Source organism: Leptidea sinapis, chromosome 14 (assembly GCF_905404315.1).
Source record: "Leptidea sinapis chromosome 14, ilLepSina1.1, whole genome shotgun sequence".
NCBI classification, from domain to species: Eukaryota; Metazoa; Arthropoda; class Insecta; order Lepidoptera; family Pieridae; genus Leptidea; species Leptidea sinapis.
The window spans coordinates 4,189,852-4,250,799 of record NC_066278.1 but is presented as its reverse complement, the minus strand read 5'-3'; the positions used below and the strand labels follow the sequence as shown (position 1 = coordinate 4,250,799).

Sequence of the window (60,948 nt, the reverse complement as noted above, 5' to 3'; positions counted from 1 at the left end):
CCCGGGAGGGTTCACTTAAAAGTTGTATAATATTCTCTACTTCTCATACCGTGGTAATAAATCGGCAAGGAATTTAAAATCCTTATCACATTCATTGAAAGACATTGCGTTTCGGATTACACTATTGTTCTAATACTCGGTAATTATCACCTAGATACACCTTTCTTGTCACTAAGTAAGTGTAACCCGTTATTTAGCGATATTAGCTGTACGCAACGTTCTTTAACTTTTATAATAAAATATATATAATACTAGGACAGTAGGTATAGCAGGATACTTGAATAGCGAGAGTACTCACCAAATCAGCATCTGCATCTGCTGTCGAGTCTTGCCCAGCGCGTGAAATCCAATGTTCGGGGTTTTCGTGCGCGTTGATGATGATGTCCCAACGACCGACGAGGTTCTTTAATTCTTGCGGTTTAGCGGCTCGAAAACCACAGCTACTTTACACTCGGAAGACTTCATACCGACGAAAAGAAGCTACCGCGAGACTACTCGACTGCGCCAGTTATGTATCGGGCGTCGGGAATTGAGTTTTTAAAAAGCACTTTATTTAACAATATTTAATGTTACTCACAGGTAAATTGGAACAAGACTGAATAAACAATATTATAATTAAACTAAAGAAATGTAAAAGACAACGGGAGCTCGATCAGCACTACGTCGAGGTACGGGGTGGCAACGTATGTAGGTTTAGCCGTGTTGGGCCTGCGTAACTCAGGCTCTGCTTTTTTTTTCTGGTGATTGCGGCGGCAGATATAGTACATTACTTGAGCAGTCAGCAAAAGAGGCATTGATCTATGAACCTGTACCTACCTAATTGTGAGCCTAGGCGAAGCCTCGTTAGTCCATCTATGCCTAGTTGTGGCCAAGCTGGTTGGTTACGGTAATCCTTGGTCACCATGTTTCGGAGTAAAAGATCGTTCCATTTTTAAATTATACGATAGATGACTTTACCAGTCTATAAATAAAAAAACAGTTTTCGAACGAAGCCGTCTAGACAGGGCAATCGTGCGGAGGAATTCCGGAGGCAGTTCGGGACAACACTTTAAGGGCTAACTTCAGTCGTATGCTCTGAAGCACACTCGTTTTTTTTATAATTAAGGTCATGAACAGAAATTTCAAATCCAGTAAATCTAGAAGTTGTGGAATAAACTTCCTTATGTGGTGTTTCCAGGATGATACAACATGGGTACTATCAAAAAAAAGTGCACCTGTGATTCCTCTGGTGTTGCAAGAGAATGTGTACTTAGCATTAGGTGACCCGTAATACTTGTTTGTCTTCCTCTTCCATAAAAAAATTGTGCAAAAAAATTCGCGTGTAGTGAATCTTGAGGATATAATTAAATCCACAATCTGAACAGCAAATAGAAGCGTATATGAAGCTACGCCATCATGGAGAGCAGGTCTCTGTAAAAGTTGTTAATAAAAATGCATACACATTACCACTTAGTAAAGTTATTTTTATTAATAATTGTCATTTATTTGTATTGGCTCTGGTGTAAAAGAATCATTTTCATCAACATGATTGGATTCTGTGGTTTCTGTATTTTCATTTGCAACTTTTTCAATTTCTGGTTCATCAGGGATTTCTTTCTGTTTTCGCCATTGTTTAGCTGCTGCCAGCAGTTTAAGATTTGGACGAACCATTTCATCTTCTGGAAATATGTAATCAAACACTTCTTCCCATCCCTCCTCCACACCACTTTCACTAACAATTTTTTGTCTTTTCTTAACTCTTCTTGGCATTTTTGAAACAACTTTCTCAAGTTTATTTTCATCTCCAATTTCAGTCTCAAAATCTTTCCAAGCTTCAAGTAACAGAACCCTGGATTCCTTTTCACCAGCACTTCTAAGACTATCATTAGCTCTCTCATAAACTCGACGAGCTAATTCAATATTAATATTGTCAGGATTTTCAGCATTTAACTCAAATTTTGCATAAGAAAGCCAAACTTTAACATGGACTGTTCTTTCTAAAAGTCGCTCATATAGTTGTCTTGCTCTCTCTGTTTCCCCTTGAGATGTTTCAAAGTCTATATAACTCTTCCACAACAATTCTGGCATATCCAATCTTGCCTGACCTACAGCTATTTCATATATAGCCCTAGCTCTGTCATTATCACCCAACAATGTTTCAAGTTCTGAAAACTTAATCCATGTTATACAATTCTCTGGACCATATTCTAAAAACTTTTGATATAATATTCTGCATCGGTCAAACTCTCTTAGTTGAATTTCTAAATCAATGTAACCTCTGTATAATTTGTCTCTTGGGCAAATACCCAAGGCCATGCCTAATGTTTTCCTAGCCTGTTTTAAATTTTTACATCTTACTTCTAATTGAGCGTACATTAGCCAAATTTTGGAGAATGTGAATGTTTTATGAGGGATTAATTCTAAACATGTTTTATATACTTGTTTAGCTCGTTCTATATCTTCAGCTTCCAACTCTTCATATAGTGCATAATTTATCCATAAATATATATACCTTCTCCAAAACTGTTTATCTTTTGTGGGTGGAACATTAGCTATTGCTCTTTCATAAGTGTCTCTAATAACATCAACATTTCCCTCGTTTTCAACAAGTCTTATATAATCAAACCAGGCATCATAGTTGGTTGGATTTTCTATAACTTCTTGTTCATACATATATTTTCTCTTATTAACAATAACATCTTCAATACCTGATCTGTCACCATATTTCTTTTCATGAATAGTGTATGCTTTATATAGTTCCTTGTTTCTGTCTTTTGAAATATGATCCAAAGCATACTTATAGATAACTCTAGCTCTGTCATGTTCTTTCTGGTTTTCTTCAAACTTAGCAAATGCAATAAATAATCTCTCATCCAATTCTTCATCACCAAAAAACTCAACAGCCCTTTCATATACTTTCCTTGAGCTGTTTATAAAGCCATGATTTTCTTCAAACTTTGCATATTTGATCCAGTTTTTAACATCAGGATGTACCATTACAAATCTTTCGTAAATTTGCCTTGCTCTATCCAGTTCCTTATATCTCAATTCAAAATTGATATATGTTTGCCAGGCCTGTTCATCTGGTTGCCATTCCATCCATCTTTCAAATACCTAAAATTTGTAAATAGAAAAATAAAAATAATTCATTATTTTTATTTTTTTCTATTGAAAATATTATAAATACTTAAATTATACTGGTCAGCAAAAGGGTGGTCCAGATAGTGGTCAATACCACTGGGAGAGCAAAGTAGTTAGAGGTTGTCCCCAAGGGGTGTCCTATCACCACTCCTGTAGAACATAGCAGTAGACAGCCTCCTAAAGAGGCTGTATGAAAGAGGTTACACTACTATTGGTTATTCAGGTGACCTAGCAATGCTGATAAATAGGAATAATGAGAATGTTCTATGTAAAGTAATGTGTTCAGATTGTAGAGGAATGGTGTAATGAACATCAATAAGTTTGAAAAAGACAAAACTTATCCTTTTCACAAACAAGAGGAAGTTACAAGAACTCCAGCCAGCAAAATTATTTAACACTTTACTCTCCCTTTCAAAACAAGTGAAATATCTGGGTGTCATCCTTGACTATTGATAATTTGAATTGGTTAAGCCATATTGAAGCCAAAACAAATAAGTCCTGTTGCCTTTCACCAGTGAAAAGGCTAATTGGTAAAAGACAGTGTTATTGTCTGCAAATAGTACTTTGGCTATACACCATCATCAGGTCCTCCCTATCTCGATCCTACCTAGTTGTATGGTGGTACAAACACAAAAATGGCAGTAAAATTGAAACTCCAGAGTTTACAATTCTTAGCAACCATAGCAACTACTGGATGTATGACAACCACTACTTCCTTAGATCCTCCTTCCTTACAATCCTTAGATCTTGTTGTACAGGAAGAGGCAAGGGCTGCCACTTTAAGACTAAGGGTAAATGGACTGTGGAAACAAAACACAGAAATCACACATTCTAAAGTTCTGCAGGGAATCTTGAGAGAAATATAACCTCTTGGTGCATCTATGAACAAAAACACTGTGCCCTAAGTATTTGATTGAAAATGTAATATTCCACCTAATGCAAAAGCAAAAGATTTAGAGGATGCATGGATGCAGAAATGTGGACAAACAACAGGCACATATCCTCTAATATCCAGCATAGCTCCCTGATGCCTGTAGCAATATGAAAAGGCTGCTAGACATCGGGATGGTCTGGGCTGGTTGGAGTAAGAAGACAAATGGCATGCACAATGGCCCAATCCAGAGCCAATGTGTAACAGCAAAGTGAAACTAATATTGCAAATAAACAAAATTTATGAAATGCTCAAATAAGTTATGTGTATAGATTGTCCAACAAACAATCATACTTAGGGCAAAATTCAGATAACACACTTGTGGAATGAACAAATTAATAATTTTTATTTAAAAAAAAAAAGTTTTGTTGCATATACATTATTTTTCTTACTTGTCTAGCTGCTGGCACATTTTCTAGCATCTCTTCCATGTAGGTGTACTTATACCAAAATTGTGAAACTCTTGGTAATATAGTGACAGCTCTATCCCAGAGGTTCCTTGCATGATTAACCTGTCTATTCCGCATTTCCATTTCAGCGTATTTCAGCCTATAAAAAAACACCAAATGAATAAAGGGTTATTGATAATTCAACATATTATATATATATATTCCCCATATTCATGATACAAAATTGAACTACTTTTGAGTTATAATACTTTGTTTCAAAATCAGTAAAAAAACATCAAAAATTTAAAAATTTATTTAATAAATCCCGCATTGTTCATAAAATTTTGTTTTTCTAATTTTATTTGTGTATTAATCCTAGAAGTGAGGGTTATCACTTTAAAAAACATAACATATTGTTTAGATTTACAAGAGTGACATCTCAAGTCAATTACCTAATATTATGCAAATATTGGGGTTGAACAGGTTATCAACTGTAAAGTAGTACCTGTAGATGAAGCCACAACTTGAGAGTTGAACAAAGCAAACAGAATTTTAAAACGAGGCGGTACTGAATGCTGGAGGTCGTGGGTTCGAATCTCGCATCATTCATAAAATTTTGTTTTTCAAATTTTATTTGTGTAAGTAATATGTACATTTCTGTTGAGTAATGGAATATGTATGTACATATTCTTGAACAAAATCTTTGATGAAATTATGTAATTATTATAAATTATAATTTAATTCAAATGTATCAAGTTTCATTAACAGGCTTTTATTTTATGGAGGTAGGATATGTACAGTTAATATGAATAAAAAAAAGATAAAAAACCATTATAAAGTTACACACCACAAGGTAACATTTCTGTGATCAACATCCAAAGCTCTTTCATAAATAGAACGAGCTCTCTGAACCTGTTTCTGTGATTCTTCCCACTGAGCATATTTGAGCCAATTTCCAATAACCTAAAACAATAATTTATAAGTTAAAACAATAATATAAAAACTAACATTCATGGTATGAATTAATAATTAAAAGGGCAATCAGAGGTGGAATAGTATTAAATCCTTAATATCAAATGCTTTCAAATCTTTGCAATATACTATATTTTAGAATCCAATAACTTTAGACTATATTACCAGATATAGAAATAATTAGATATACAGGAATACTCTAATTGTTAAATGTTTTAATTCACATGAAATATATGATTGACTTACTAATCTATTTTTCCTGATATTATCTTCAAATGCTTTTCTTTTCCGCTGCTGATAATCTCTCAATTCTTCTGGGTCAGAAATTTTTTGTTTTGGTGGAGGTGGTAGTATTTCTAGGTCTCGTTCCTTAGCCTCTCTGAGCAATTGCTCAGCAGTTATTTGTATTTCGGCTGGAGCTTTATTTTTAACCTAAAATTGAATATATTTACTTACATTTACCACACAATTTTTCAAATCAAAGTAAGTCTTGTTTGAATATGTTTAATTAATCAGCATACCTTTGCCACTTTAGGCATCTTTGCTGAGCTTCCTTCCATTTTAATATAATAAAGCTTAGCTGAAGAATTAAAAATGAACGCCTCTATTGATGTAATAATAAGCCTAGGTTTAAATAATCACATAATCAGGTATTGCTTAAAAGGAGATCTAAACATCTCGTTACAATAAATATATTCACTGTGTACACATACAACACACAATTTGTCAATTACTAATAATACGGTACCTACAATAATTCTATTCTTTCTAAATAAGTACTACTAAAATGTTAGAATAATATTCCAATATTTTTACGCGTTTACATTAAAACATATATTTTTTTAATAATTAATATTTATATTTCCCAATGAAAAAAATTTCAAATGAATCTCTCAATACTCAATAGTCTTTTTTTTTTCGTCCAATATTAGGACAGGCAAAGGGTTTCAATAGTCTATATGTATGGCCAAATGTCACGAACTCAGAATAGGTAGGTAATAATGACAGTACACTCCACAACTTTTTGAAGTGAAAACTTCTATAACGGCGTTGAGCACTTTTCTTGGGACGGGTATAAAATGTGTGAATGTGAACTCTCATCAGGACACGTGACCTACGGGCCTACCATGTAAAAAAAGGAAAATGGAATTGATGAAAGATGAGATGAGAATACTTTATTGGACTCTTGTAAAACAAAATACTGAAAATAAATACCGAAAATGAAAATACTATTGACGAGGCAGTAACGGCCTGGGTCGATTTTTTTTTAAACTTATTAACAACACGATTCACTTTCCTCTTAGGAAGTAGCAACTTTTTTCGAATCGCTCACTTTGACACTAAGCTATCCAGTTTAGGTTGAAATATTACCTCATGGTACGAATGAATGAACGAACTAAATCAGTTGGCCATTCAATTTCTAGATTTGAAAAAAATAATGACGTCGTGGTACGAAATAGCAAAGCAGTTCATTTTAGGTTGTCAATTGAATCGCAATAAGAGTTCATGGTAGGCCCGCATATTTATTTTCAAAATGTTTATATTTCATGAAAAAGTTAAATTTCCGAATGATTAAATCAATTCTTTCAAAAATAAAAAAAAATTGTCCAGTCTTTTCGGATCCAATCAGTTCGGGTCATCCCTTGCAATGTCGCCGTTAAATGAAAAAGGCGCTTACAAGGAACAGCTGATGATCCCATGATACTCAAATAGCTAATATACATCATGGGTATTGAGTAAAAGTAGATATAAATAGTTTTTTTGTTCGTGTCAGTACAATATACGTACGTAAATCTAATACTACTGGTCCGGAGCAACGACCGTCTCGCTGTCTCCTGTCTTGCGTCTCGGTCTCCTGTCTCTGTCTCGCTCGCGAACTGTCGCGTTTACATTGCCTAACGTCAAGTAACGGTCGCGGTCTCTGGTCTCACTGGTCTCAGTCTCCTGTCTCGGTCTCCCGTCTCCGTCGCGGCGCAAACCGCCATCTGAAGGAGTCGAAAGACAGCATCAGGCTGATGCTGATGCCATCAGCCATATCGCAAGTTTGTAGGTAACTGGAAATGCCGTTATATGACGGGTATATACGGGTATAATAATAATATAAATTTTTGGTATTTGCCAAAACAAAATAATCGAATGCCGATTATCAAGAGTCATCGATTCAATGGATCAGTTCGATACAGCATATCGATTTAAAAAAATCTATCTTTTAGACCTAAAAATCGAATCTCCTCTCTCTATTCATACAATGGATAAAAAAAAAGTTTAAAGTACAGATTTCAGATTTACCATTACCACATTTTACTCTTACATGGGTTATGGGTAAGAGACAAGAGTACACTTGAAAATTTAAAAATATTCACAACGGTCATGGACTAATTACGATACTATAGTTTTTGTTTAAATATTATAAGTATTAATATTGGATTTTATAATATCTCCTTTAAACCTTAACGAATAACCTATCATCTCTATTCTATTTGGCAAAGATGTTATTGAAACAATATGTAAAATTTATATGTTTGCGTAAGTACATTGATTATTATTCAGTAGAATAGTACAGAAGTAGTATATTTATTTACTTTTATATCATAGAGTAACATAATTGCTTAGCCTGCCTAATATTATACAATACAATTTTAGTTGGTAACCGGCGAATCAGCCAAGAACCATGCAATAATATCTTATTTTAAATCTGCTACAATTTAGTAAGTCTTCTTTGTCAAAGAAGCTTTAACATATTTCTCAAATTTGTGCTAAATGAGCCCTAGTATATGGTCTGGTATTTTTTTGTAAAATTGAAACCAAGATGTATGAAGGTATACTAGATAAACTATTACATGGAATATACAGTGAATATAACTTGATGGTAGGTTAGTGATCACCACAGTCCACAAGCCATGCTGCTTCACACAACAAGAATAACTGGAGGGATGATGGCCGTTTAGGTAGGTTTAGCTACAAACATTTTAAAGGTACCAATATCCTTTGAACCTGAAAATAATACTTAATGTAGAGATGCATGCTGACAACATTGATTTTTTAAATACTGAAAGTTTCAATTAAATCCGAGAAAGTGTAATGACTTAAAATAAATATTTAAAAAGGTTTACTTCAAACTGTAGTTAAAAGTGCATGATAATAGTTTGACTCCATTGCCATGTTTCAGGTCAATCAAGATGGATTACATGCCTCAAAAACAATTCTATCGGGCAGTTAGACTATTTAAAGTCTATTGTTGATAGTGACAAAATAGATTGGTCTCAAGTGAAAAGTCATATACTGAAAATACGTGGTAATTATAATGAGAAAAGTGTGGATGCATTCATGTTGAAGTTCATGGTAAATCACCAAAAGTTTGATGCAGCCATTACATTTGCTGAGTACATAAAAGCAGAAAATAAAGTATTATCTATTGGTGCTATAAATGCCCTACTTCATCTTTACTCTGCTTATGGAGCTAAGTTCCCACTACCAGATAACGATAAGAAGTTCATATTAGATATTTATAATCATTTGTATGATAAATATGAAGCTCTGGATTATACGACAAGTGAGAACTTGCTCCATGCACTATGTGTTATAGATGAGTGGAAGAAAGCTACAAAAGTTATAGAAGATATAAAACTTAGTGGAACACCATCACATTCTGCCTACAGTACACTAATAAGTACAATATTTAGATGTAATAAAAAAGTAGATGCACTTAAGTTAATTGATGAAAGTGTGAATAACAAAAGGCCACTTTTAGATAAAGCATATGATGAATGGATAAAATATGTTTTTAGGAAATATAAGGATAAAAAAACAATTATAAAGTATTTGGATGAGATATGTACTCACATTGCTGACAGCTGTTCCCCGGTTACTGAAGTCACAATAAATAAAATTAAGGAATCCTATACATTATTAGAATGGAATGCAAAATATACTGAAATTTTAAGGAAGAAGTAAGCTTATTAGAAATATTTTTATTATGCACATACTGATGTGTTATGTGAAATGTAATACCTTAAAGATATCACAAAGTTATGTGAGGAAAACAACTCTCACATATTGACATGGGCTTGGGTATGTTAAGACAGGCTGTTCTCCTGTCGTCTTACTGACAGATATGCCAGGTCCAGGAGATACTTCAAAATTTACCATTAATAAGTACCATATTTTGCTGGCTTATAACAGTATGCTGTCATCAACCAGATTGACATCAACTTGCATTCTACAACAGCTCACAGTCAGTTGTGGAATCAATTACAAGCGGCTGTTTTCCCAAAATGATACAACTGAGGGACCTTCATGCTCAAAAAGCAAGCATACTCTCGCCTTAAAGACCTTCATATCACAAAGTATTCTTTTGAGAAACTTACACTATTTAAATATAAAATAGATAAAAACTGCCCCACTTCTTTTGGCTCATCTCGGAGGGGCACTACCATAGCCATTGATATTGCAAAATGTTCTTAGAAATAATTTTATAAAGATATATATTTTTGTTTTAGTGGTGAATGCATGAATTGTCATCAACTCCTAAGCAGACTAAAACTTTCAAATGAAGAATTTGAATCACTCCAACATAATGTAAAAGAAAAATTGATAGTTGGGTCTGATTTATTCTTGAAATCAACACCTGACGAACTGGAAACGTTTTTAAAGTTTGTAGAAAAAACTGCCCCTTATGATGTTGTATTGGATGCATTGAACATAGCCTATGTTGCGAAAACAACATTTAAGGACAAATTGTATTTGTTATCATATGCAGTTGATTACTTTGCAGAAAGAGAACTGAAAATTTTGGTTTTGGGTAGGAAACATATGTTGAAATGGGGACAGCAGTCATGGCGATCTATATCCAAAAAATCATTTACATTCTTTACCGACAACCTGTGAGTGTTTTTAATTTCAGAAACTCTATTTAATTTTGATTCTACATTAGCCTACAAACATATTACTCATTAGTACAAATATTGATACAACTGCAAATGACAATATACTCTCTAAAGGGCTTTTTTACCTTTCAAGTGTGGAATTTCTGCTCCAAACAGTGAAATATGGTGTATCATAATATAATAAAATCAGTTTACCATTGAGTGGTATACAGTAAAACCAGCTTAAGACGATTTCACAGGGTCCCAACCAACAATGTCTTAGCGATAAAGCATAATGTGCGATAGGGAAATAAAACTACATAATATTATGTTCTAATATCATATGTATATTATGTAGGTATTAAATTATACATTTATAAATTAAACTAAATACATACCCTCTTATTCATAATAGACTGCTAACTTAAAGCATTGCTAATTCTCACTCTGTCTTCTTCTATTGACCTAAGTCAGAATGAGAAAAAACACTCCTAAGCAGCTGTTTAAAGTTAGCGGACCATTATGAATAAGGGGGATAGTGTAATTTAAATTGTGTTATTTAAAGTAATCACTTATTTTGGTTTGACAGAAAGATTTTGATGAGTTAGCAATTACAAGATTTTCAATATAATTTAACTTTTGCAGTGCTTTGCTTCGCTTTGATTTAAAGAAGCGGCAAGGCGTCTTAACTCACTGACTAATAATTATGATCACTAACTAATGATAATGCCTAGGCGATTGACAAAATCTGAGTTGACTCCTCTTCATCTTTATCATTCTCACTTTGGGCTCGTTTTTGTATGTTATTGACATTCTCTCTAAGATCTTTAATTGATTGAATTTCAAATGTCATCAATGGAAGAATATCCAGTAAAACCTATTAAACGGGATGAAAACATGGGAGTCGCAAGTAGCGGTATTAAGCATGATCAAATTAAGCGGGTTCTACTGTATTGACTAATATGTTGTTATAAAAAAAATTATGCTCATATATTTCACACCATCATGACTTCAAGAGTTCACTTGAGAATTAATGAATACAACATTATTTCAAATTAAAATACTTACATTCCTTGTCATTAGGTCAAAATATGACACTCTGCTATTTTTTGTTTTTATGGTTGGTTTATATTTTCAGAACTCAGGATGATCCTTACTTCATAACTGCAGCAATATTAAGTGGTTCTCACACAGATTTCGTATCACGTGATTTATTGAGAGGCCATCGTTTTGTATTGAAACAAGATAAATTAAGAAATATATTTCAACGATGGCAATGGCAACATCAGTGGAAATTGTTTAGCACAAGAAGAGGACTGAAAATCCAGGTGAGATAGAGGACAATTCCTTACAAGTGTTGCTATTGAGCCGATTAATCGAACTTTTTTTACCGGCACAAAAATGTGCGATAAGATTTGTAAAATCATTGATTCACAACGAAATTTTCGTATTTAAGTTTTATACAGAAGGCACGCTGGAGTCCAGTAAAACACACCATTACGACTAACATACATATTCCAAGAAGTATTTTTAAAGTTTCTCTACTCAAACTCAACTGAGTTTGTTAACCTTGAGGATTATTTAAACACTTCTCCAAACCGGTATTCTTTATAATTTTAATATTTGGTGTATCTCGAGACTCCTCCGATAAGATTGAGTCGAGCTGGAGTAAAAGGAAATCCTCGTCACCCATGGTGTAGAGGAAATACATCATAGAATTATTGTAAAAACGTTCGTAGACCATGAATTATGTGAATGTTTGCCATCATTGTAGCATATATACATCCCAGTGATAATTGGGCCTTGGACAGATCACTATCAAGGCTTCTTGCTCTATACACTTTATCAGTATAGTTTCTCTTTTTATTAATGATCCGTTACTGGTTGTTTTGGAAATCTACTTTCCTCGCGCGCATTCCGTATGGAATCAGTACGTTTATAAAATCTCGGTTTATACAGAATAACGATGAATACTTATAAAAAACTATGTTTTATGGCGGGTATTGCTTATTTTTTTTTATGGAACTGGATAACAAACGAGCGTACGGGTCACCTGGTTTTAAGTGATCACCGCCGCCCACATTCTCTTGCTGTAGCAAGATTCTAGATTCCTCTGGTGTACCAGAGGAATCACGTTGCCGGCCTTTAAAGAAGGTGTACGCGCTTTTTTTGAAGGTCATGTCAGGTCTCCCAGAAACACCGCACAAGGAAGTTCATTCCACAGCTTTGTAGTACGTGGAATAAAGCTCCTTGAAAACCGCACTGTGGAGGACCACCACACATCCAGATGGTGGGGATGATATCCTAATTCGTGGCGTGTCGTGCGAAGGTGGAATTCGGCGGCAGGAATCAGGTGAAACAGCTCTTCGGAACACTCCCCATCAAAAATGCGGTAGAGGACACACAATGAAGCGATGTCTACGCAACGCCAAGTGATCCAGCCGTTCCGTTTGCTTCCCAGATAAATATAATATTCGTATTGTAACTTGGTTAAAACTTAGTATTCCGCAGCACGATTTATGAGGTAAAAAATATTGTAATTGATAGAGCTTTACTCCACGATTATAATGCTAACACACTTATTACAAGGTAAAGCATTTTATCGTAAGGCATTTTTTAGGTTTTGGGACATTTTTATGGGGAGGAAAGAAAGGGCCCGCTACGCTCGGCTCGTGCGTTGTTTTAACTGTTCTAACATAACCTAATGTAACCAATTTTTATTATAATCGTGGACTAAAGCTCTATCAACTACAATATTTTTACCTCCTAATTTGTGCTACAGGATACTAATTCCAACCCGGATAACAATTATTTAAATGCTGAACAAATACGATATTCTTATCTACTATACTACCTTATAACATATTATTACTACTTTATAAAATCACTTAGAAATACGGTTTTATTTCATTTTTTACTCATTAAATTTGATTTCACATTTCTGATAGCTTTAGACTATATTACTCCTGAATACTTATTTTTATTTTTATTTTTTTTATTATAACTGGCTCCGTCGACGTCAAGGTGGAGAGATTTTTTATTTTAATTTAGCTGATTGAAGTATATAAAGAGCTGATTTAAAAGGAAATGATCGGTTGATATAGCTGTAGTTTTTTTTGTGAACTGAAGAATAGACAACAAGAGTTAGTACGGTTAGTAATAAACACCCATAATATTAACTACATTGTTAGTATCTAATCTAAGTTTAAGGGAGAAATGTGTGAATGTAAGTGAGAATATGTGCCTAATAGAAGCGTAGAAAGTATGGAGGATAGAAATTACAATTTAATATTATTGCGGGAAATAAATTTGTAAAGAATCTTTATGAAAGGGGATTGGCATAAAGTAAGAAGAACATCCCTTGTTGATGGGGCGAGGGATATCCTTCGGTAGAAGGTCAAGGTATAAAGGAATTGACAATTTAGGGCAATAGAAAAAAATATGTTCAAGAGTACCTTCCTCAAGGCCACATTCACATATAGAATGGTCCCTTACCCGAATCTTGGCCAAAAATACTGGGGAACAAACAAATCCCAAGCGATATGTCGTATGATGACAGAAGTGAAAAGTTTATTGTGTTTTTTTTTGTGGAAAGATCCAGGGCTTAGAGGCGATAAAGGGTTGTTTAGAACCATAGAATTTATCTTTAGTTTTTTTTCTGGTTTGGCATTCCATGAATCAACCAGAAAGGGTTTAGACATAGCGCGTAGGTCTCGAGGAAAACAGGAATTAAATTTTAATGTTCCAGACTGAATCGCGTCTTTAGCGCACGAGTCTGCAATTTCATTGCCAGTTACCCCTGATTGCTAGGTATCCAAGCTAATGCAACTTCTATTCCTATTATGTGACATCTGTACAAGGGATGCCTTTATTCTTAAATTAATTGTTAAGTTTTTTGAAGATTTGAATGGATTTTTTGTTAGGTCCAACAAGCAGCTTAATGAGTCAGACAGGATTAAAGCCTTGTTGATCTTATGTGATTCAACATATGACACCGCCTCTGACAGGGCAATTGATTCGCCAGTAAAGATGGAATTCTGCGGGGGACTTTTGTAATTTAAAATTATATGGAACTTAGGGATCCAAACTGCAGACCCGACCCAGCTATTGTTGGATAATTTGGATGCGTCCGTGTACAACCTCACCCAATCAGACCAATCAGAAGATAGAATGGAATTACATTTTCTATTGGCTTCAGCGCAGTGTTTAGTAATTCCAAAAGGAAAATGAGAGACTGATATTCTACTTCAAAGACTGGGCATAAGGCTGATTGGAAAATGGGAACTGGAAAGGCTTTAAATTTAGTATAAGAATTAATTAACGGAGGCGGTTCTTTAGAAGACCAATATAAAGAAGTTTGAATAGTTAGAGACATAGAGTGCAGAATATCAAGAAGGGGGTGTGCGCTAAATTGGATTACGTTAGTTAGGAATCTATAGGTTAGGTACTGACGGCGACGGTGAAGAGGTGGGTCTACACACTCCACTTGGAAAGCGTTGACAATAGAACATTTCATAGCACCAGTTATTATTCGTAAGCATTTGGACTGGATTTTCTCTAATTTGGACAGGGCTATTTTGCTACACGGCTCAAGTAGAAAACTACCGTAATCAAAATGACTACGAACGATAGCATTGTACAAAGTTTTTGACAAAATGGGTGGGCACCCCAGCGTACCCCCGAAAGGGCCCTCATAACGTTGACACCCCTCTCACATTTCTTAACAATGTACTTTAAGTGGTGAATACCGGAGAGCTTAGAGTCAAGAAAAAGACCTAGGAATTTAACATTATCCTTAAACGGGACTGCCTACTGAGAGATTTATGACCGGTATAGTGCGTTTTCGGGAAAAAAATAACCGCAGTACATTTGGGAACAGAAAGAGAGAGGTTGTGGTCTAAGAGCCATTGATTTAGATAATATAAAGCAGAATTTAAGCAAGATGAAGAATAGTTGAAAGAAGATGAGATGGAGTATAGTGCTATATCATCAGCATATTGAAGAATTTGCAGAATGGGCTAACAGTAAGGCCTAGGTCAGAAGTATATATATTATATAGGATAGGACTAAACACCGAACCCTGTGGGAGGCCCTTCCAGACAGTTCGAGGTGGGAGGAGGGTTCCTTGAAGGCGGACGGAAATAGAGCGACCCATTAACATATTACAAATGATATTGATCAACCTAACAGGAATACTCAGCTGGTGCTAACCTGTTTTTTACCAAATTTTCCATAATTTTGGCCAGAAGTGACGACAAAGCAATGGGACGATAGGAGGAAGCAACCAATGGGTCCTTGCCAGGTTAAACCTGGCAAGGACCCATTGGTTGAAGGATGGGAATAATAATTTGTGTTCTCCAAGATATCAGGATTACAGAGGAGGACTAGAACGAATTGAGAATATTAAGAAGGAATTTTTTGCTAGTGGTGGAGGATTTACAAATGAAGGAATAAGGTATACCATCCGCGCCAGGAGAGGAATCACGAAGGTGACCAAGAACAGATGTTAGTTCGGAGAAGGAAAAAGGATCGTTCATTTTGTCTGAGTCGGAAAGGGTAGAAATCGGATCGGGGGTAAAAAGGCAATCAGATTCAGGGACGTAGGGAGGAGCTAGATGGCAAAATAAGTCATTAATAATAGAGTTTGGGTCATTGTTTGAAATGTCCGGCATGTCAAAACCTATACGATACGTTTTTATATTTTTCCAAACGAGGGAAAGGGGGGAACGAGGAGATAAGGATTCACAGAATTGAAGCCATCCAAGGGATTTCTTTTTGGAAAGAAGTCTTGATGTGCGAGCAAAAATCTGTTTAAAGGAAATAAAATCAGCCGTGCTACAAGATGTGGAGAATATTTTCTCAGCTTCTTTTCCCGAGCGGACCATGGCAGAGCATTCAGCATCCCACCAAGGAGGGGAAGAAGAAGTTAATTTTTGGTCAGGTTTTTTTATGGGAATTGAAGCATTAGCAGCTTGTAAAATTGACGAAATGAACTTCTCATATATCTGGAGACAATTAGATGTTGTTATCTCTGTAAAAGAGTCACTTTCTGAGTCCATAAGCAATGAAAATTGATGCCAATTGGCATTGGCGACTCGGTATTTGAGGAGAGGTTGGGAGGGAGAAAAGCGGGGAGATGGATGGGAATAAGAAATAATAATGGGAAAATGGCCAGTACCCAATGAACTTAGCACTAGCCAAGATAAGAGGGAGACTAGAGAAGGAGATGCAAGAGAAAGGTCTGGCACACTGATATTTACGAGTGGCAGATCCATCATTGAGGATACATAAATGTATGTCATCAAGAAGATCTAAAAAGAACGAGGAAGATGGGTCAATACAATGAGAACCCCAGATGGTGTGTCGGCAATTAAAATCACCTAATACCACCATGGGGCAAGGTATTGAGGAGAGGATAGTATTTAGTTCGAGAATGATGTTAGAATCGGGATGAGGAATATAAACAGAAACAAAAGATATATTAGCAGCTCTGGCAGCTACTACATGTAAACCTGGATTATGTATAGGCACAATAATTTGGGAGAATGTCATACATGTATTAATCAGCAGTGCACAACCTGCCCAACCATCATCCCTGTCATCCGGGAGGCAAGAAAAGCCTGAAATCCTAAAATGGGACCCATATGCCACGGATTAAGCAATAACATTGTGGGTGATTGGCATAGATGGCGCTGCAAGTCGCTTACATCGCGCTGATAATAATTGTATCAGTTTTGTAAGATTAGATAATTTATTCAATAAAAATTAAAAATACTACTAGTTATGTCAAAATTACATATTTTTGTATAGTGATACATTATTTTAAGTATCACTTTTAAACATTTACCACCGGCACCATATAACAATATAAAATAGTCTCTAAATATTACACATAAACACACCGACGCCACAAAAGTCGTGTATTGAATATTGGTCACATCATAAGTAATATAAGGGCAAGCTCTACCTAGTATCGCTTCATTGTGTGTCTTCTACCGCATTTATCACGGGGAGTGTTCCGAAGAGCAGTTTAACCTGATTCCTGCCGCCGAATTCCACCTTCGCACGACACGCGACAAGTTAGGATATCATCCCCACCATCTGGATGTGTGGCGGTCCTCCACAGTGCGGTTTTCAAGGGGCTTTCTTCCTCGTACTACAAAGCTGTGGAATGAGCTTCCTAGTGCGGTGTGACGGGACGATACGACATGGGTACCTTCAAAAAGGAAGGTGTCCTTCCTTAAAAGCCGGCAACGCTCTTGTGATTCCTCTGGTGTTGCAAGAGAATGTGGGCGGCGGTGATCACTTAACACCAGGTGACCCGTACGCTCGTTTGTCCTCCTATTCCATAAAAAAAGAGCTCTGGGAGGGTTCAAAAATAAAAGGTCGTGTACCCCAAAAGAGTAAAATTCCATGTTCCCAACATGGACTGGACCTTCATAATTCGAACCGTAAGCTAATCCTAAGGCCTATCTTGTTAGGCAGGATATATATTTAAGAGATAATTTGTGTAAGTAATATATATATATATATATATATATATATATTTTACACTCTTACACAAATTATCTTGCCCCAATCTAGGCATAGCCTGTACTATGGGTGCAAGACTACGATATATCTAATACAATATTCTTACTTAAACATAAATAAATACATATAAACATCCATGACTCGGAAACAAACATTTATATTCATCATATAAATGATTGCACCTACCGGGATTCGAACCCGGGACCTCTAACTCAGAAGGGACACTAACCACTGGGCTAAAGGGGTCGTCGCTATATTGGTATCTGCATGTAGTGTTTTATGTCTATAAAATACATGTGTATTTATAAATTATCAATAGAAGACTATTGATAATTTATAAATGAATAAATTTAGCTTACATCTCTCATATTCGTTAAGTAGGTCCTTATTACCCCCAAATGGGGCGTAAAATGTAGGTGACCAATTAGCGCTCTAGGGTAATGATGTAGCTAGCAAAGCCCTAGGGCGGTAAGTAATTAAAAAAAAAACTCTTCACTCTTAAAAAGTTCGCGTACATCTAACCATCATACTGGCAATAGACACCATGCATTCAGCCCAATGACAAAAGAGGTCGCTTCGTTTTTCAGCCTTGTCTTCGTATTAGTATAATAGTCATCAATTTTAATATCGAACGGCGAAGCTCAATTTCGTTCTTGAAAACAATAATTAAAAAAAAAAACATGAAAAAAGGCGGGAATAGAAAACTTTTACCTTAAATATTGTTTGTTTTTGGGATGTTTTTTATAATTACGTGCTAATTAAAAAAAAAACCATTCAATTCTGCAAGTGATGAAGATATATCACTGCTATCGCTGCACTCCCGATTCAATGAAAATGCAAGCTGAAGCAGCAATTAACAATATTTTATTATTGTAATGCCAGCCTCGCTGCGCTCGTGCGCTCGGGCTGCAATTGATGCCTTACAGCCCTTGGATACTAATCTACTATTCTACCTTAAACAGTATTATGTTTTACTACTACCGTTGTAGAGGTTGTTACATTACAAACTATGTTTCAGTCGCCGCTTAAGTTTACACCTTGCGCTCAAAAGAATAATGGTGTATGGCACATACCGTATGAGGCTGCGAATGCGTCTGCTGAAGGTAAAGTCAACGATGGAGTGCCGGATTGTGCTACATGGTTGTGTATGCAACCTAATTCTAAATTAAAATCATAATTGAATTTTTTCGACTTTTATTTATAGTATGAATAACCCCTAATTAGCTTGCTTTCCTTTGAACCGCCTCTCCACCATGATGTAATCAAACGAACACCCATTCTAAGGCAAGAAATATTTTTTTACATTAATATCTGTCCAAAAGTTATGAGTTTTCTTGAGCGTTCTTTCGCTAAGATTTTTCATCCGATTCGACACGTGTTTCACATCTGCACGAGGCATCCTCAGGAGATATTGAGAGATCGACGAATTCTACTTAGAGTCTCGTACCGGAGCTCCAGAATTATCTAAAGAAAACTCATAACATTTTGATAATTATGGTTTTCGGCAAAATAACGCCGAATTCAATAATTTTTCTGTAATGAATATTACTAGGGAGAAGAAAAAGTTAAGATACGATGATAGATAATAAGATAGAACCTAAGAATATGTTTGTAAGTTGATGATTATGTTTATTGAGGTCTCCATATTACTTAGAAGGTGTTTGGTGTCGGAGGCTATTAAAATTTTGCTATGCGTGGCAGTGGCGTAGCGTGCCTTGGCGGGGCCCTGTATAAAAATGTCCTTTGGGGCCCCTTTTGAAGGGTAAAGATTTCTCACAAAGGAAAAAAAAATTGTTAGCAAAAAATAATAATTATCTGTCGATTACTCTATCCAAAATTTATACAAACAATTCAAATTAAATATACACTCTCCTTGCCTTTTTTGGCAAGCTCTAAGACTATTGATTTTTGCTTACGCACGTCTGGAGCCCCCGTAACCCTGGGGCCCCGTATAATTGATACGGCGGTAGCGACGCCCCTGATGTGTGGTTATTTTATGTGTACAGCGTATTTTTTTTAAGATTGAGAACATTCTGGGAGGTCGGAATAACATATACATATATCTACCTGATTAGATTCTAGAATCTAGAGCATTTAAATGCGGGTTGATCGTTTCAACTGTAGCATCATTAATTATAACTAAAGACACACTACACCTAAAATTATCAGTTACGAAATTACGTGAAAAACAGCTACCTAACTATCTTATCGCAGAACCATCAATTGATGTCTGAAATTTGAGCCGCCATTTTATATTTGTACATTTTTTTTGCTGATTTTGTATTTCGGTGTATAGGTCCTACCTACCTATACTGGGTACCTACTACTGACCTATATATTAAAGAAGAAGTAAGAAGGGGAGTGGGAGGCTCCTTTGCACAGGATGCCGGCCAGATTACCACAACAACAGTACAAGGGTACCACAACGGCGCCTATTACTGCCGTGAAGCAGTTATGTGTAAGCATTACTGTGTTTCGGTCTGAATGGCACCGTAGCTAGTGAAATAACTGGGCAAATGAGACTTAACATCTTATGTCTCAAGGTGACGATCGCAGTTGTAGTTCCATTCCGAAGTTTTAGGGTTTTTCAAGAATCCTGAACGGCACTGCATTGTAATGGGCAGGGCGTATCAATTACCATCAGCTGGACGTCCTGCTCGTCTTGTCCCTTATTTTCATAAAAAAAGAAGAGCACCACCATACTTCGGTACCATACTTATATTATATACATAAATACCTACTTATATAAGAATCTTAGTTGCATTTTGTTTTCTATACACCAGCAGGGCTACCTACTCTTGAAACAAATAACAATGTGAAGCAAAGCCCATTTGTCAGTCAAGACACCATTGTAAATTTTCTGGGAAGGGCTATTACAGTAGGTACCCAAATAAATTGCAATCGCAAGAGTAAGATAGTATAACAGTAGTCAGTAGTTATCTGAGTACATTGGTATGACGTGCTTACACCACACGAATAGTGTTCGAATAGACACCTGAGTGCACTCGGACAGTGAAAACCCCGCTTAAGTAAATTTTTGGAGCATAGTGCTGTGTTGGCCAATTACAAAAAAATGTATAACGCCGTCAATCAAGTGTCAAACACAAATAGAATCAATCCAAATATTGTCGGCCACATCGTAATGAAATTATCAGTGTAATTATAATCAATACATAAAATTAATAAAACAAAATGCCGAAGACTAAAAGGAAATCCGTTGAAGCCGTGAATAAGCCGTCGAAATCAGATGTGTCAACTTCGTCGGAACAAAATGTCCGTATTATGAAGAATGTCGATTCAGGTGAGAATATAGCGTACGAACTCAAATTGTACATCTGTTTTATTTTATGAAATAAGGATAACAAACGAGCGTATTTGTCACGATCATTGCCGCCCACATTCTGCAATACCAAAGAAATCACAGGAGCTTTGCTGGCGAGTTTGCGCGTCAATTACTAAAACCCCATTCGTCCTATCACCGTTTTATAACAATATTTCTCTTTGTGCTTCGCCTATTTTCATAATACTAGTGAAATTTCGATCGATTGCTAATACCGCATTCCTATGGAAAGCAATGCTAAATTATAATTGACACAATAGAACGAGACAATAGTTTAAGCTGGTCCACATTGTAGCGCTCTATAACGTGCAATTCCAGTCACCCCATCAGCTGAAACCATATGACTGAGTAAAAAGTATATCTGCTCGATTTTCGGGATTCAGTACTCTGTGAACAGAGGGTTGCAATCTCGAGCGATTGCGAATTCCACGGTCATCTGGCAAAGCTAAATTGGCTTGGAAGATGCTGGGCGTAAGAAATAGAGCACGAGAATGCTTCAAGCCGACCAGTTCTAGCGCTCTACAAAGCGCTGGTCCGGCTACATATGGAGTGTTTCTGTCATCTCTGGTCTGGCGCACCCGAGTATGAGCTCGATCAGAGCAGCTAGAATTGTCCGGGACCCAGTGCTCTTTGAACGGCTGGATCACTTGGCGTTGGGTAGAGCCGTCGCTTCATTGTGTGTCTTCTACCGCATTTATCACGGGGCGTGTTCCCAAGAGCTATTTCACCTAAAAGAGTTTTTCATCAAAAAAATTCTAAAGGAATCAATTTTGATTATTGCTGCCGAATTCCACCTGTTTTCAAGGAGCTTTCTTCCACGTAGGTATTACTGTGGAATGAGCTATTTTCGGGACGATACGACAGGGGTACCTTCAAAAAAAAGAGCGTACACTTTCCTTAAAGGCCGGCAACACTAAGTGATTCATCTGGTGTTGCAAGAGAATGTGGGCGGTTGATCACTTAACCGTACGCTCGTTTATCCTCATTTTCCATAAAAAAAGACTAAATTTAGTTTAATGTGTTTAATGTTTGAAAATAAATAACAAGCTGATTTCCAACCATTAACACTATTTTTTTTCAATAACTTAAAAAATACAGTAGACAAGTCCAGGTTTTAAGCTTCAATGCTTCTTGTTCTGGTTGCCAGATTTCAGAAGTGGCAACCCTATATGAACAGCCCTATCGCCGAGTGTTGGACGGGACTGCTTAACGGTATACCTCCTTTAAACACGCGGGAATATTCCGAAAAACTGTTTGAAAATTATTTACACGCTTGCCGTCAAATCCACCATCGCACCAGAAATATTATTATCGATATATATAAAAGAGATTTCCACGTATATAGTCACTCATCACGATATCTCTAGAACCATTAGAGCTAAAGACTTGAAATTTGGTAGGAATATTCTTTTCACTGAGTAAAGGTCAGCTAAGAACGGATTTCCATGTTTTTTTTTTATTATGAACAGAACGTCTGTCGGGTCAGCTAGTTATTTATAATAGACTAAGCAGCTTTCACTGATGCGTCTATATTATTTGCGGAAGTGCTTTGAATTTTCTAAACGATTGTCCAGTCTTTTAACAGATCTTGACATAACGACATTTTTGGGCAATTTATTCTATATGTGAACAAATATGTTGGTCAAAAAGTGTTTTAATGGATTTGACGATGCCAATTGATATTGTAGCTTCATATCATATCCCCTTAGCTTAGGATTGATCCTTCTTGGAAACATGCTCTCAAAATTTGGGACATTATAACAATTATTTAGTATTTTGAATGTTTCAATTAGATCACTTTCTCGCCTTTTTTTGAGTGTGTATAGTCCAAGCTTTGTGAGTCTTTGTTCATGTTTTTTCAGTTCCCTTCTTCATTCTTCTTCATTTTCTTCATTTCTTCTTCATTCTATATCCTTAACGAATTATGGATTCTACCTAATACCGTAATACCTAATACTACTGGTATGATATAAGTCTTATAGATTTTTATAAAGTTTTTCTTGGTGATCTTGAAGAATGCTTTTCTGACTAGGTACAAGATTGAGTCGGCATTGTTTTCAGTAGCCACAACACAATTACTAGAGTAAAATATCAACTTGAGAATATGTGGCGTTCCACCATAGTGCGGTTTCAAGGTTTTCTTCCGCGTACTAACTTTGAAAACAGCTTTGTCAGGTGTTTCCAGGACGATACGACATACCGACCTATAAAATTAAATCATTTATGTGACATTATAGTTCGATAATAATTATTTTTGTTAGGAGACGGACCTTCAAGAAAACCGGCAAGAAGTCGGCGTAATTTGGAGCGGGTACAGATGTTGGCCCGCCCTACCGCCAGGCGTCTACGTTCGTTGTGGGACGAGAAATGTGCAGTCCTGCCTCCTAGCAGAAGAGACAAGATAAAGAGTGCGCTGGAAGAAGATTACTTCTTAAGTCCCGAGTAAGAACTTTTGCAAAAATTGTGTGTTGTTGTCTTTTTTCTGATCAGTTATAGAGACAATATAATACACGTGATCATGCTTACCATCTGCCGCAGTATTTTTGATCAATATGAAATACCGCGTAATTACGTAGATTGGTACCCACACTCGACTTAAATCTTCTCACTTCCCATAAGGTGGACCTCGTTGTTATATGGCAGCATAACAATAGCGCCAGTATCATAATATATAGTATGATGTAGTGGAGACTATATTAGAAGTGAAAACGAAAACTTGATAAAATGTTATGTTCCTACCTTCCAAGATAACTCAAAAATAGATTCAACACATTAGTATACCTAGGTAACACTGAAAATGTTTAGAAAATGAAAAACGGCTTAATGTAGAAAGTTGCCAATACTTTTATTGTTTTTCGAAGTAATCTCCGTTCCCCTCTACACATCGTCGCAGCAGTGAGCCCATTCTTCCTTAGGGGTCTCTGCTATGGCATTTTCGTACGCTTTCACCGCATCTTCAGGGCTCGTAAAGCGAATACCTCGAATTTTATCTTTAGTTCTTGGGAATAAATAAAATCTTAGGGCGCCAGATCAGGACTGTATGGCGGATGACTCTTTAACTCGACACCTGCCATAGTCAAATATTCAACAGTCCGTTTTGCGGAGTGCGCTGAAGCATTGTCGTGGTGAAGGAGGATCCTGCTTCGAGGGCGCTACTGTCGAATTTTTTCCAAGACAACAGGCAAACAGCGATTGACTTCTTCCTTTCTTTACCCTAGTTGGCCGATCTTCGAAAGGAAACACCCACTGAGTTGATTGTCTTTTGGTTTCGGGTTCGGAGCAATATATCCAGCTTTCATCACCTGTGACGATGTCAAATACAGCATTCGAGTCACCGCCGTTGAACGTATCTAACATTTGCCGACATCAGTCCATGCGAAGGTGTTTTTGGTCGTTGGTTAAAGTATGGGGAATCCATCTGGTACAAAGCTTCCTGACGCCTAAATGTTCGTGTGATATTTTTTGAACTTATACCTCATACCAATGCCTAGGCTTGCCCGTATCTGTTGATAGGCCAATTTCTTATCTTCTTCTATCATTGTCGCACAGCACTGATGTTATCTTCAGTAGTCGCTGTTAAAGGACGTCCTTCACGCGGATCATAATGAGATTGCTACGTCCATGCTTAAAATCGTTAAACCTATTGTAAATAGTGGCACGAGATGTGGCTTCATTAAGAAATGCTAATCGCAGCCTATCATAGCTTTGTCGTTGTCATAATAAATCATTAACCGAAAATTTTCTCGCGTTAGGTTTACTTTCACGTGTAACTAGAGTTTTAGATTTGCCGCCAATTCACAAAAACAAATGACAAATCAATACAATATACTACGTTACCAAAGAGTTCTAAAATTGATTGAAATTCAAAAAAAGTTTTCATTAGCAATGTTTCTAACTGACCAGTTCTAAACATTTTCAGTGTTACCCACGTATCGAGGGTTTGTTTTATGTCAACTACGGATGTAGATTACTAAAAAGTAAAAGTTAACCATTGCACTCCTATTGATAGCTAGAAACCAGCGAATGGAATAATAATAATATTGAAATAATATCGTATTTCGTCTCGCATTTTTAAACTTGGACCGATAATTTTTGTTTTAATATTGATCAATAACCAATGTTTAATCGCCTTTATTTATTAAAGACGAAATAATTGATAATTTTTTTAAATAAATTTTTGATGTTTCATTTTCGACTTTTTTGGAATAAAGCTAAAAAACCTGATAACTCAAAAATGGTTCACTTTTGCATTATGCATTATGGGGGTTAAAATTATCGTAAATAGTTTCCCTAGTAGTAATACCCCTATCAGCTCCTATCGGCAATACGTTGAATTCAACGTAATTACGTATAACCCTGTATTGTATCTAGGTACAAAAGGAAGGTGGAAAATCAACGAAAAGACTAATCTATCTGATATTAGAAACCTAAAGTACCAGTGGGAGGCTCCTTTGCACCGGATGCTGGCTAGATTATGGGTACCACAACGGCGCCTATTTCTGCCGTGTAGCAGTAATGTGTAAGCATTACTGTGTTTCGGTCTGAAGGGCGCCGTAGCTAGTGAAATTACTGGGCAAATGAGATTTGACAACTTATGTCTCAAGGCGACGAGCGCAGTGTTATGCCGCTGGCATTGCGTATCACTTACCAACAGCTGATCGTCCTGCTCGTCTCGTCCCTTATTATCATAAAAATAAAGAAAAAAAGGCCAAATTTTGTCACTAAATTTGCCGCTGCAAAAAACTGCCACACTAGCATCAATCCTATCCAGCTAGTAAATCTGCTGTATTTCAAAGTTATCATAATGCTTTTAGGCAAACTGAACAATATTTTCAAGCACTAAACGAATCGTCGAAGAAATGGTCGGGTCCGGGTGGAATGGTTAGTCGGAAGGAACAAGCGGATAAAATGAAGGAATTACGACAGCGACAGAAATGGCTCGTAAACTTTAGCGCTCAGGTAAACCGATGATGAAATGATATACATTGACCTATTATCTTATAGTATAGGTTATTATTATTGTATTGGTCCTCATCGATGAGGCGATTTATTACTATGATAAGTTCATGGCCTAATAAGCAACACTTGTATATTATATCATCTCCAGCACTGAAGATCTGAATTCAAAAAAATTAAGAAACTCTTGTTTTCTTCTAATTTTTTAGTCATATTCTCCATCCATGCAATCAGGGCTATTCTGCTTAGAAGAAGAGCGAAATATTATTACGTTAGCTGATGATGGATATGCGGGTTGCTCAATTGACTGGCTCAAGTCAGTTTAACATATACATCTCCAAAGTGTTATGTTTTAATTACATGTGGTAAGAACATTCACATCAACATCCGTAGGAGAACCAAAGTCACCGACAAAGCCCAAATGATTGCGAAACTGAAGTGGTAGTGGGCAGGGTACATAGCTCGGCGGATATATGGCCGTTGGGGCAGTAAGGTCCTCGAATGGCGACAACGTACCGGAAGGCGTAGTGTTGGTAGGCCCCCCACAAGATGGACCGACGATCTGGTCAAGATCGCCGGAGTTGGTTGGATGAGGGCAGCACAGGACCGATCGTCATGGCGATATTTGGGGGAGGCCTTTGTCCAGCAGTGGACGTCTTTTGGCTGAAATAATGATAGTGATGAAGAACATTCATATAGGTACTTACAACTAAAACGTAAACTAGTATCCCTACTGTACGTACTGTTTTTTACATTTGATTTTTCTGAATGCGAATGAAAACAGACGACTGGTACTCAAGCCACTCCCGTGCAAATAAAATAAACGTTTTGTCATCTTTTTCGAAGGTATTAGCTTATAGATGACACAATCGTTCGTAATTTCGTATGGCGATTATGGATTAAACGCGGGTAAATTATAACTCACTTTTATCCTGCTGATATCCGTGTATAGATTATCTAATATTGTGTAATAACTCCTAACAGGCTTTAATTTAGAGGTGAAAGGAGTGTTGTTACATCATTGGATTAGCCAAACGCATTGTTTTTTTAAGTAAGCTGCCAACGTATTTTACACAGGGATTACTAGTCTCCAATTTCTTGTATTAAATTAAGGAGAGCCTCTAGAGTGTTTTTACGAGGTAACGTCAAGTTTTCGCAAGAAACATAGAATTCGATAGGTACCTACCGGAGTAAGGGAATCTCAACCTTATGTCTTGCAATGTGTCAACCCATATTTAAAAAACTAGGATTGTTACCATGTTTGTAAAAAAATAAAGAATTGTTTAAATCAGCTTATGATCTAAATCAGCGGAACCGAAGTGATGCACAAAGACTCGCGTACTACATCATGTTCCAAAAATTACTAAATATAATAAAAGTTGTGTATGTAATTATGTTCGTGTTTATAATAAGTTACCGAGTAGCATTAAAAAATTTAAATTCTAGATTAGATTAGATTCTAGATCGGATGTGTGCTTCAAACAGAATAATAAAATAATTGCGATACAAAAATAGTTATAGATCGTAGAGGGGCGAAAATTTCAAGTTTTGTGTATTTTTCAATGCTGAATCATAATAAAATAAAAATTTTGTAAAAAAATATTTAGACCCTTATCATTTAGGGGCATGAAAAATCGATGTTGACCGATTCTCAGACCTAACTGATATTGATATAGATGCACACAACATTTCATACAAATCGGTTCAGGCGTCTCGGAGGAGATTGGTAATAAACACCGGGACGCAAGAATTTTATATATTAAATGTATTAGTCTTTATGTAGTTTCAAACTGACAAAAACTTACGGCCGTTCCCAATATACTATCTAGAGATAGAGATAAATTACTGCCTTCTACTGTCAGTAATTAGCTGTCAATAATCTGAAGCTGTCCCAATATACCCGATAAGTCATTCTCATCGCCTTATATTGGGACGCGTAAATTTGCAATTTCCATACAAATTTCTATCGCTGGTAAGCTATACGTCGTCCCATTGCCAGACAGCGTGTACGGATAAGGTGAGTTACCGTCGATAAGTTTATTGTAACAGAAAAGTCTACGATAGTTACGATTTTTGTCTCAAGTAAGAGATAGACTGAATATTGGGAACGGCTGTAAGTCCTTACATTGTATCTTAATTATGCAACGAAACACATGCCATGCAAACGCAAACACATATCGTATATATACATCTTCATGCGGTTTTCTGCGTGAAATATTTTAATTGCCATAATCTGCTATACTTCCATTACATTCCGAAACAATTTTCTTCGAACTTCAAAATGTTATAAAATTACTATTATAATTATTATTTAGGTACTAACATATCAATGTTTAATCAAGGTGGCGTTCCGCCTCTGTGATTACATAGCGAAGGGGCAGAAAGAGATTCTTGTTTCAAACAGATTAAGAAGTATCGCCGATGTAGTCCTGGAGAGAGTTGCCGAGATACTGGGTTAGTACAAGTACAACTAAATGTACTTCTAGTGAGGAAATAGCCTCTAATACCCTACCGTGCATATTATAATCCTATAGCATAACTGCTGAGCCATAGATCTTTTTTTTTATAGAAAAGTAGGACAAACGAGCGTACGGGTCTCCGTGGTGTTCATTTTCATTCACATGTTCGTGGTGAAAATACATGGTCAAGCGAATTTCGACCTACGTGTTTATTATGCAGTTTACAATGCACTGTCGCTCAGGATTCTTGAAAAACCCGAAAAATCTGAGTGGCACTACAACTGCGCTCGTCACCTTGAGACATAAGTTGTCAAGTCTAATTTGCCCAGTAATTTCACTAGCTACGGGCCCTTCAGACCGAAACGCAATGATGCTTAAACATTACTGCTTCACGGCAGAAATAGGCACCATTGTGGTACCCATAATCTAGTCGGCAAAGGAGCCTCCGACAGGTAAATGACGTCAAAAAGTCGCCTTTTACAACGCCCTTGGGCCTGGGACTTTTCTATGTTTCCCATCAGCTGAACTTCGTGCTCGTCTCTTTCCTCATTTTCATAAAAAATACAGCAAGCTGAGGGTGCTTGCTTTTCTTTTGTAAGTACGGACGGTACTCCTAAGGGGCTGTTTCCTTGCGAGCGCTTAAAGTCGTGAGTGTTTCAGGAGAGCCGAAGCCGACACGAACGGACCCGGGTCGCCTCGCCCGGTTTATGGTGGCGATATCCGACCGTATCGCTGTTTGGATTGAGAACGCCGTCTACCGCGCCGATGCCCTCGAGCCCCGGGAGTCGGGCAGTGATGAGCACATGCGACTCGACACTGAGAAACCGCTCATATGCTAACAGGTATGCATGGCATAGGGGTAACGATAATAATTAACTTATTGATTAATGCAACGTAACATTCATCATCATATCAGCCGGAAGACGTCTACTGCTGGACAAAGGCCTCCCCCAAATATCTCCACGACGATCGGTCCTACGCTGCCCTCGTCGAACGTATTTCGGCGATCTTGACTAGATCATCGGTCCATCTTGTGGCGGGCCTACCAGCATTGCGTCTTCCGTCTTCTTCTCCTTCACATAACATTATTAGTAGGATTAATGCGACTTGATACTGAAAGAAGAGCTTATTTGCTGAACTGAAGAGTAAAATGGATCCGAATGAATCTTAGTCTGTTAAATATATAAAGAGTAAATGGTTGACGTGGCATAGGATGAACCAGTTTCGAAAGGATTAAAACGCGTGTAATTTTAACTGTGTTTTGACATTAGTGTTTTGTGTAAAAGTATTTATTATTATTATTTTAGTTAAATAGACTTCGTGACCTTTTCAGAGCACATTCTCAGAAGTACTGCGCAACATGCGTTTTAATCCTTTATATAGTGGTTCTCGCGGTAATCAAAGAAAATACTACATAATAATACGAAAAATTACATATTTCTGTGAGGGGTCAACGAAGAAATGTCATCAAAGTGAATTTAAATTTTTATATTATTTTATCATACTAATTACAATGTAGCAACATTTTGTACAATCTCCACGAAGATATTCCTGAAGATTCTTTGGGCTATGTGTTTGTTGGTCATTGAACAGGCGCGCGTCATTTAAGTGTTTCTTTCGACACTGGTAAGCTGTATCAAAATGGAACAAATACTACATTATATTATGCGATTAAGTGTATATATCTATCTAATTAATAAATAAGTATTACAAAGTAAAAGAACCTAACATGTATAACCATTTAATGAAATAATGAACAATATTAATGCACAATTATGTACACCAATGTAAACGGGCGGCTTAGTCGGGCGTGTCTAGAGCTGCCAACTATTACTGAATGAAATAGACTATGCTTCATTTCATAGTGGATAAATAAATAAAAATTATAAAATTTATTCAGTAATATTAGTAAGTATTTATACCTATAAAGAGTACAGATAAATAAAAAAGGGTATCGTGTTTTTGTTTTATATACCTAAACGTTTTTTTTTCTCAAACAATTTGTCACTTTGACATTATATTTTGACCCGGCTGATTCTTGTTATGTTTAGAACATAGACTTAGTATAATAGCGTAATAGACGAACACTCTCCTCGTCACCGTAAGACTTAATTTAAAATGTTCATGTGTGTTAGTTTTACAGATGAGTTAGTGAGCTAGTGAAGTGTGTAGTATTTTGCTTTTAGATAATATCTATTACAAATATTGATAAACGGCGATATATTCAAGTATGCAATATTTTATTTTCTAACACATGTTTTTTTTAATTAATCTTTAGGAAATAAGAGTGTTTATTGCGTATACAAAATGTAATATTTTATTGAATTTGTTTTACGAAAATAAGCACCAGGAAAGCAGAATAGAATAATCAGTATTTAACTGTGAAATGTTGTGGTGTGATAACAACACAATCTAACACATAACACTATAGTCAAAGTCAAAGTCAAAAAATCTTTATTCACTGTAAAACTTTATAAGTTATTTAGTGCAAGTCAAGATGAAGTACAAAAGTTACAATAGCATTCAAATGAGTATAACAATATTCATTAACAAAATTTAGAACATTAATTCCAACTATCTTTATCATTCAAATAATCTTTCACGCTATAGTAGGCCTTAGATGTTAATTTATTTTTTACGATACATTTAAATTTTTTAATAGGTAACATTCTAATTTCATTTGGGAGTTTATTATAAAATACAACACAATCCACTTTAAAAGATTTAGCAATTTTACGGAGCCTAGTAGATGGAATTGCGAGTTTATGTTTGTTTCGAGTATTGACACTGTGTACTTCACAATTTTTTTTAAATTGGCTTATATTTTTATGGGCGTATAGGAGGTTCTCGTATATGTACTGGCAGTGTACTGTCATAATATTTATTTCACTAAACTTTTCTCTCAATGAATCCCTTGAACGCATTTTATACACTGCTCGAATTGCTCTTTTCTGCATCACAAATATGTTTTCAATATCTGCAGCCCTACCCCACAATATAATTACATAAGACATGACACTATGAAAGTAGCTGAAATATATTTATCTAATATCCGTTAAAATACAGTCCAATTTGACAGGAGACTAATGGACACTAAATTGTCTCAAATCGGTTTCACGGTCCATCTATTCCGTCTCTTTCTCACACCTAGGTTGGCAAGGGCGCCACGCGCGGTGTGGCAGCTTAGCTCGCCAGGAGATATGTAAATAGAGTATTTTTGCGTACTTTATAATTGTAATAGATTATAGAGTACATTCAGTATACGGTAATTAGAGTAGGTACAATTGGCTACCCTACTTAACAGCTTAACTTATCTGACGGACTGTATGGGCTTAGATATCTTGAAATGTTACTTATTATTCCCATTTTCCTGTCCGGACACGCAAGGGTCATGAAAACTTCTTATAGAGACTTGCCCCCTTATTCATAATAGTCTGCTAACTTAAAGCATTGCTAATTCTCACTCTGTCTTCTTCTATTGAACTAAGTCAGAATGAGAAAAAACACTCCTAAGCGGCTGTTTAAAGTAAGCGGACCATTATGAATAAGGGGGTTGATATTTTGGTAAATAATAGCTTTATTATACTTTGTTTGTTCAAGGTATATAGGCACTATTGGAAAATTCCAAAAATTCAATACATCTAATAAACGTGTAATGTATGTTATGAATCTCGTAACAACGCACGACCACTTTATAATCTATTGTCTATTAATGAAGTACCAGGGAACCAGTAAAGCAAGAAACCTGCATAACAACGACAGCACATTGTTATGTATTTGTCTCAACAGGGAAATAATAACAATTATTGATTAGCATTTTGTTACGCAGGACAACTATGTTAATAAGTTATAGGACGCTTGCATTGAGATCTAGTTGTCTTGTAAACCATGATATTTATGTCAATGTGAACGCGAGTTGAACACTTTTACAATGAATTTATGATCACTTTTTGACTTCGTTGTAAATTTTGTTGTGTGTGACTTTAACTGGTAGGTATATCTTGGTAGGTGTATGGTGGGATAGGGTGATTGTGGGTTGGTAAGTAAACAAATTCAAATTCAAAAAATCTTTATTCACTGTAAAACTTTCTAAGTTATTTAGTGCAAGTCAGAATGAAGTACAAAAGTTACAATAATATTTAAATGAGTTATACTCATGGGCGTTTATGGCCTTTTATGACCATAAAAATAAATAGGCTCGAGAGATATTTGGGCAAAAATATTTTTAGCTGACTTCAAAAAAGGAGGAGGTTCTCAATTCGTCGGTTTTTTTATGTTTGTTACTTCAAAACTTTCGACTGGGTGAACCGAATTTGATAATTATTTTTTTATTTGAAAGCTGGTGCTTCCCATTTGGTCCAGATCTGACAATGGCATCCATGAGAAAACCATAAAAGTCTTAAATTTGCTATACATACGCAATGATATTTAAAAGTATAGATAGGTTACGTAGACAACATTCGGTGTTTGAAAATGATACACTAACGCACACATGAATAATTTAACATTGCAATAGCACACTACATTACAATTACACGTCAAAGAAGGATAGTAAATGCAATTATCGCAAGCGAAAGAGATAACTCTAATTTGCTAATTGCTTCGTATTTGTATAAAGAAAATACAGTTAATTCATCAGCTATCAATTACGATTCATTCATGAGTTCATGTAGTAAAAGCTATAAAGTAGTAAAACTGCATTGAAATTAGGTAGATAATGTGTCATTGATTTTATAAAAAAATAATTTAATATTGATTATAATATATAGCAGTCTCGATCCGAACTCGATGTGACAAAGACGTGTTCGTCAAACAATATTTTACTTTTGTATATAATAATAGTATTAGTAGGTTTTTATTAAGTCTTAACGTTATAGTTTTTTAAGTAGTGCTGATATTTCTTTGATATAATAATAGTATAGAAATCTGATTGAGTGTTATAGTTTTCTGTGTTGTGGTGACTTCTATTTCTACGCATACCGCTGCCTACTGCAGTACAAAGTGACGCGATTAATAACCAGTTCCGTATCAATACATTCCTGAGCACCGGCGTTGACAACCTTCGGCATGGAAGATTTATGCAAGCGTTGCAATGAAAAAGTTCTGGATGGGGCCTCGTGTTCGGGTTGCCGATTAACCTATCACTTCCACTGTGTTAGCTTATCGGAAGTTGGGTGGCGGAGACTGGGATTTGAAAGACAGGGCTCGTGGATTTGTCCTGAATGTAGAAAGAGTCCTATCCAAACGAGCTCTGCTTCCAAGAATCTAATTCCGGAGGACGCTTCATACCAGGTGCAACTAACCAGAATTGAGAATATGCTGTCCCCTCTCACTTCACTCCCAGAACATGTCGAAAAATTACGCAATGAAATGTACGAACTAACCTCAAAGATAAATACGAGTGTAATTGAAGATATTAACACGAGGCTGGCAGATATTGATACAAAACTCTCTGTTGTTGAATCTCTAAGTCAAGAACTCGACCGGGTTAAGTCACAGATTCTCAACGTCGAGAATAGATTAAAAAGTTATGATACTGAACTTGCGAAGAAAGATGCTGCTATCTCTAATCTTCAAAAAAATATTGCTGCATTTGATTTAGAAAACAAACGCGAGCAGCAAAAATCCCGCTTCTTAAATATTGAGTTAGTTGGCATACCGGAGAAATCGAAAGAAAATTTGGTTGAATTACTTCTTCTCTTAGCTACGGCTATTGGTTCCGACCTTAGAAGAGACGACATTGAATTTATAACAAGAGTTCACTCAATTCGTCAGAAACAAGGACACCCAAGGAAAATTGTGGCTAAACTTAAGGATAAGAGAGGTAAAGATGAACTCCTAGCTAACTTCAAAAAGCATAATAAACAAAAAGGGATAACCTCACGTGATCTTGGCTTTGATGACAATTCCATGAAAATCTTCATCAACGAACACCTCACAGTTGCTAATAAGATGCTCCTTAATAAGTGCAAACTAAGAGCTAAGGAACGTAATATCAAATTTGTTTGGGTGAAGAACTGCGTAATTTATTTACGTCGCAATGAAAAATGTCCACCCAAGGCGATCAGGTCAGAAGAGGAATTGAACGATTTTTTAGACACTTCGCAGGTTTAATGCTCAGTTACCATTTTTTATTATTAGAGTTCATTGTACCAGAAATACGTATATTCATCACACACACACATATTCATCACACACACTTTTACCACTCAAAAAAAATCAAACTAATTATATTCATTCACACTTACACATTATTATTAATCTTAAGAAACAAAAACTTAAATTGTTTAAAACCTCTGACACTCAGTACTCACATCACTGCCGTACAATTTTTAGTAAATGATTTTATATCTACCCTCTTATCTGTTATTGTTTTTAGCCATGTTATGCATTTAATAAGTTATCAATTGCTTTTTATTGCAACAAATTTTTATATTAGAAATTATGTAATTGTATTTACATTATATTGCGTAACCGTGTTCTTTTTGACATTTCCTTATATTTTAAATATTTTTACTTCTTAATAATTAGGTTTCTTTATGATGGATTTAAATAATCTCAAAATTTATTATCAAAATACTCGCGGGTTACGCACGAAATTACACTCACTTTATAATAATATAGAAACAAGCAATTATGATATAATAATTTTAACAGAAAGTTGGCTATGTGATGGAATTTTAAACACGGAAATATGTGACACTCGTTATGATGTATTCAGATTTGACAGGAAACACAAGAGAAGGGGCGGGGGCGTTTTGATATGTATTAAGAAATTACTTGCTGCGTTTATTTCACAGGACTCAAACTGCGAGCAAGTAGAATGTATATGGCTAACTATTCCGAAGGGTATATATTTAAGCAATCGCTCGCTACGTAGTGACAAGGATTTACATATTATAGCGGCATACATCCCCCCTAACTCGGATGCGAATAATTTATTACGTAACTTTAATAAGACCCTAATATCATTTTACGATAAACATTCGAATGATAATTTTCTTATAATAGGAGATTTTAATTTTTCTTTCATTTCATGGTATGGTAATGATAATAGTTACAGCATTACAAAATACTGTAACTCAGAATTATTAGAATCGGCATTGAGTTTACTAAATACTTACAATCTGATGGGATTAAAACAATATAATTTCAACAAAAATAGCTGTGGTAACATTCTTGATCTTGTCTTATCAAATATATCTAATATTGACCACTTTCATAGTCCCCTGGTTATCGTCGTAAAAGACCTTTTTATGAAAGCCCTACAACCACATTTTTGCGTGATAAAGAAATTTTTTAAGGGTAACTATGAGACGATAAATTTAAAATTAAAAAATACAAACTGGTCCGACATCCTAAATGGCTCCGTTGAAGAGGCCGTGGATAATTTTTACAGAATTATTCATTCGCTCATAGAATCTCATATACCTGTTATAAAAATCTCCTCACGTCATCAATACCCGAAATGGTATACTCCAGCTCTAATTAATTCAATAAAAGAGAAGTACAAAGTTCACACTAGGTGGAAAAAGTTTAAAAATCCAGGAGACTATGCCATGTTCTCCTTGCTGAGAGCCCGAGTAAAGAGGTTGCAAATCGAATCATATACAAAATATATGAATCGTTGTCAGAGTAATATCAAAACTTCGCCTAAAGAATTCTGGAAATTTATTAAAAATAAACGCACTGATTCTGGTATTCCTCACAACATGTACTACGGAAGTAGTTTACTTACGAATGGACATGATATCTGCAATGCATTTAATGAATACTTTCAAAGTGTATTCCAACCTAGTGACCTAAATGATGAGACCCTGAACGAGGAATCAAATATTTCCGAAAATCTTCACACAATTGAGATCGATGAAAGAATACTTAGGAGGTTGTTTAGTAAATTGGATATCCGAAAGGGCGCCGGTACTGACGGTATACCAGCTATTTTTATAAAGAAATGTGAATCGGGCCTATTACCTCCGCTACTAACACTCTTTAAGCGCTCCATTAATGAAGGGACCTTCCCTAGATGTTGGAAGGAAGCCCGAATAGTACCAATACATAAAAAGGAATCAAAAACAAATATTAGTAACTATAGAGGTATCTCCATTTTGAATATATTTGGTAAAATGTTAGAAAAAATTGTATATGATCATATTTATAGAAATTGCCTACAATGCATCCCTATCAACCAACACGGTTTTATTAAATCTCGTAGTGTCCTTACTAACTTGCTTGAGTTCACTCATACCGTTAAGTGCGACATGAATGATAGATCACAAATAGATGTAATATACACAGATTTTGAAAAGGCTTTTGATAGAGTCAACCACAGTATACTATTAAAGAAGCTTTACGCAGTTGGAATCAGAGGGAACCTTCTTAGATGGACAGAATCGTATATAAGAAATCGCTGTCAGGCCGTCGTCCTCGGTGGTTTTAGATCAGACTTTGTTGAGGTGACTTCTGGTGTACCTCAGGGATCGCACCTGGGTCCTTTGTTATACAATATATATTTATATGACATCAGTAATTGTTTTGCTAGTTCAAACTTCTTGCTGTATGCTGACGACAAAAAGATTTATAAAAAGATTTCACAAATAGACGATTGCTTTATGTTACAAGATGACTTAAATAGACTGTCACAATATTATAAAATAAATAAAATAACAGTTAATATTGCTAAATGTCAAATTATTACATTTTCACGAAAGCATAATAACATAAAATTTGATTATACTTTAAATAACGAAATTATTCCAAAAATTACTCAAATAAGGGATTTAGGTGTGATCCATGATAGCAAACTAACCCATAATAACCACATCGAAATAATAACACAGAAGGCTTATAAAAATCTAGGGTTTATTCTTCGCACTTGCGAACCTTTCAATGACATCTTGTGCCTAAAAGTGCTATATTATGCTTACGTGCGAAGCATCCTTGAATTCGCAAGTCCTATCTGGAGGCCTACATATCAATGTTATATTGACCGCCTTGAAAAAATACAAAAGATATTTATAAAAAAATTGAATTTTAAATCTCAATTCATTCCTATAGACTACAAAGAAGCCTGTAATTATCATAAAATCGATACCTTGGAAGATAGAAGAGATGTAATTGATATGTTACTCCTTTATGATATATTACATAATAAATTTGACTGTCCAGATATCTTAAATAAAATATCATTCCAGGTACCAACATTACGTACTAGGCATACTAATTTATTTAACATTCCCTTTGCCTCTACTAAGTATCTTAAATATTCACCTCTATTTCGAATTCCTGACATATATAATAAGAAATTTTCTTCCGTCGACATTTTCAACTTATCACGTCTGAGGTTCATAAAACTGATATTAAACTGTTTAAATTGCAGGAGTTAATCATCAGTATATTCAGGATAAATTATTAGTCTCACATCGTAATTTAAACATTATATTCGAACACTCACATTCACTCACACCACTCACATTCACTCACACCAATCACATTCACTCACACCAATCACATTCACTCACACTACTCACATTCACTCACATTACTCACACCACATAACCTACTCACCGTTTCAGTTACTCAATATGGATACGATTTCTTCTTTTCTTTCTATGTAATTTTTTCTTGTAAGTTTTTCTAGTATTTTTCGTTTTTGTCTTAAACTACTTTGTCACATACTTATTGTACTGTTAATAGTATTCCTTTTAATTGGCGTATCTATTCTGTATAATTTTTAATATACTCTTTTCATTTTGTTAGCTGTAAGGAATCATAAATAAATAAATAAAAAAATAATAAAAAATAATAATAGCCACATTGATGATATCAATTATTTATACATAAAATAATAAAAAACATACAGACACCAAAACAAAACCGAAAGGTATCTTCCATTTTTATAATTTTACTAACAACGGCTCCCAAAAAGTTTTAAGATTACAATTATTATTTTTTGTATCTTATATTATTTTTTAATGTCTTTTTGTTGAGGGTTTATTTCAACAAGGTAATGGGAGAAGAAGAAAATGATCCATTGATTCTTCTGCAGTTAACAAGGGATATACTGAAAGGGACAGTGTTACTGAAAAAACTCCTACGTAAACAAATAGCACTCACTGTCTACATCCGCTACCTACCCTAAAACTTGTTTTAGTAGTTTGATAGTTCAGCTACCTATATACGCACTTGTTTATTAAAAAATATTACATTCACTGCAACAATGACTTTTTTACATCATTTCCTAAAATATTCTACCTCGATCATCCCGCAACAGACAGCATCAATATTTTGTCATTTCTGTACGTTAATCTATGATCGGCTTGGCGGCGATCGGCGCTGTCATGGCAACACATTTATTTTGTTAGATAAATAATGAAATCAAATAAAATGTTATAATTCATGATTTCTTAACTGTGGTATGTAATTCTATGATTTTTTTTTACTTTCGTATCATCAGTGCATCTTCCCATAACACAAGACGTTATTTTAATGTTGTACCTATATCAAATTGTAAGCAATTCTGTTAACAACAAACGCGTGTGTACCGTTTTCGTATCGAGAGAGCGACTACGACCAAAGGAACCAATTGACTCAATTTAGGCGATTGATTTTCGGTGCGCTAGTGACATATCTACCTCTTTTAATACTATAATATCATTGATACATACGTATAGCAAAGTGGATGATAAATTTACGAATATCTCAATATCGCGCCAACCGATTTCGATGATTCTTTTTTTATTGTAAAGGATACTACTACTAATACTTCAAAGATAGTTTGGTTAGGTTCTGATTACGGAATCCATGACAAAGTAACGGAACTCTTCAATTCTTAGGAGCAAATTAACGATACTCGGCCGAATCTTTTTTAATGGTATCCGGATATTTAAGTCATCTACCATAACATAGTTATGGCCAAGTAATTGTCGTAGTCGAATATGATGATCAATGGGACTCCTTAACGCTTTACAGTAAGGGTGCGATCTGTGGCAGAATTTCTAACTATCTAAAATCAAAGCGCTTACGTTCATTGCTGCATTGAAAAATTTAGTATACTCGTATCTACACATATTTTGACAAATTGTTAGTGTATTCAGATTCACTAAAAATAAATAAAAATAACAAAAAAACAACCGACTTCAAAAACATTCCAAAACAATAGATATAATATGCACTAAAAAGTATAAAATAATTGCGTATTTGTATACAATCTAATTAATTAATCTAATTCTAGTTACGATTATTGTAATTTTTGGAGTCAGTGTCGTCTAAGATAGGTTTGTAACTACATACATATGTAATTATAGGTGAGATGTGCTTGAGTTGTGAGGAGGGGAGAGGCGAGAGCGAGTCGCGGCGGAAGGACACCGATTCCAAAACTGACAATAATTGTAACTAGAAATATTTAATTATAAAAATTTCTCAGCAATGTAAGCTGGGGTATTTTTTGTGAGACCATGATTTTTCCATCCGAACGTAATTAACATAATTTTGTATCTAGATCACAATAAACATTACCAACTCCATCTATTGAATTAGTCGTTATTTTGCGGAAATCCATAATTATCCAAATTTTGTGATTTTAATTGAGTATAAATTTCACTGAGTTTTGTCTTTAATCAATTACATTCAACTGTGTCAGGCAATGTGCAAGAACTTGGTGAGTCAGCATCCCATGAGGATGCCTCGTGTAGATGCGAAACGTGTGTCGAATTGAAATGAAAGAAATGATTGGAGTCTTGTAGATCCAAAGAAATTCGAGAAATATAAATACTTCCGTTTCTAAAAACAAAAGACTTCCATCTCTGAAAAACAAAAGATACTGTACTTACTTAATGTCTTGTGTGCTAAACAACTAACTGAGTACTAAACGGTGGTCTCATGCCGTTGCCATATGGCAACATGTATAGCTGACATGAGGTTAATCTAGTTTTACCAGCCAGTATTTACTTTTTTGGACCCCTTGGGTACCAAAACCAACCAATCATTCCACTACTGATCGCCCAACTTGTGATTGTTACAAAATTTATCTAAATTCGAAAGTTGTATTTTATGCTCCTTATGTTTTCTTTGAGAGAACATTGAGTCCGTGTATTTCAAAAGCTACATTGTTTTGAGCTTTTTTAATTCCTTTGACATTTTATAACTAAATCTACTTATTGTTCTTTGCACACATTGGTTATTGGAATTGTATTGGTAAGTTTGGAATCCAGCAAGGTCATATAGATCACAGTAAGGTCCTAAGGTGGAATAATAATAAGAGAATAGTGCCTCTACTAGTGCATACAAATCGCTTGAAGAAAACTGCTGATGTAAAATATAACGAAAATTAAATTTTCGTGGCCATATTAGTGACCTAACTTATAATAATAATTGACATCTGTTCTCGGTGTATCGCATAAATAAACTATCTAATCATATCTTAAAACTGGAGCGCTAGTTATATTTTTCCTCGAAGACAATCTTTTACTGAACGTACAGTTAACCTTAGCTGGCTCCAAGGGTTTTGCAGGACCTGGTGACCTTCAGGGCTTCTATATAAAGCTCGTGTCTTCCGTAGATCAGTATAGTTTGCACTTAGAAGGCTTTGAAGCAGTTCTTGTGAGATCTACACTAACCACCACCCACCAACATGAAATTCCTCGTATGTATTAATGTCAAATCATTATTTTGTTTTTATTTTCTTTCTAAACGTGTTGATGGTTAATATTAAATACTTTTTTGTACTCCTCTACTTTCATCTGTCATTTATATAGACACGATTAGTAATATAAGTACATACTTTATTGAGTCTTTGGAAAATTGTATACTTTATGGCCTAAAAAGCACAATTGTTTTGGTGCCACAGACAACTAAATCTATGGTAGGTTCATAGAAATGCGTAGTACATACTATATTACAAACAAAATATTGACATGTTTAAATGATTAGAGTAAAACATTTTAATGTCAACGTAATTAAGAACGTGTTAATATAAGTATGCCAAGATGGTTCTAGGTATATTTTGTCATTTTAAAATTTTCCGCGTTGGCTGTATGGGTGGACCTTTGCCATTCCTTGAAGGAACAATTAAACCACTCACCAGAGAAAAGTATGTAGAGTTTATACAATACATTTTACTACCATTTAAGCAACTCTAAAACTTGTGATATTTGTTTAATTTTTGTTTTATTTAATTACCTAGTCGTAGAAAAAATATTGTATGCCACACGTTGTATAACTGGGTCAAAAAACGATCTTGGCGTCTTTGTAATGTTCGCCTGTGGATCACATCGCAACCCACGCCACTCGTGCATTTGACCCTCATTATACAACTGGTGCATAAAATACTATTATAGCAGCCACCCGTTTCGACGTTTTGCTCGTTTAGGTCCTTAAGAAGAAACCTTTTTGGAGGGTGGGCATTTATCCATAATCCATAACGTTCTCCACTCATTTCTCCTGGGTGTCTAACCCTAGATAAAATTATTTTCGAATAATTTCATTATTATCATCTGTTTATGTTTATTATCACCTGTTATCATATCTGTTTTACTTATGTACAATGTATGCGAATTGATCCATCTACCGCATTCGTTACTCTTTTAAGTTTTCTCATGATTAGTGATTAATTTAGCTTTGCTTTTTTTAACTTACTTAAAATATAATGTAAAATACTGACTCTGTAAATATAGATTAAAAAGAGTGGCAATGAGTTTTTTGCCACTTCTTGTCATTAGCGCCCAACTTTTCTGAAGGGTTGGTAAAATCTTTGACATTCATATGTGTCATTTTGACCTAATTGAATAAATTATTTTTGTTTCTTTGTTTCACAATTCTCATGCATATTAGCTCTGTATAACTGTCTCTACCTCTTTTTTTGACTCCACATCGCATGCTATTGTTTCCTAATCTATCCTTTAAAAATCATATTTGCTGTTTTTTATTCAAGTGAAAACTTCTTTACCATCGTTGTGATTTGAAAGTCGACGAAACGAAAAAGCGACAGTAAAAAGATACGAAACGACATAAATTCATAAGATTTAATGAGAGAGAAAATGAGAAAGAGAGATGCTTTTTGCATTAGGTGTATAGTGTTTTGGTACTAGGCGATTATAGTTGAAGAAGAGATTGTCTTATGTATGACGCGAGTATACCTTAATATATTCTGACGTCATGCGCAGGACGTATAACTTTGTAGACACAAGAAAATTAATATGGTAGCGGTTATAGTAATGTATTTCATAGCGGTCTGTAGCAACATGTACCAGGACTTCATATGCAGTTTAGAAGCTCATGCATTTTTTTAATTAGATGAATTTATCCACAGGTATTCTTTGCCCTCTGCTGCATGGCTCTCGCCTCAGCTGCTCCTCAGTTCATCACTGCCTTCCCCGGCTACTTTGGCACAGGACCAAGGGTAATTGCGTTTTTTAGTGTACATGGAAATAATATAAAACTATTACATATAATATACTGGGGCACAGAGCTCATAGCATAATTAGCCAATAATGCTTTCAAGACAATGCGGCTGTGAAAACTGTAGTGCATTGGAAGTGAAATAAATAACGTCTCCACCAAGTTGTCTCGTCAATTCGCAGGCTTATTCAGAGCAGGAGTATTATAATAGTATTATTTCGTTTTGCAGACTGTGGTCGCTGGTCCGACTGTCGTGAACGATGCTTGGGGCGGGCGCTTCGTCGCTCCTGGATACATCGGCACCACTATCTGGTGAGGTCCACTCACACGACATTTAGAAGTACCCCCATGATTGGCTCAGCAATTTGTAATTAGACTTGTAATAAACGTGCTCAACGTAATGTTTCGTTTTTAATTTATAATCATCATCAATTTGTGTGCCTTATCTTGCCATAAGTTCTTATCTAAATAACAAAATAAACCGACTAGTTTCGGACCATTCGGAGGTCGTTCATCAGGGTGAGTGGAGTGGGTTCGCGATAACGTCCCGTCTCATACTGAGGATTTGTGCTCGCAGTGCGCGGCTTGACAGGTGCGGACGAAGCGGGGTGCGCCGGAAGGTATCACTGAAACTGTTTTGTTACATATTGATCAAACTTGTATTTATTAAAAGAAGTCTCACCAATAAATAAAAAAGTCACATATATTCGTAACCACTAAATTTATAAGTTATATCTCCTTTATAAGGTATCGTATAAATGAATATAGTGCAATTATTTTCGTGACAACTGAAGGAAAAGGAAGGAACAGGATTTTTTGTAACATTAAATTTACTATTAATTGATATTATTAGTTAATCTGTTTCGTCAGATAGTGTTTCTAATACGTACGTTTCTTCAATATCAAGAAAAATCATTTATTTTATTTGCAATAAAGTTGGAGAAAGCGTAGTTCTTAGAAAACCATAAAAGTGAAACCGAAGTGCATTTTATTTATAATTTAAATTGCATTTTATATAAAAATAATGACATTAATTCTTCGACTAATGCATAGTTTTGGTGGAGTGGTATGCAGGTTTGGCTATCAAAAATCGAATATTGTCCAATTCTCACGTTTAAAACAAATGCTTTGTTTGTTAAAGGCATCAAAAGAATCTTGGTGAATATTCCTGGTTATGTATTTCCACTATATAGATTTGATAATTGTATTATTATTATTATATATAGGCCTTGTCTCCCCAATCGCTCTATACGGCGCAAAGACATAGATATTCAAGGCAGATAGTCAGAGAATCAACGCCTTCGCCAAGTGGAGTTGGCGTCGTATGCTCCGTATACCATGGACGGCCCGTCGCACAAACTTCTGCATCTTCAAGCAGCTCAAGATAGAGGATGCTCAGCGTCGCTGCACGGTCTGCTTACAGCACATAGTGCGATACTTCAGCCATGTTCCACGCAGAGAAGCTGACCTTGAGCGTTTGATGGTGACGGGGAAAATAGAGGGTAAAAGACCTAGAGGCCGAAGTCCTAAACGGTGGTCTGATCAAATCGCCGAAAATATGAAGATCCCGTAGACCAGACCGTAGACAGCTCGTAGACCATTTGGTTTGATTGATGATTGATTAATTTGAATCTGAGTCACGATCCTCAGCAGCGAGGGAGCGACTAAGAAGAAGGATATATATACGCCATTGTTTCACCGATAATTTAAAGTTGTATTGGGCAATAGAACCAAAAAAATCTTAAGAGGTACACAAAAGGGTTATGAACCGAATTTTTTTCTTACTGTCAAAAAATATTTTACCATTGATTAACATTTTCACAGGGATTAGTAAACATCCCTTTAAAATGAATAAGTAGAATAAAATAATGAGTTTCGTTTTGAATCCTTTGTATTCATTACTGTAAAAAGAAGAATTTGAAATATCTTGAATATTTTATTGTGAATAGGTAAAACACCTCTGTATGAACACAAGTTAGAACCATTTATTCGGAGGTCGATAGGAAGGTAAGTTACATTTAAGTGTGTATTTTAAAATCCTAGTCGTAATATTTATCTTGCCCAAATATTTAAGTAAACAAGCAAAAACAGGTAAATAATTAATTGTGACTTAATTAGATGTTTTAAAAATATTTGACTAATGCATCAGTCGACAGTCTATTTAGGTAATTGTTAAATCGGTAACAATTAAACAGGGTGCATATTGTTTCAATTATTTCGTGAAAATAATTTCATCTCGTCTTAGGAATGTATCTAATACACATGTGTAATATTCAATGAAGAGAAATATAAAATATTTTTAACAAAAAAAAACAAGCGACGTCAAATACACTATTCCAAAACAATAGATATTATATGCACCAAAAAGTATAAAAATAACTGCGTATTTTTATACAATCTAATTAATCAATCTAATTCTAGTTACGATTATTGTTATTTTTGGAATCGGTCTCGGGAATACAATCGGACCACACGGGAAGCACCAGCTTTCAAATAAAAAAAGAATCATCAAAATCGGTTCACCAGTCTAAAGTTTTGAGGTAACAAACATAAAACAACATACCGCCTCCTTTTTTGATGTCGGCTAAATACTTAAGTAACTAAAGGTTTTATGTTATGACTAGCAAAGTAATTGGTAGTGACTTTGAAACCGGTCTGTGACAATAACTTTTAATCTCATAACATTGAATATCTTATCCGTTATAAGCGCGATTAAAAATACTTCCGTTCACTAATGCAGATTGAACGCGAGAAAGCAAAAGTTTTCTAGTTTATATTTAGTGAAACATCAAATATGTGGGCAATTTACATAAAATACGACCGGTGACATAATGTAAATCTGTCTCTGGCCAGTTATACAACGAAAAAACAAGTGTTATGAAGCTTATGATCGTATGAGAGATTTCTTTAATAATTAGCCGACGATATGCCCAATACGAAAGAAAAGCGTAATTTAACAGCACAATTACCTTAAACAAAATAGATAATATTGGAATGAAAATTATACCAATGTTAGTGACATGTACTTATGTTGTAAGTTAGTTACAATATTATGAATTGAGCACAAAAATACGGTGTCATAAAAAATCATTGTGGTTTTTTTTTTATGAAAATATGGGACAAGACGAGGACGGTCAGCTGATGGTAATTGATGCGGCCTACTCATTACAATGCAGTGCCGCTCAGGATTCTTGAAAAACCCCAAAAATTCTGAGCAGTACTCCAACTGCGCTCGTCACCTTGAGACATAAGATGTTAAGTCTCATTTGATCAGTAATTTCACTAGCTACGGCGACCTTCAGACCGAAACACAGTAATACTTACACATTACTGCTTCACGGCAGAAATAGGTGCCGTTGTGGTACCCATAATCTAGCCGGCATCCTGTGCAAAGGAGCCTCCCACTGGTGATGAACAATTCTAATCGTTAATAATCACTTGTGGATTTGCAAAATGAAGAAAAAAGGTTTATCCGCGCTACAGAGGGAGGTTTTTCATCTGTCAAAAGTGTAATTATTCTCACCACAAAAATTATGCCCATATTACATTAAAATTCCAACCAGACACGTTTTAACGTGTAATAGTGTTCTCTATATCATACATCACGCGTTACGTTGAAATCTTCCAAAATCACGCAATCTGCTGGTTACCTACAAAAACTTTTAAACGTTCTAAAATTTATGGACTACACTGTTCATAAGTCTTGGCTTTATTTTTATTTATTTATTTATTGAAAAGACCAACAGCATTAATATTACAAATTAGTCTTAAAAATTAGTGTACATATAAAAGCCAATTACAGGTCTCTCTATATAAACAAAAATCAACTAATGAGTTTTCAACTTAAATTACTTTAACTTATAAACAAAAAAATCGACTTATGAATTTCAACTTAATTTACTTTAACATAATAATATGTATAGTTTAAACATTAAAAGAATAATATTATGCGTATGAAGGCGAACTTAATATATATATATATCTATTATTATATTATGTTATAGTGTTTATTTTATGTTTGGATGTGTATGTGTGCGTACCTATTTGTTCGTTTTATATTGCTCCAGTAAAATTTTTCGTATCTAGTGTATTCATTAATATTTTAATAATTTCTTTTTTAAAGATATTTTTACTGCGATTATGAATGTCGACATTCGAAAAAACTTCGTTGTAATGCTTACAAATTCTGTTAATGGGAGAATCTACAGGATATCAACTGTATTATCAGACGGTTGGCTTTGAGATAACATCCGTTAGGTCAAGAGAGCTGGACGCTGACGCACAGCAAACAAAATGGTGGGATCTATGGCATAGCATTTCAAAGATTTCCGTATTGTAGTTATCCATGACAGCATCATAATTAAGTTCTTACTGTTGCTTCATTTTTCGCGCAAACTTGAGTCTTCACAATATATTCCTGATAATGTAAGTTTGAGAGCACAATATTGAATTCCCAAGGCACTTAAATATAATATAATAATATTAATATAATATTGACACACTGACATTGTGTCATTATCTTGCCCCAAACTAGGCATAGCCTGTACTATGGGTACAAGACAACGATATATTTAATGCAATAATAAATACTATACATATAAACAACCTTGACTCGGAAACAAACATCACATAAATGTTTGCACCTACCGTGATTCGAACCTGGGACTTCTAGCGCAGTAGGCAGGGTCCCTAACCAGTGAGCTATGTAAATGATAGACAGCATTAGTTCTCAGGAAAAATATGAACTGTCAACTATTCAGTTGTGTTTAATTAGGTAATGTACCTATGTAGCAATTGCATAGAGATGTTAGTTTTCTCTGCATTGTCTATCGTATTAGTTAGTCATTAGTCGTATTCGCAGTGCTAGGAGTTGTTCGTGATGCTACCAGCCTCAGATATACCACCACCCGGATATTACGACGAAATGCGAAATTCCACCCAATTAATGTTGACCTCTGGCATTTACGCGCGTTTTGCGTTTTTTTGTTTATGGCAATAAGAAACGAGACGAGCAGGACTTTCAGCTGATGGTAATTGATGCGCCCTGCCCATTACAATGCAGTGCTGCTCAGGATTCTTGAAAAACCCATAACTTCTGAGCGGCACTACAATTGCGCTCGTCACCTTGAGACATAGGATGTTAAGTCTCGTTTGCCCACTAATTTCACTAGCTACGTCGACCTTCAGACTGAAACACAGTATTGCTTACACATCACTGCTTCACGGCAGAAATAGGCGCCGTTGTGGTACCCATAATCTAGCCGGCATCCTGTGCAAAGGAGCCTCCCACTGGTCATTTCTTTCCTTGCAAATCCACTTTGTGGAATTAATTACCGGCGGCAGTTTTCTCGAACTGATACGACTTAGGGACCTTCAAGATTAGATCATACTCCCTACTTAAAGGCCGGTAACGCATCTCTTGACCCCAATGTCTATGGTCGGTTGTCTCACCACTATCCTTCACGTGAGCCTTTGCCCGTTTGCCCCTTCTTATAAAAAAAAACTACAATCGAGCAACACTGCATCCCAAAAATTGTACAAAATACATCAGTATCAAAATGTATAACAATTATTTGCAATAGCTTGGGATTGGACCTCTATTTCATGAACTATTTGTTAAATTTCTGCAAATTTATCCTTAAGCTATTTAATGATAGGTATCTACAATTGCCTGCATGAGTTACTTGCATCCATCCATTCTAATCTGCACCGAGGTATATGTTTTGGAACGGGTATTAGAATGTTTGGAACTTTCAATAAGTAATTTTAAGAATCTGACTTAAACGATTTTTTCAACTTGAATACCGAAAACCACTAAGACGCTTAATATTAAAAAAAGTAGATCCAAAAGGCATAGAACTTGTATTTTTGTCTAATTTATTCTAGAAACTAGTACATCTATTTACTTAACAATTACTTCATCTCGTAAAGCGGAAATAAGCATAAATTATTATGCAACGCGCCAACCTTAATAATAAGTGCGGGTACAAATTATGGGAAATGAAAAACAGCGTAAGTGACCCAGAAACGCACAATTTTATATAACTCTTATACTGGATAGGTATCTAGATCATTGAAAACACAATACAGTTATTATAAAACAAATACGTGTAATATATTACATAAAAGATAGTAATTATAGTACTAACGATAGTAGTTCACGTTTGAGTGGCAAAAGGCATAGAATTTATTCCTTTAGAATTCGTTTTGATGTCATTTCTAATATACTAGATACTACTACCGCTTCGGAAACAAATGGCGCTCTGAGAGACAAGAAGCGGCGCAAGAAACTCTCCTCTGCGCTCTAGCTCCTAAATTCTTTTTTGAGCTCTTTTTAATCAAATATACAATATTGTACTGTCATTTCTATTGCTATAAAATAATCTTGCTGTCGGATCACTTAGATATTCAGCTGTGGAGTAGTAGGATTTACGACAGAGCCATTTTTTAATAAAACATTTAAATTTATTTATTGATAATTCCTGAACAGTGGCTGGGACTTTATTGTAAAAGTATATACATTTACCCTTAAAGCTATTATTTATCTTATGGATTATGATTAGAGGAATTCCTTTCGAATATTCTTATCACAAAATTATGTCAATCTCGACACATCATAGGCCTTGATACATTGCATGTGCACATCAAGTGGTAACAGATCAGTATTTTAAGTTCAGTTCAAAGACGTCTGTTGTCTTATTAATAATAATAATAAGCCATTTATTCCATAACTCTTTTTTTACAATTAAATGTTAGTATTTTAAAGTTCTTCAAAACTAGTGTTCGTTTTATTTAAAGTGACCAATTTAATTATTTATTCTTATATAATTTTGGTTATGGACTCCATTTTGGGTTTATACCTCCCCCAACTTTTTCCATTTTTCCCTATCTTTGCCCTTATCGATCCAGTTTCACCCCACAGCCTGCATGATGTCATCAGCCCATCGCTGCTTTGGTCTACCAGTGCTGCTTTTACCTGGTGGTCCTTTCCATTTATTGGTCTCTATTGTTCACCTTCTGCGTGCAATGTAGTCAGCCCATTGCCACTTCAAAGTTAGCGCGTGTCTTACTCCATCGGTAAGCTTGGTTTTCTTTCTCATGTCTTCGCTACGTACTTTTTGTAGTTTCCTGATCAGCATTATGCTTCTCTCCATTGGTTTTTGTGTCTTTTCTATTTTTTGTTTTATTTCTTTTGTGAATGCCCAGGTTTGACATTCATATAGCATGCATAATACAACTGTCCATCACAATTTTTTTCAAATGCAGGCTATAATAACGTAATCGTGGAAAATTCTTATTAATAAATGCGATGTGAATTTACTCCAAACTTAAAATTACTTCTGCATGTCTGTATTCTGGACAAAGGTAAGACAGCGACAAAAAGTTTTAAATTTGGAATGACTTCGCGTTATTTAATAACAGCTGATGTTATTGCTTGACTGGATCTGAGGAAGGTCCAAGGACCATTTCACGGGTAAGCTTCGCTATAGGGCGTTGTTGCTGACTTTTGCTTGGAGGAATCGTTGCAATTTTTGCTTGCGATTATCGTATAAAATCCACTTCTCATCACTCGCCAGAATAAACCCCAAAACCATCATTTCTGGGGCGGTTTAACACGGTAAGGCAAGATTCAACGTGAGCTTCTCTGTAGGTCAATTAAAGAATGGGCACCTATCTTACAAGCTTTTTTATTTTTACGATCATATTTCAATATTGTAGTTTTGTTAACATCAGACAATGCTGCTAATTACTTAGTTGTATGATAAGCATCGACCATTTCTACCATCGCCTTCAATATATCATTATTTACCTTAGTGGCTGATCTCCCTCAGGGTTTGTTCTTGAAGCCGAAGTTGTCTATGCGAAAGTGATTAAACTGAGAACGAATGGTGCGTTGCTCTGAATTTCACTGGTCCTCGACAATTCGAGCAGCATTGCGTTGCACGCGGTCAAATGGTTAGAGCTGATACTGGGGTGTCCCAGACCAGAGACAACAGCAATACTCTATATATTGCCGTCTGCGCTTTGTAGACCGCTAGAAAGTGGGCCGGCTTGCAGTATTTATGACGACCAGCTTTAACTTGGACAATGTCTCATAGATATGAGAGTACGAATTGATATTTTAATACGAAACAAAAAAAATTTTTAATAAATTGTATTTTCATCCATTTTAAGCTCACCGTACGACTATCAGTTGCGTCATTAAAGATCTAAATGACAGTGTACTCGTCGAAAGTAAAAGTTACATAATATTAGTATACTTACTTCTATTTTAGATTATTTATTGTTCTCACTGTATTAAGGTAGCTGCGGAGAAATGCGGAAGCTGCCTTCGAGTTCTTTCTGGAGTTGATTGTTATCCTTTTTTTTACAATTGCGTAATAATTTCCTTTTGTCTTTCTGTGCACTTAGAATGTCGGCAGCAATAGGGCGATTGACGCCTGCTTCGTACCAATGCACGTTTATTTGACGCTTTATAAGATCGGCAATTCGTTTGGGTTTCGTCTGTTACTAGAGAGTATGGGCTGCTTTGATCACATGCCATCAGGTGACCCATATGTATTTTTTTAAATAAGGGACGAGACCAGCAGGACGTTCAGCTGATGGTAATTGATATGCCTTGCGCATTACAATGCAATGCCTGCCAGGATTCTTGAAAAAAACAAAAATTCTGAGCGGCACAACAATTGCGCTCGTCACCTTGAGACGTGAGATGTTAAGTCCCATTTGCCCAGTAATTTCACTAGCTACGGCGCTCTTCAGAACAATACACATTAATGTTTACACATTACTGCTTCACGGCAGAAATAGGCACCGTTTTGGTACCCATAATCTAGCCAGCATCCTGTGCAAAAGAGGGAGGCTCTTTTGCACAGGTGTGTTTTTTTCTCTTTTATTTTATTCTCCCCTGTCCTATTGTTGTATAAAAAATGATGATTAACGCGATCTTTTGTTGAAAATAGAGCTAAGAAGAGTTAATGATTGTAATTGGTGCAAAAACTGTGTAAGCCGAAATAGGATTAAAGGCCAAGATAAAATAATCATTCAGGGAAGGCAAAAGGGTATAACCATAGAACATGTGTAACATCAATAACATAACAGAGGAAGGAGTTGTGTTGAACAGATTGCCTGTTGAAGAATATGAATGAAAAATGTTGAAAGAGAATGAGACCTTTGCCAACCGGAAGACAGTAAAACAGATATATTGTAGAAAACATGATTATGTATAAAAAATATTGTATTGGATACTACATTGCTATTAGCTCCACTCGTCTTTGAAATTTTACTTGATGAATGTAAAAACCTAATCTTATTTAGTTTGACATGTGATAGATAACATATTTTAATTCATAACAGCGTTCATTATTCATAAAATTTTTCAACACAGCGTTATGATATTCATTCATAATACTTATAATGGTGAATAATTAAGCCAGAATTTAAAATGACAAAATGACGGAATGATGTAGAAAGATAAATGGATTTAAAATAGTTATTCGACAGTAATTAATTACGTTTTTATATCCGGCCAGGTCATATGGAAAGTCGAAAACTATTCTATATGTTCCTTAATCTTATTTTTCATAATGTATTTATAAATATTTTGTGCTATAGTACGAGATATTTTTTTTATTTACTTACTGAAGTAAAAACAGTTAAATTTTCAAAACATTATAGTAGCATTGTTGTCAAGACCGTCGTAATTTCGTCAGTATGTGAAAAAAAAATTACCATAATAATAGTTCACAGATATCTATTATATAAATGCGATGCCTCAACAAAAATATTAATTTCCAAAAAAAGGAATGCCATACTACATGTTATTTAACTTATTTTTTTAAATTTGAGCTTTAATGGGAAGAAGAAATAAAATTAATATAATATTTGCCAGGGCAAAAAACAAACACTAACTTCCATGTGGCAAAATATAAATAAAATAACTCACAAGAATTGTGAGTATAAAAGGAGCATGAATCTACATATATTATAAATAATCATAAATATACAAACAATCTCCCGATAATATAGAGAATCAAAATAAAAATAACGATGAAAAGGAACCCCAGGTTGAATTAACCAGTGACCGTAAGCCGCATAGATTCATGAGCATGAAGCATGACTAGCCATCGCTCCCCAAGCCATGCCTAAGGGCAACGTAACAGCGACACCTCAAGCAATTAGTAATTATGTATATTAACAAAATAAATAATAGCCCTCGTTGTTAACGTATGCACACTATACATGCTTGTCATTATATTCATTGATGACTGTAATATTTAATTAATTTCAATTCATATCAGTATTCATTTGAATACCAAGTTCTATGAAAATCAAGACAGAATACCACTTGAAACTTATATTACAAGTAACACTATCATGGAATCCACACAAAAAGTTGAAATAGCCATTGTAACAATCGCGTGTTCTGCTATTTGTTGAACAAAAAGAGTACATAATTTGAAAAGTGACCTCATTTTTTACGCATCGACTTCTAACAAGTTTGCAGAGCAAAAGAGTTCAACGGCGTCATGCAATAGCATGAATTTGACTGATAAAACTAATGAAGGTTTTAGTAGTGTTATAAAGCAGCTATGAGTTGTTACATAAGTGTAATGTTTTTTATTAGATTAAACTTTAGATAAGTACATCTACAATAAAAGATTTTGGATCTATGAATTTGTGTAGGCTTACTCCCGCGAAATTACAATTGTTTTCGAGCGCTTCTGATCTCGAGATAATTGGACAATTACGAGATTATCATCCACATTGAACGGTCAAATGTATTGTAACACTCTGAATTTGTTCCATTCTTGATGGAGACTGATAAGTTCTTACAAATTGAAATATATAACTGCTAGTATTATGTATAGGGTAAGTTACCAAAAGCGTCGGTGGTGCAATAGAACTGTTGACTTTTATTACGGTGTTCCTGGTTTGATGCTCGCCCACCATTCTTATTCAACACTTTATCAGGTCGGCAATGCTCATAACATTAGGTGACTAGGATGTAGGCACGTTATGAGGAAGTTATAGGCCTTATGAGGAAGCTCATGGTCGCTCAGAGGGTAATGCACGGAGTTTTCCTGAGAGATCGCATCAGAAATGAGGAGATCCGTAGGAGAAACCAAAGTCATTGACATAGCCCACTGGTTGCGAAAGTTAAGTGGCAGTGGGCAGGGCAAATGGACGTTGGGGCAGTATAGTTCTCGTATGGCGACCACGTACCGGAAGACGCAGTACTGGTAGGCCCCACACAAGATGAACTGATGGTCTGATCAAGATCGCCGGAATACGTTGGATAAGGGCAACGCAGGACCGATCGTCATGGAAATCGTTGGGGGAGGCCTTGTCAAGCAGTGGACGTCTTCCAGCTGAAATGATGATGATGATTAAAGCTCGTTTCTCTTCCATAAAAACACCATAAGTAAATCTATGAAAATATCTTTAAATCTGCAAGCAATAAGTTACACAACATCTAATACAGTTTCATTACAAATCTGCAACACGATTACGATATACACTTCTGGTGAAATTTTAGGCAATTTCTTGCGATATGTGTTCTAAAACTTAAATTTAGGCGAAAAGTAGAAAGTCGACTGTGCGTTGTAAATACTAATCTTTTGGTGCAATAAAACTGATAAAATATATTCCATTAGGCATGTTCTTAATCGCATAGGTGGATCATTAACGGACGATCGTAGGGTTTACTTGATGGTGAATGAGCATCTCCCACATATTATCAATATATCTAGTATGCGTGACAATACAGTTGGACGTCTTCTACCTTCAGTAGGGGAAATTCACAAAGACCTTAACCTTTAATGATGTGCGAACGGGTCGTTGCCACGTAGGAATTTATCTACTGTTGCATACGTACATACATAACATTTCTATGTACGCTTGAAACGCTCGGCAGACTTGTCGAGTGTTTTCCCCGATGAAGTTTATGTTAGTCTGTCAAATAATATATAGTCATTTGTATATTATAACTAGCTGATCCAGCAAACGTTGTATTGCCGATATTAAAATCGCGATACAAAAGTAACTGTTGATCGAAGATGGGTGAAAATTTGAAGTTGTTTAATGGTGACTCATAATCAAATAAATTTAAAAAAAATGTCAAAAAAATTTAAAAAAAAATTGGCGTGGACCACCCTTAACATTTAGTGGGATGAAAAATAGATGTTGTCCGATTCTCAGACCTACCAAATATGCACTCAAAATTTCATGAGAATCGGTCAAGCCGTTTCGAAGGAGTTTAACTACAAACACCGCGACATGAGAATTTTATATATTAGAAGACAGTATGAAAGTATGCAAGTCAACGAACACGTTCTTCTACCGACTTACATCGAAAAACTGGGTTATACTCGTATGTGCATATTTGATACGGCCGTTTTGAAAAGTTCAATGTATCAAAATTGAAATATTTTATAAATCTATGACCACACATACAATAAAAAATTCTAAATTTCGTCTACCTTAAATATAATATTGACACACTTTTTACACAAATTATCTTGCCCCAAGTTAAGCATATATAGCCTGTGTTATGGGTTACAAGACAATGATATATTTAATACAATATACTTACTTAAACATACATAAATTCATATAAACATACAAAAATACATTTAAACATTCATGACTCGGAAACAAACATCCATATTCATCATATAAATGCTTGCACCTACCGGGATTCGGACCCGGGACCTGTAGCTTAGTAGGTAGGATCGCTAACCACTCGGCTATACAGGTCGTCCTATATATAGCGAGTTTATTTTCAGCACAGTTATCATACCCAAAAGTCTTTAATTTCCCGTCTGTTTGTCTGACTGCAACTAATAAGCCAAACTAGTATAGTCAACTGTAATTAAATAAAAATACGTGTAGTTCGTTTATATTTATTTAATGATGTGTAGTGCCAAAAAATAAAACTTAATAATTTTTAGATAAAATTACAATAAATGATTATACTTCCATTGCTAGTCAAATGGAACGCCTTATGGTCATAGTTATAAATACAATATAAACGTTACCATGTTTGAGACGCAACACGGCGTCGATAACTCGGCCGGTTCGCTAAAAGCTGTTTTCACTTCAATAAATCAGATTGGCATATAATTAAATGAAATAATCGGCGAGAGCATAAGAAATACAACCATGTTTTGTTATATATTTATAAAATAGTAATATTTACAATATTATATTGTACAATTATAGCTATGCATTACTCTCACTGATCTCTACTATATACCACTGGACTCCTGGCTGTCAAAGTGCTTTTGTGCCTGTCTGATACTCGCCATTTTGGCGCTGTTGGTCATGTAGCGAGAGTCTGCGGCACTAAAACTACTAAAGACAACCTCAGCAAACCGAAAGATGGTGGGCAACTATTTACAAAAAAAAAAATGTGTACTTTATTACGTTGATTCTTGAAGTTTATGTAACACGGAAAACGAACGAAATTATTCGAAACGATTCAAAATTCAAAGATACTTCAGAGTAATATACGTTCCTTTGCAGCCATTTGCATTATACGTCAAAATTAGTTATCTAGCCACTCGCGAGTGGCGCTTCAAATAGGCACAAAACATATGGAACAGCCTGTCCAGTGGTATTTATACAGCTCAGTGATAACTCTGGTTTAAATGCTCTGACTTAGCCCAACAAGCGTGACGACTCAGTCTTATTCAATAACCACTAAGTGAATTACTTAGCTCGTCTAAAGAAGTTGTCACCACAAAAGAGAGTTATTTTACAAAAGTATAAAGATATACTATAAAGTATACTTTTACATAAACACAAAACACACTTTTACACAAACACTAAACTATTAACTAGGCAAAGACTATAACTATGGGTACAAGACGATGAACAATATATTTTCTTAAACATATCTATATAAATACATATACACATCCATGACTCGGAGACAAACATCCATATTCATCATATAAATGTTTGTCAAGTACCTATTAACAAAGATTATAACGTAGTGATAGCACTAGATATAGTAGACTAGATATAGGTAGCACTAGATATACTAGATATAGTATCTAGCATCATGACCCTTCGTGCATGAGTGGGAGACTCCTTTGCACAGGATGCCGGCTAGATTATGGGTACCACTATGGCGCATATTTCTGCCGTGAAGCAGTAATGTGTTAACATTACTGTGTTTCGGTCTGAAGGGCCGCCGTAGCTAGCGCAATTACTGGGCAAATGAGACTTAACATCTTACGTCTCATGGTGACGAGCGCTATTGTAATGCCGCTCAGAATTTTTGGGTTTTTCAAGAATCCTGAGCGGCACTGCATTGTAATGGACAGGGCGTGTCAATTACCATCAGCTGGACGTCCTGCTCGTCTCGTCCCTTATTTGTATAAAAAAAAGAGTTTTAGTTAAAGGTCGGTACCCAAGTATCGGTACGGGAATACTTTATCCGGTTTTGTGATTCAACAAAGCTACGAATTTAATTAAAGTGTCGCGGTGATTCACGAATTGTAATTACCGCCGAAATTGCCTGCTACAATACACTTTCAAATGTGTGAATAGTTAGCGGCGTATAATTAACTATTATGAATACATAAGTGAGTCGTGTTACATAAATATTATGTCAGACCGGTTCAATAAAATAGTGTAAGAATTTTCCACGAGATTTGGACGTATTATCGAATTAAGTTGTTTATAATTAACTTTGATTTATGCCAAGTTAAATAATCGATGTGAGGTGATTTACAAGTTAACTTCAATTAGTTTAAACAGCCGATGTTCATGTATTATCTCAATACGTATTAATAAAGGGACCCGCCTGTTTATAATTTTTTATATGTAAATAAGGGACGAGACGGGCAAGACGTTCAGCTGATGGTAACCTTCTTAGAAAACCCAAAAATTCTGAGCGGCACTACAATTGCGCCCGTTACCTTAAGACATATCATGTTAAGTCTCATTTGCCCAGTAATTTCACTCTAGCTACGGCGCTCTTCAGACCGTGACACAACAATGTTTACACATTACTGCTTCACGGCAGAAAAAGCACCGTCGTGGCACCCATAATCTAGCCGTCATCCTGTGCAAAGGAGCCTAAAGAGGATAAATGATCATTTTGAAATTAATTCATTTCTTTAGGGTTCCGTAGCCAAATGGCAAAACACGGAACCCTTATGGATTCGTCATGTCTGTCTGTCTGTCCGTCCATATGTCACAGCCACTTTTTTCCTAAACTATAAGAACTATACTGTTGTAACTTGGTAAGAAGATGTATCCTGTGAACTGCATTAAGATTTTCACACAAAAATAGAAAAAACAATAAATTTTGGGGGTCCATAGTTAGAACTGAAACTCAAAAATTTTTTGGGATGGTATCTATGGATAGGATATAGGATCAAAAATGATATTGAGGTTTCTTATATAATTTTTTTCTAAGCTGAATAGAATGCGCGATAGACACATCCAAAGTGGTGAAATGTGTCCCCCCTGTCCTGTGTCCTGTAACTTCTAAAATAAGAGAATGATAAAGCTAAAAAAAAATATGATGTACATTACCATGAAAAAATCCACCGAAAATTGGTTTGAACGAGTAATAAGTAGTTTTTTTTATACGTCATAAATAATTTAGTATAAAGAAAAACACCATTATTAAAACATCGATCAAAGCTACAACGAACTACAAGAACTTTTATATTATGTTACTTGCTGCTACGGAACCCTGCATAAGCGAGTCCGACTCGCACTTGGCCGCTTTTTTGAGTGATATATCAAAGGAGCTCAACAATCGTCTGTGGTACTTCAATAAAAAACATTTGTATATTAATTATTATTACAATTTACACCGTGCTGGATAGCTAGGCTGATCCGTTGACCGAAATAGCTGCCAGCGCTTGGGTTTCCATAGCCTTATTGAGGCGCGAACATAGTATTTTGAACATTCTCCGCGCCTCTGGGCCCCAAGGGCCAAGTGTCTCGACACCAAACGACGCAAAGATGTATGACTCACTGAGACTAACATATTTGCGACGGTTTCTGTCTTCGGCAGTCGAAGCAGCAGCCCCAGCTCCAACTGACGTAACTTGGACATGAGATGGAGCCAGAGTGTCGATGCAAGTCGCGTCCCACACAAGCGCCCTTCCCCGTGCCCAAGCCACCAGCGCCATTCCATCAGGACGCTTGCCATCGACGCTTCAGCGCGGAAATGCTGCCAGTATTCTTGGTACGCTTCCACGTAATGATAGTTTTAATTTTATGTAGTCATAGTATTGAAATATAATTGTATTTTATCTAATATATAAAATTCTCATGTCGCTGTGTTTGTCGTTAAACTCCTTCGAAACGGCTTGACCGATTCTCATGAAATTTTGAGTGGTAGGTCTGAGAATCGGACATCTATTTTTCATCCCCCTAAATGTGAAGGGTGGTCCACATCATTTTTTTTTTTAATTTTTTTGACACTTTTTTTTAATTTTTTTGATTATGAGTCAGTATTAAAAAATACCTACAACTTCAAATTTTCACCCATCTACGATCAACAGTTACTTTTGTATCGCGATTTTAATGTCGGCAATACAACGTTTGCTGTGTCAGCTAGTATTATTATATAAATAACAATTTACACCGTACATTATTGTAATTAATTTCTAGAGCAATGTATTTTAAAGTAATTAAAAGAGCTATCATGATAAATCACCATAAAAATTATCGTGAACAGCATCTTTAATTATAGCACTGACTTGTAATTCGACGGTGAAGGTTTTATAAACATATTATGATTTATTTTTTAACTAGGTAACCTACATTAACCTGTTTGATGAACAAAAGTAAAAGTGCTCATACAATTTAAATGATGTAATTTTGTTTTAAAACTTGTATGATTGATTTTAGAGCGATGCAAAATTGTTACTGTACTAATTTTAAGAAAGTTGGAACGTGTGGTGTAAAGCTTTCTTCATAGCTTAACAAATCTGCTTGAATCACCAAATCACGTTTGATTATTATTTTTTATTAAAATCTACAAAGTCTCCATGTCTCACTCAGTCTTGCGCATAGCCAAATTCAAAATAAGTCATGTTTCAAAAAGTAGTAGGTAGTACAATAATAGGTGACGCCCTGCAAGGGCATACCAAAATTAAAGGGCTTATGTACTAATTGAAATACATATATTAATTATGTAACAACAAATTATAAATTTTTTACACAAATAAAACTGAGAACAAAATTTTATGAACGGTGCGGGATTCGAACCCGCGAACTCTCGCGTTCCGCGCGAGCGCTCTTTCTAACTGAGCCAACCGTCCGAGTGACGTATCGTTTATAAAGTCTTGTATGCTTTTGTTCAACTCTCAGGTTAAAAAAAATGTTTTCAGTTTTATTTGTGAAATTAATCGTAGAAGTTAGGGGTTATCACTTTAAGAACATAACAAATTATTAAGATTTGCAAGAGCGACATCTCAAGTCAACTTCGTAATACGAAAATATTGGGGTTCAGCAGGTTATCAACTGTAAAGTAGATCCTGTAGATGAAGCCACAACCTGAGAGTTCAACAAAAGCATACAAAATTTTGTAAACGATACGTCACTCGAACGGTTAGCTCAGTTGAAAAGAGCGCTCGCACGGAACGCGAGAAGTCGTGGGTTCGAGTCCCGCATCGTTCATAAAATTATGTCTCCAGTTTTATTTGTGTAATTAATCCCAGAAGTGGCAGTTAGCACTTTAAAAACATCACTAATTGAATATTTTTATTTATTTGCATAGACATGTGTATGTATAGAGGACTACAGCGTTCGGAAGATGTTAGTATAATACCGAAAATATTAGTGACAGCAATATACCAATAACAGGTTACACAATGATGCTAATCACCAATAACATACTTGTATATACTAAATACATTCTTGAATCAAGTACGGCTGTATATATATAAGAATTATACTCGAATGATGTCAAAAATTGTCATAAACAATAATGAATAAACATTTAGAAAGA

General features: G+C 35.5%; 3 protein-coding genes across 5 annotated transcripts; 2 read left to right on the top strand and 1 right to left on the bottom strand.

Moving 5' to 3' along the window:
- Positions 1 to 1,442: 1,442 nt before the first annotated feature.
- Positions 1,443 to 6,298, bottom strand: LOC126967920 (protein crooked neck). The gene is made up of 5 exons (XM_050812622.1): positions 5,934 to 6,298; positions 5,659 to 5,844; positions 5,288 to 5,403; positions 4,444 to 4,600; positions 1,443 to 3,093 (listed from the first exon to the last, which is right to left on the bottom strand). The coding sequence occupies exons 1-5, from the start codon at positions 5,970 to 5,972 to the stop codon at positions 1,468 to 1,470; spliced, it is 2,124 nt and encodes a 707-aa protein (XP_050668579.1). The 5' UTR covers positions 5,973 to 6,298; the 3' UTR covers positions 1,443 to 1,467.
- A 1,025-nt stretch (positions 6,299 to 7,323) lies between these two features.
- On the top strand, positions 7,324 to 18,992 carry LOC126967921 (mitochondrial ribonuclease P catalytic subunit). Of its 3 annotated transcripts, none has more exons than XM_050812625.1 (5): positions 7,324 to 7,462; positions 8,582 to 9,362; positions 9,912 to 10,295; positions 11,416 to 11,605; positions 18,829 to 18,992. In XM_050812625.1, exons 2-5 carry the CDS (start codon positions 8,740 to 8,742, stop codon positions 18,985 to 18,987), a joined length of 1,356 nt encoding a protein of 451 aa, XP_050668582.1. In that variant the 5' UTR covers positions 7,324 to 7,462; positions 8,582 to 8,739; the 3' UTR covers positions 18,988 to 18,992. The 3 variants fall into 3 exon arrangements, with proteins under 3 accessions (XP_050668582.1, XP_050668580.1, XP_050668583.1); XM_050812623.1 differs by lacking the exon at positions 7,324 to 7,462 and adding an exon at positions 7,570 to 7,938; XM_050812626.1 differs by lacking the exon at positions 7,324 to 7,462 and adding an exon at positions 7,613 to 7,938 and having other exon boundaries at positions 9,201 to 9,362.
- Positions 18,993 to 20,908: 1,916 nt separating this feature from the next.
- On the top strand, positions 20,909 to 43,251 carry LOC126967828 (uncharacterized). Its single transcript, XM_050812514.1, has 7 exons — positions 20,909 to 21,111; positions 23,412 to 23,592; positions 25,965 to 26,109; positions 28,449 to 28,560; positions 29,226 to 29,407; positions 42,874 to 42,963; positions 43,192 to 43,251. The coding sequence occupies exons 1-5, from the start codon at positions 21,003 to 21,005 to the stop codon at positions 29,402 to 29,404; spliced, it is 726 nt and encodes a 241-aa protein (XP_050668471.1). The 5' UTR covers positions 20,909 to 21,002; the 3' UTR covers positions 29,405 to 29,407; positions 42,874 to 42,963; positions 43,192 to 43,251.
- Positions 43,252 to 60,948: the final 17,697 nt, after the last annotated feature.

Bases quoted from the DNA above. Each gene is read 5' to 3' on its own strand.
- LOC126967920 (XM_050812622.1), bottom strand. From the start codon at position 5,972: ATGGAAGGAAGCTCAGCAAAGATGCCTAAAGTGGCAAAG. The intron at 4,601-5,287 runs GTGTGTAACTTT...GTTTTTTTATAG, and splicing joins CACAGAAATGTTACCTTGTG to GCTGAAATACGCTGAAATGG. The intron at 3,094-4,443 runs GTAAGAAAAATA...TACAAATTTTAG, and splicing joins ATGTGCCAGCAGCTAGACAA to GTATTTGAAAGATGGATGGA.
- LOC126967921 (XM_050812623.1), top strand. From the start codon at position 7,902: ATGTTATTGAAACAATATGTAAAATTTATATGTTTGC. The intron at 7,939-8,581 runs GTAAGTACATTG...GCCATGTTTCAG, and splicing joins TGTAAAATTTATATGTTTGC to GTCAATCAAGATGGATTACA. The intron at 11,606-18,828 runs GTGAGATAGAGG...ACTATGTTTCAG, and splicing joins GAAGAGGACTGAAAATCCAG to TCGCCGCTTAAGTTTACACC.
- LOC126967828 (XM_050812514.1), top strand. From the start codon at position 21,003: ATGCCGAAGACTAAAAGGAAATCCGTTGAAGCCGTGAATAAGCCGTCG. The intron at 21,112-23,411 runs GTGAGAATATAG...TATTTTTGTTAG, and splicing joins TATGAAGAATGTCGATTCAG to GAGACGGACCTTCAAGAAAA. The intron at 26,110-28,448 runs GTAAACCGATGA...TGTTTAATCAAG, and splicing joins TCGTAAACTTTAGCGCTCAG to GTGGCGTTCCGCCTCTGTGA.